Source organism: Diabrotica undecimpunctata, chromosome 9 (genome assembly GCF_040954645.1).
Source record: "Diabrotica undecimpunctata isolate CICGRU chromosome 9, icDiaUnde3, whole genome shotgun sequence".
In the NCBI taxonomy this organism is placed as follows: domain Eukaryota; kingdom Metazoa; phylum Arthropoda; class Insecta; order Coleoptera; family Chrysomelidae; genus Diabrotica; species Diabrotica undecimpunctata.
The window spans coordinates 69,797,575-69,869,663 of record NC_092811.1 but is presented as its reverse complement, the minus strand read 5'-3'; the positions used below and the strand labels follow the sequence as shown (position 1 = coordinate 69,869,663).

Genomic DNA, 72,089 nt, shown 5'->3' with positions numbered 1-72,089 from the left:
AAAAAGTCTATACCTTTGGTAGAAAGCTATCTAAGTACGGTAAATTATAACTATATTGTCTATAAAAGCCAAATTCCGCCCTACTACGGTGAAATGGCAAAAATACTATTTTCTAGAAAGGTTAGGATATGTTACTTAAACTCACATTTGCTCCCAAATATGTTTAATATAATTATTAAAGAAAAATGGACAAATTATCAGTACATTTTAACTGATGGGTCAAAAGATACAAATGGAACGGGCTGTGCAATGTTCCACGAAAATAAAAATTACCATCACCAGTATAGCTTACCCAGTGAATGCTCAATATACACAGCAGAAATGATGGCAATAATGTTTGCTCTTCAGTATGTAGTACTGAATCCTACTAGCAACTATGTTATATTTACTGACAGTAAAAGCGTGGTCGACAGATTTAACAACATTCAAACAGTCAAACACATAAACCACATTGAACTGAAAATTCGTAAAATTCTTTATGAAACTATACAATTAGGATTAAATGTAATAATAACATGGATCAAGGGCCATTCGGGAATAAAAGGCAATGAGATTGTTGACAATTTGGCTAAATCAGCATATATGCTTGGAGAAAAAGTAAACAGAAATTTAATTCCAGCGACAGATATTGACACCGTTAGTAGACAAAAACTTAAAAATAATTGGCATTTACATTACAGAGAATGAAGACTGGCTTAAACTTTTATCATTGTAACACTAGGATACCCTCAATAAGATGGTTCTACACAGAATCTAATCGACATTTTATAAAGACCATTAATCGGATGAGAGCAAATCATGCTCTTACTACATCTTACATGCATGGAATCGGCTTATCAAGTACTCCCAATTGTACTTGTGGTAAAATAGGCGATCTAACACATATTATATTAGAATGTGATTTACAAGTCATTAATATAAACAAACTTTATAAGGAATTAATAAATTCTAAGTGTTGTTTTCCAACAAACCTTAATCTTTTAATATTTTCAAATAATATGAAAATTCTTCATTGCATTTACAAACATGTTAAAATATGTAAATATAAGTTGTAAATAGTATATAGGCATAATCTGTTAATATGATTTAAAAAAAAAAACAAAAAAAAGTATACCACAAAGTAAAAAAAAACATAAAAGAAATAAGAAAATAGGAAAAGAACAAAAAACAAAAAAATAAATTAAAAAAAAAGAACAAAAAAATAGCAAAAAACAAAAAGCAAAAAAAAGACAAGAAAATAATAAAAGAATAAAAAAAAAAGAAAATAAAAATATATCAAAACAAAATTTATTTTCCATAAAAATATTAGGTATATGTAGTACTAACATTTGACTATGAATCTGCAATCAATAATAATTAAAAATTCAGTTGATTTTAACAATAAACACAAATAAGTCTGGCTAATTGGCTCTGCCAAAGCCATTTTTCAGAAAAAAAAAAATGTCCCTAGATATATGAACTCTTTGACTGCTTCGAAGTTTTGGTCATTGATGATTAAATTAGTGTCAACATTTCCAGCTCTTGTGTTTGTGTTAGTCGCCATGAATTTGGTTTTATTTTGATTTATCTGTAACCCCATTCGTTCTGCTGCTGCTACTAGCTCGGTTAGATTCATTGCCATCATCTGAAAATTCAGGTACTTGTCAATCTTTCCAACTAGATGAAGAGGGGTTTTTAGAAACAGATAAGGATGAAACTATTAGGGTGTATGTGAAAGACACCCAAAAACAGGAGGATGTTTCATGCACGTCACCTAAAAACAAAAAAAAAGGAAAGTATCAGCAAAGGAGGTGGATAAGCAGATGTCGGAATACATAGAAATAAAGAAACAAAAAGAATTAAATTCCAGGAAAAATAAGTACACCTCGAGTGAGTTATTTTTATTGAGCTTGGTGGATGATGTGGAGGCAATGGCACCAGATAATCAAAGGTTCTTTAAACGAAAAACTTTGCAGTTAATAGAAGAGTTATCAGAAAATAAAATTTAACACATCTTTGTATATATCCTAATAAACCTAATTATTATATTAATGGGAATAAGCCACAATTAAAGTTTAAAATAAGTTTATTGACATTTCAATTTTCACTTTAGAAAACTTTCATAAATACAAACTTAAATACAAACATTAATAAATTAAACAAATTTTGTTTTTTGTTACTTGGTGAAAAATTCTAATAATTTAATTTTATCTGACTCATTTATATTGATAATTCAGTATATATTTTAAATAAACCTATATCGCTTCGCCTTCTGCATATTAGATTAGAGATTTTCTAAAACAGTGGCATAAAACATGAACTTATTGTTTGTTTAGTCCAGAACAAAATGGTAGACCTGAAAGATATAATTGAACTATTTTGGAAAAAACTCAATATTAACAGATATTTGTGCAAAACAAATGTAGATACAAACAGCTAATACTACTACAGCTAATACTATTGTGTATCTCATCAATTATTTACCATTGAAGAAAAAAGACACATCTGATCAAAAAATGGATCTGAAACATCTCCATATATGTAGATGTTATGTTCACATACCTAATGTAAAAAATATATATATCTGATGTATTTGTAAATCTTCAGAAAATAAAACACTACTTTCACATTACACTTCTTAAAAATAAACAAACACCAAAAAGTATAAAAATTCAACTGCAGTGTAATACTATTTATTAAAATATATATATATATATATATATATATATATATATATATATATATATATATATATATATATATATATATATATATATATATATATATAATTTTAAATATAGGATAGATATAATTTTAAATATAGATAATATTAAATATAGGAGAAACGAAGGTAATCTAGAATGAACTTAAATAGTGATTAAAGAAATAATTTATAAGTTATATACTAGAGAATATTATAAAAAGTATTTATATGAAGGCATTCTTAAGAAATTAGCATAATAATAAGTTTAAAAAGTTTTTTATTTTGCAATGCATTTAGTTATTTTAATAAATATGATATTATAAATATATTTGAGTACGCCATCTATATAAGCAACCAAATATACAGTGAAGTAAATTTGGTTATGGGAACTTTTGTGAATAATTATGAATTTAAAATAGTCTTATTTATTAATTTAAGATGTTTAATTTATATATAAGTTTACATTCTGATCTGAAAAGCCTAAATTTCCATAAAATTCTCGATAGAAGAGTAAAGAATTATCTAGAACTCTAAAATAAGACGTCAATAGAAAGAATTTAACCTTTTTTCGGAGTAGAATGTTCGCGAACATTATAGTGTCTATGATATATAAGGATTTGAATGTATTTTCTTTCAAGAATATTCGTGAACATTGAAATGATATAAATACGATGTGATTTGGATTCAAAATGGTCAGTATGGTCAGTATTAGGGGTATTAGTATTGAAAAGACAGTATTAGGGTATTAGTACAATATTCAATAGTCATTAATGCAGTATTCAAGATAGTCAGTAATCAGTGATTCAGTAGTTGGAAAGTATATTAGATGAAGATTAAAAAATAGTATTAAGAGAGTATTAATTTGAGATTAAAAATTATATTATGTATATGGTGATTGGAGATTGGAAGAGAAAAATAGATTATTAGAAAGAAGAATAAACAAAAAAGCAATAAAAAAAGGAAGAATATTTTACCGATTTATAAATGCTATTAAGAAGAAAAATATTTTAAAATGGTGGAAGCTGATAATTAAAACATTGTGGTGTATTTGGCAATGCAAGTTCAGGATAACCGAGGTTGACAACGAAGACATTAAGTGGTGATTGAAATCTTTTGGAGAACAGTTTCATTTAGGCATTCAGTGACAGAAAGGTACCAAATTTTGTTAATATAATTTAATTAGTGTCATAAGAATTTCAATTTAAAGATAGTTTGTTTTAAATTTACATTGTCTATATAATTTAATTAGTTTCATAAGAATTTCAATTTAAAGATAGTTTGTTTTAAATTTACATTGTCTATGTTAGATATATATGTGTGTTTCAGAATAGATATAATAAAGATAATTTCAAAAAGTGCTTACAAACTAATTCTTTGAGAACCACGATAAAAACCCCATATTCATGTTATATAAAAACACTCATTGCTCATAAAACGTCATTCACAAACAAAACATCATTACAATTTGGCGCCCACCGCGGGGCTCTCTATTTAAAAGAATTAGTTTGGGAAGATAAGTGCTGTCATATAATTAAATTAATTTTCATTATAAAGAAAAAAATTTAATTTTTAATTATATTTGAACAAGTAAAGTCTCAAAATGTCTCAAGGAAAGAAAGGTACAAGAAGCAAAAAGAATGAAGAAGATGTGGAAGTAGAAATACGACCTCTACAAGAGGAGATTTTAGTTCAAGTTCCACAAGATACTGCAAAAATGAATCCAGAAACACAGGAAAATGTCAATATGGCAGCTTTGATGGCATTAATGATGCAAATGAACAAGACAATGGAAGAGAATATGAAAAAAATGGAAGAGAATTCAAAAGAAATCAAAGAAGACATGAAAAAAATGAAAGAGAATTCAAAAAAAGTCAAAGAAGCCATGAAAAAAATGGAACTGAAATTGGAAGAGAATTATAGAAAATTAGAAAAGAAAATAGAAGATAATAATAATAAAATTATAAAACAAATAGAAAAACAAATGGATACAAAACTTGAAGCTGCGGAGAAAAAAGTAGCAAATGAAATAAAAAATATACGGCATGACTACAAGAAAATGATAGAAAATGAGAGGACAGAAGTAAATAGGATTATTCAACATAATAAGATAGATATAGAACAGAAAATAGAGTTGCAAAAATGTAACTTAGAAGTGAAAATTAACGAAGACAGGAGAAAGGCAGAAGAAAAATTAGAAGATATGCAACAAAATATCCAAATAAATAATAATCAAATAAGAAATGTGGAACAGAAAATAGATGATATTTCACAAATGAGAGACAGGGAGACCATACTTAAATTTAACAAATGAGACTGGGATTAAATTCTCGGGTAATATAAAAAATCTGCATCCTAGAGTATACATAAATAGTTTAAAACATAAATTAAGATTAGTGAATAATATTAATGATATTAAAGATTATATTAGAATGACACTAAGTGACAATGCGGCAACTTGGTTTGCCAGTATTGAAAATGATTTGGATAATTTTCAAACATTTGAAAATAAATTTTTAAATTATTATTGGGGTTAATTAGAGCAAGCTAAATTTAGGGAAGTTCTATATTTTGGAAAGTATAATCACAATTTAAGAAAAAATATGGTAGATTATGCATTAAAACTGATAACGGTTGCAAAATATTTAGAACCACCACTTAGAGAGGATGAAACAGTCTTAAATGTATCTAAAAATTTTTAATGCCGATGTTGTGCAAACAGTAACCGTACAAAATATTAAAACAATAGAGAGTTTTATTAATTTTATTCAAAGAATACAAAGAGGTAATATGACAAGTAATAATAATAACAATGATATTAGGATGAATAACAATAATAACAGAAAAAACAATAATAACTTTCAATATAATAAGAATAGTTATCAACAATATAGACAATTATACAATAATACTTGATATGGAAGTTTAATAACAACAAAATTTTAATAACAATACTAGTTATAATAGACAACATTTTAATAATAATACTAATAATAATAGACAAGATTTTAACAATAGAAGAAATACAGAACGACCTAACTACAACAGACAGGTAAATTATGTACGAAGGAATAGAAGCTGCGAAGATAGTGAACGAAATAGTACAAGGCAAGAAAATATAAGTAGAAGTCATAGTAGGGAAAGACACAGGACAATAGATCCAAGTGGTCAGACACAATCTGACAATTCTAACAATCAAAATTTTGTTCAGTAAACTTTCTGAATTACAAGTTGGGCCATTGCTATTATGAAAAACCTTCTCAATGTATTTCTTAAAGAAATATAATAAAAGATATAATAAAGATTCCAAAAATTAAAATTGTTGGTGCAAATAATAAGAAGTTGGGTGAAATTAATAAACTAGCCAATTTTAAAATTAACATTCTTAATAAAGAAATTAATATGCAAGGATTTATTGTCAAGGATTTATGTGTTGATATATTAATGGGAAATGATGAATTGGAAAAGAAGAAAGTAAAGATAGATTTTGATGAAAAAATGGTAACTTTGGAAGGGCAAATAATTAAGTTTATGCAGAAAGATGAGGTGCAAGAAGGAATAAGAGTTGATAGGATATTATTAAAAGAAAATAATGATGTTTATGAAGAAGAAATGTATTTTGATTATAGGGAAATGTCCCAAAAGAATGTAAAGAATAATTGTAGTGAATATTTAAGGAATGGAAATTTTAAGCAGATGAATGCTTACGAGGTGGAGTGCGTAAAATTGGAAGCAAGGAATAATGAGTACATAATGAAGAATAATTTTATTTGTAAAGAAGAAGATGTGATAAAAGTTAATTGCCCTGAAGAATATAAATCAATAGTCGTTTCCATATTGCAGCAACACAAGGGACTTGTCAATAAAGAAAATAGAATTGCACAAAATTATATCCATAGTATAAAAGTTAAAGAAGAAAAAGATTTTAAAACAAAATTATACCCAATACCATATAAATACAGAGAAGAAGTAAACAGAACGATTAATAATATGTTACAAGATGGAATCATTGAGAAGGCAGATACACGTTTCATAAACCCTATAGTAGTAGTACGTAAAAGATCAGGTGAAATTAGGTTATGTTTGTATGCAAGGAATATTAACAAGATCACTGAAAAGCAATTTGAAGCACCAATGAGTATAGATAGAATACTAGGAAGAATTACAGGAATGTCATTTTTCACTAAAATCGATTTACAGCATAGTTTCTGGTTAGTACCTCTAGAAAGAAAAAGTAGACAGTATACAGGATTTCAGATAGATGGAGTAGTATATCAATTCAAAGTAGTACCATTTGGACTTCAATCATCTTGCAGTGCTCTATGTAGATGTCTTCATGATATTTTGGATCAATATGAACATTTTGTAATTCATTACATTGATGATATATTATTTTTTTCTAAAACGGCTAAAGATCACGAGTAACACCTAAAAATTATAATCAACAGATTAGACAAAGTTGGATTAAAAATAATCAAGAAAAATGTACATTTTTTCAAAAAGAAGTAATATATCTAGGTTATAAACTTAACACTAAGGGAATCGAAATGGATCCAGAACGGACACAGGTTATTCAGGAATATAAGACACCACACAATTTAAGAACTTTAAGAGGATTTATTGGAATAATTAATTACATGAAAACCACATGAAAACGGTTACTCAGTTTCAGAATTAGAACTAGCAAGTATCATACACTGTGTCACAAAATTAGGATTTTATTTATTGAATAATGTTTTCTATACTTTTAAAAAACTGATATCACTAAATAATAACTACTAACAGTTCACTGATAGATCCATTTCATTAGACAGACTTGATTTGTTGCGAAAGACAGATGGTAGATTTCATTTGGAATACTTAATGTATTAATTTGACATCATGTTGGTATTTTGTTCACAATTCAATCACAATCAAAATTGTTTGTGCCCTAAAAATCATAATTTGGGGTTAGATACTAAATTGATTCTATAAATGTCTTTCTAAAAATAATATGAAAAGTGTAAAACTTACCATTCATATTGATGAAAGCCTTTTGAACGGAAATGTTTACCTAGACCTTGTCTATAAATAAACAGAACACAATATAGACGATTAGGTTATATTTTTATTCTCTGATATAGCCTCCATTGCTCCATTTGGTATGACAGTTTGACATAGACAGGGAACAGGGGTATATTTAATAGAACAATTTTAAATAAAAAATTGAATTATTTAATTTATTATATTTACTAAGGTATGTGGATAAGAAAATTAATATTTAAAAAAATAATATGTGAATTATTTCTTTTAAAATTAATTTTGGGTTATTGAGATGATATTAAATATAGGAGAAACAAAGAGAGTGTTTAAAAAATATTTATATGAGGGCATTCTTAAGAAATTAACATAATAAGTTTAAAAAGTATTTAAGTTGCAATGTATTTGGTTATTTTAATAATTATAATATTGTAAATATATTTGAGTGAGCCATCTTTGTAGGCAACCAAGTATACACTTAAGTGAATTGGGTGGTAGGAACTTTTATATAGAATTATGGATTAAAAAATAGTGTTATTTATTATTTTAAGATGTAATTTATATATAAATTTGTATTTTGATCTGAAAAGCCTAAATTTCCATAAAATTCTCGATATAATTTTAGTGAGAATAGTAATCTTCTATATAGAATGGGAAGGAACTATCTAGAAATATTAAAATGGGATGTCAATAGAAAGAATTTAACCTTTGTTCGCAGTAGAATCTTCACGAACATGGTTATGTCTATGAAATAGAAACATTCGAACATATATTTTTTCAAGAACATTCGTGAACAGAAAAAAAGATATAAATATATGATTTGGATTAAAAAAGGGGGCAGTTTTCCAATATAGTCAAGATGGTCAGTCAGTTGGTCAGATGTTCAATATAGTGTTGTGAATTTATTAAAAGGTTCAATATTTATAACACTTACGAATTTAATTTATTTTTATTTATATTAATTTATCTTACAATAATTTATACATCCGAACGTAACAATTAAAATCGCGAGCGCGTCTTCAAAATCAACTGTTCCTCCATATAAAAATGTTTTATTTATATACATAAATTGCCGTTATCTCGAAAAGTCGAAAACCTTCTCGACTAGACTGAGTGGCAGCAAACAGGTATTTTCACATCGGCGGGCCTCCAGAAATTTCGAACTGGTGTTCAGGTAAATTTCTGCCAGCTGATAGAAGGGTCTCGTACAATCTACAACATATTAGTGAATAAAAACATGTTTACAGGTTTTTAATATGACTCATATTTTTACGTAACAATAGTAAGTTCAGTAAGTCAGAATATAGTCAATTAGTATAGTTCAGTCAAGATACACAGTTATCAGTGATTCAGTATATTAGATGAAGATTAAGAAACAGAATAAAGATAATATTAATTGAAGATTAAAAATTATATTATGTATAAATGGTGATTGGAGAATGGAAGAGAGTATTAATTGAAAATTAAAATTATATAATATATATGGTGATTGGAAGAAAAAAAAAAAAAGATTATTAGAAAGAAGAATAAATAGAAAAGAAGAAAGAACAATATTTTACTGATTTATAAATACTATTAAGAAGAAAAATATTCTAAAATGGTGGAAGCTGAATATTGTGGAGTATTTGGCAAGGCAAGTTTACAAAAAGAAGGATAACCGAGGTTGACAACGAAGACATTGAGTGGTGATTAAAATCTTTTGGAGAACAGTTTCATTTAGGCATTCAGTGACAGAAAGGTACCAAATTTTGTTAATATAATTTAATTAGTGTCATAAGAATTTCAATTTAAAGATAGTTTGTTTTAGATTTAAATTGTCTATATAATTTAATTAGTTTCATAAGAATTTAAATTTAAAGATAGTCTGTTTTAAATTTACATTGTCTGTGTTAGATATATATGTGTGTTTCATAATAGATATAATAAACAAATTATGTGAGTTTAAAAATAAAAATACAAAAGTTGGTTGTTCGCTGTTGGACGGTTGGTCGAGGTCGGTCGGACAGTGTGATACCTACCTAATTATGTAGTGGTGGTATTCCTTGGTGGATAATATTACTTCCTCCGAAATTAGTGTTAATATTGTGTTAAGGCCATTATTGTATTTAGTTCATATTTCTTAATATTATATTCTATTTTTATTGTGCACGCCTATGGTACGTTACAACGCAGATTGCGCAGATACAACGCAAAAGATGTCAGAAGGTACGCAACAGGTCAGATTCGTATTTCCAATTTGTCAGTAAATATTATTAAAAATAAAGATTTCAAGACCAAGAAGTTTTTTTCGTAGTAAAACAGTTAAAGTGTTACAGTCCACTTTTTTCAAGTATACAACACACACAGAAACATTGGTCTATCTTCGAGCCACATAGAAGCCACGCCAAGTGAAAATATAAAGCATTTTTAAGGTTCAATTCTGCTCAGCAAGAGTCTCAGAGTAGACACTCAAGTGTCAAGGTCAAGTCAAAAATCAACCGAAAACAAAATAATCATGGCGCTGGCAGATCCGCTGTCGCTATAAAATATAAAATATCGTCGGCTTAACCTGCAAATCCCATAAGTCCACATTTGATCAAATTTGACATTTTAACGCCATCGTTCGCAAAAAAAATTAGTGAATTTGTCTAAGAAATAAATCAGTAACTCCAAAAATTCTTTAAATGATCTGCGATAAAATCTGCGAAATCCGTAAGTCCATACCTGGCTGAAATCACAGCGCAAACGCCGTAACTCCACCATTGTTGTTACGTTATAAGCACGAGCTGTGCTGGTCTTGTAAAATCTTATTTTTTGTGCGTTGTTGGCGATCTTTTAAACTTATTTTGGGCGAATAACATAAGGTAAGTGTCCTTAATTTGTGTTTTAACTTTTAAATATAATTAAATGTAGTTTTAGTCTTAAAATAAACTCTTTAAAATAATGCACGGAGTTACGGGATTTGCGTATAATTTGAATTTAGTGTATTATCGAATTAAGTTGGAGTTAAGGAGTTTTCCTACTATATATAATTAGGGATTTAGAGTCATACTTCTAGAGAGTACTCTCAGAGAATTCTTTAATTAAAAAAAAATACAAAATAATAAGTAGTTATCAAAGGAATAATACTCAGAATATTGTGAAAATCAAAAATTTGTTTTATTTTACCAATTTTACTTATTTTTAACGGATTTTCTGTCTTAATAACTTTTACTATTGAGTGAAATGAAAATCTTGAAGTCTTCCTCCACTAATTTTAATAAATTTCTTGATCAATAGGAAAGAAATAACCTGTATAGGTATGACAAAGCCAATAATAAAATCTGCCGTGCTTAGCTTAAAAGTGGTATCTCCAATTTTGTGCCAAATGGAGTTATGATTTTATACATATAAACCTTTACATTCTACATCATTTTTCTTAACTTAGAAGTTGTAAAAGCTTATAAAAATAAAAATATATTATTAAAAAAATTGTGGTATGTACAACAAAACAGCGCAGTAATAGTCGTAAACGTGGTATCTACTATTCCTTAGCTAGTAAGTGGTATGTTCTCAAAATTCTGTACATACCACTTTTAAGACAAGTAATTCACCGGCTTGTGAATGCGCCCCTAAAAATACAATGTTTGTTTTCATTTGATTTAAATCAAAGCAACAAGTGTGTTGTGTTTCGGTCTACCTAGTAAATTTGATTGTTATAATTTTGTTTTTACCTAGAAGTGGGCACAGTTTAGGTAAGTAATACTTTAATTTGGATTCTATTCAAGTTTTATACAGAAAAAGTTTAACAGAGTCATTTATTGTATCGAATTATATAGAAAATTTGAGGTTAGGTACATACTACAACGTACCTACAAATGTTATGCAATAGTTTTATTTTACAATAAAAATAATATTATAGGCAAATTTATTAATTAGCAGTGCAAAAAATTTTATGTTGCTTTAACGTAATTTGTGAATACCTTCTTTATATCATTTTTCAAGCTGCATTAATTATCACAAAACTTTTATTGGAATTTTGATAATTAGCCTTACTTCCCTTTTAAAGAAAAAAAAAATGTGCCAATGTATATTAATCCAGGATCTTTTTTATAGAAAGAATGTTTGGAAGTAGCAATAGTAGAGCTAAAAAAATTCTTCAAAGGGTAAGCAAAGCTAGTGATTACTCAAAAAGTAATATTGGTTGTGCAAAATCCAAAGAAAAACTGACTATTTTGGATCCGTCCCCACCTTGTGATGCAACTTATTCAGGTAATATTCTTCATAGTGGCCAAAAACAGTTGGTTGTGACCGAAAACATTTTTAAAAACCCAAACCCAGACAATGTTTAAAAAATACATCATTAGAACCAGTATCTTTTAATGGGTTGCGTACCATCAATAATGGAACTACTTTAATTGGTATTGCTGATGGAGATCAATTAGCTCAAACCACCATCTCTTCTAGTCACCATGACGAACAAGCTGGCTCAATAAATTCTAATTCTCTCTCGTATGAAAACAACTTTGAGGTGAATACAAATTTTTCTGAAAAGCCTTGTTACAACGCATTACAGACGCAAGTTCTTAACGAAATATCATGTTATAATATAAATTTTCCTGCAATTGACAGAAAACAAGAATTAGTAAAGCCAGTAGTTTTTAATGATCCACAGACACTCAATAATGAAACTTCTGTCATTGGTATTGCTGATGGAGATCAATTATTTCAAACAAACATCTCAGCCAACCATCATGACATACAAACTCACTCAGTAATTTATAATTCTGGCTCACATGAAAACAACTTTGAAATGAATATAAGTTCTTGTGAAAAACCTACTTACACCGCTCTGTGGCCACTAGTTATTAATAATAACGAACCATCTACTAGTTATAAAATAAATTTCCATCGAACAGAGAATGAACAGGAATTCGACGATTTTAGTTCAGACGATTCGGTAAAAGACCCCGAGTACACCAACGATTCATCGCATTCACTGTTAAGTGATGATGATAGTGAAGTTCAATTAGATTTAAAAAAGACGCCAACAACTAGGACACAAAGTGAGGTAACAGACTATACGAAGAAAGGTGAAAAAATAAAGCGAAAGCGATACGAAGAACCATTATCGGTGAGGAAAGCAAAAAAATCTGAAGATATTAAAACCAAACACTTAATAAAACCTCTTTGCAGCGAAAGATGCCGAAAAAAATGTACTTTTATATTTACAGATGATGAAAGAAAAAATATAAATAAACAATATTGGCAAATGACATTTTCTGAGAAGAGAAACTTTGTTTCTAGTTATGTAACATCTTCAGATGTTAAACGTTATAGGTGTCCGGAGTCTAGAAGGAACAAGTCTCTTACATATTTCTTCAAGTGTAGTTCTGGGGAAAAAGTATAAGTTTGCAAACAATTTTTTATATCGACATTGGGGTACAGTAAAAATAATGATCGAATACTACAAGACTGCTTTTCTAGAAACTCAGAAAAAATTATCAGTCACAGTATTAGTAAACAAGGTAAGCATACCAAGACTCCTAAAATGGATAGAAATGTGATAAGAGCTCAACTTGAAAAGTTTAATCCTGCTGTATCTCATTATCGCCGCGAACACGCCCCAAATAAACGATACCTACCGAGTGATATAACTATCCAGCTTTTGTATTCAGATTTCAAAGAAAAACACCCCAATTTTCTTTGTTCTTACGAAATATATCGGACGGTAGTAAGTAAAGAAATGAATATTTCATTTACAAAACTCGTCCATGAAGAGTGTGAAGCCTGTGAAACGTTTTTGCTACATAATCCTGAAAATACAAAAGAAAATCCTTGTGTAGACTGCGAAGTTTGTTTATTGTGGCAAAACCATATCTTCAAGGCAAATGAAGCTCGTTCAGCCTACCAGCTGGAGAAAGAGTGTTTAAATGACAAAACTGTGTATTTTTCGGGAGATCTTCAAAAAGTTATCATGCTCCCCAGATTGGATATGTTTAAAAAGGCGATATTTTATCCAAGAATCATAGTATTCAATCAGAGTTTTGTTCCGATTGGCACAAAACAGAAAAAAGTTATACCAATTGTTCTACTTTGACATGAAGGCCTTGCAGGAAGGCAAAAAGGAGACTTGGTGTCCATGTATTACAATTTCTTTTTAGAAATGAGAGATTATGAATATGTTGTGTTATGGGTAGACAACTGTTCGTCCCAAAATAAAACTTGGACGTTATTTACTTTCTTAAGTTACATTGTTAACTCACCAGAGGTCTCTATTAACGAGATTGTTATTAAATACTTTGAATCGGGGCATACGTCTATGTCTGCGGACAATTTTCATCACCAAGTAGAAGCTTCTATGAAAAAAAATCCAAAGATAAATGATTTTAAAGATTTTGTTGATGTTGTCCAAAAAGCTAATTCCAGCAAAGTAAAAGTTATTACACCTGAAAATTTTTATGAGTGGGATGATCATTCTTTAATTTATAAATTAAAGAAACAACAACCGCGCATTTATCTAAAGGAAATTGTGCAAATTCGAGCAATAAGAGGAAAAAAAACTTTGACTTACAAGAAAAATTTTACCGAAGTTGAAGAACTTGAGCTAATTTTTTTGAAAAATGAGAACTTGAAAAGTGGAGGGCTTTTAACCAAAAAGAATAAACCAATAAGAGGTATCACTGAAGAAAGAAAGGCCAATATTATTAAAACCTTATCTTCCTTAATGCCAGCAAATAGGCTTACATTTTGGGAACATTTGCAAGTTAACAACAAGGCCACTGATTTGCTAAGCAATGTAGAAGATTAAAAAATATCCGTTGTGGTTATTTGCAAAATAGTTATTCAATTTTATTTTTAAATTTATTTCTGTAGTATACTAACGTTACCTACATGTTTTTTTTTTCTTTAATGAACATGAATAAACAACTTATATGTACTCGTTTACATTTTTTTCTCCTCCTGCTTTCTATCTATGAATATAACAATTATTATAATTTTTCTTAACTTAAAAGTGGTATCTTCACTGGCAGTACGTTACCACTGTTTACAATATAAATAATTCTTGACTTAAAAGTGGTATCTACCATTTTTTAAATAAAAACCAAAGATAACTACTTTTTTTTATTCAGTAAGTTTAAATCTACCTACTACTAAATAAAATGCATCATAGTATTAAACAATTTAAATTTACATGGGGTCGGAATGTGCTTACAACTTTAAACCCCTTTTTCTCAGTTTCATAATTCTGGCAGATACCACTTTTAAGCAAAGCACGGCAGAAATATTAAAGGGAGACTTCAAGATTTTCAACTTCACTTCAAGAATTAACCATTTTTTCAACTTTTACTATTGGTTTCGCAATTACCATGACAACGGTTTTTGTTTACAGGGCATAATGGACATCTTTAAAAGCAGAACCAACAGAATTATATTAGCTATTGCTAATAAAGAAACCAACCAAGCAAGAAAAGGTTGCAACCAAAATGTAGAAGCAAATAATGGAACAATATGTACCAAACCCAAAGCACTCGAGAAAAATATGGCCGAAGTCATTAATAATGAGAAAACCCTATGTGATGTTACAAACTTGTTTTCTTTATATGATGAAAAACCTTTTCAAAAATTCCTCTCTAGTGACGTTGATGATGAAATGTTACTATTGGATATTCCAGAAATTACAGACATGATGAAGATGAACTCTGACCAAATTTTGCCAGAAGGTAACCTAAGAAATGAAGTATTAAACAATTTTTGCACTCCAATTGAAGCAAATATTACTTTAGAGTTTGAAAATAACATTCTTAGCTCATCAGAAGTAATTGCGGAAAATGTAATAATGGAAATTCAGAATGAAAGTGAAGTTGAAAATCATTCCAAATATATACAACAGAATGATGAGGACGTGCTATTATTACCCTCTAAAAGTAATAACTTGTCAGATGTTATTAAAAAAATATATAATAGTAGAAGTTCAAAATGGTGATGAGTTTGAAGATGATCCTGATTATGTACTTGAAAGTGATCAAGAATCGTCAACTTTTTCTGAAAAAGATGCTGACAATGAAAGAGAAACAGCACAAGAAGCAGAACAAAATAAAGATGACCCACTAGAAAAAAGAAGAATGAAAAGACATCTTGTGAATGAAGAAAATTGGATTGAAAATAAGAAGAAAATAAAACGTGAAAAAGGAGAGGCTTATTTGGGAAAAAGAAAAATTAATGGCCGATGGGATTATAATATAGAAAGAGAAGAAAGAAGATGGAAAGAGTCCTGTAACGGTAAACTTAAAAAAAAAAAAATACCGTCATTAATTGCAACACGTTTTCTGAGGAGGATAGAAAAGCAATATTTACGAAATTTTGGTCCAATATGAACTGGAGCGAAAGAAAAATGTATGTATCCTTCTTAGTAAAACAAACGGCTATAAAAAGACATAGAAACAGGCAAAACGCAACAACATCAAGAAGAAAGGAGTTTATGCTTTACTACGTGAAGAAGGAAAGTCAACTTATTAGAGTTTGTAAGCAGATGTTTTTAAACAGACATTGTCTGAAGGAGGACACATGGTACTTGACTGGTTGAGAAAAGAAGCGACTAGTCAAACAAAAACTGACGACAATAATTCCAATGAAATCACAATGCATACATCGCGTTACAAGGACATGAAAGAAAATTTAAGGCAGTTTTTTTCTGAGCTGTCAAATGTTGAGTCACACTACTGCCGGTCTTCATCTGACAAACTTTATTTGGAGCCCAACTGTAAATCCAAAGCAGCATTATTTCAATTCTATACGAGCTGGTGTCAAGAAAAACAAATGGATTCATTATCAATTGCTTCATTTTCCCACGCGTTTGAAGAAATGAACCTCTCGCTGTACCGTCCTAAGAAGAGTGTGATAAATGTGTGGCACACCGAAATGGCAACTTAACTGATGATATCTTTAATGAACGCCAAGAAAAAAAGGGAAGCCAGGGAGGCAAAAAATCGAGATAAGGAGTGAGAAAGTATCGTATTATGTATGGATTTACAATCAGTTTTACTGTCACCAAAGACAAACATCTCCTCACAATATTTTAAGACTATACTGATACACCATAATCTAACATTTTTCGATATGAAAACTAAAGATGGCTATTGCTACCTATGGCATAAGGCCGCTGGCGGTACCAGCGCCAATGACTATGCCTCAATAATTTACAGCTTTCTGAAAGATCATGTCACGAAAGATCATCCTGATCAAAAAATTATAATTTACAGTGATGGTTGTACGTCGCAGAATAGGAATTCAACACTAGCCACCGCCTTTCTAAACCTATGTATGGAATCAGAAATTACGATTGAGCAAAAGTTTCTCTCATAAATGGCACACGCAGATGGAGGCAGATTCCATGCATTCTACTATCGAAAGAAAACTTCGTCATAATAATATTAACGTACCTGCTGACCACGTTAAAATTTGTAAGACAGCACGTAAAAATCCAAGACCTTATACAGTTCATTATTTAGACCACAAATTTTTTAAGGGCTTTCGTAAACTACAGTTTGTAAAATCTTTGCGTCCAGGTAAAAGAGTCGGTGATCCTCATGTTACAGACATTCGCGCATTGCAGTTTTCACCAGATGGATCAATAGCTTACAAGCTGAGACATACCCAAGATTACCAAGACCTTGCTTTTAGTCGAGTTCCAAAGTCTACTAGAAAAGAGTTATGCTGTCAATTTAGTGAACTTCCGAACTTATATAATAATCCTATACCGATTAAAAGAGAAAAGTTTTTACATTTGCAATCTCTTAAGATAAGTATTCCAGCTGGTTATCACTCGTTTTATGACAACCTTATAGCATATATTTAAATTTTTGCATTATCTTTAAGTTAGGGTTTTGTTCGTTTATGTGAGGAATAAATAAGTTAAGTTTACTCAATTTTAATTATTAATTTTTACCCACCTCTTAGAGTAATTAAATCCCGTAAGTCCCAAAAATATTTAAATAAAAATAGGAAAAACCTGCAAGTCGAATTAAATATATCATAAGATCAAATAACTTCTTAGAAATACCTTAAAATATCAAATATGTTATATCTAAACAAATGTATATCTTGGTTTTTTCTATTTGCTAAAACAAAAATTTACACAAAGTTTTTTGTCTCCCCTGAAAAAATTTCCGTTTTGGACTTACAGGTTTAGCAGTTAGGGGAAGAAACACATTCTTGGGATAGATTAATAATTAACACAATAGGGAGTCCTTTGAGCACAATGGGCAGCTTCCAACAATGACTAACATGCATAATTTTTTAAAAACAAAATGTGAAATTTTAGAAACATTGTATTTTTCAAAAGTAGAAAAATCAAACAAACAATTATCTGCACATGCACCTAAAAGACAAGTAAGTGCATATACAAGTTCAAATAAATTTAATTGCCACTTTTGTAACAAATCACATGGAATATATCAATCTGAATCATTTCTTAAACTAAGTATTCAAAAAATAATAGAGGAAGTTAAAAAATGAAACTTTGCTTAAATTGTCTGGGAAAATCACATTTTTCAGCTAATTGTCAAATCTAGCAAATGTAGAAAGTGTGGTAAAAGTCAGAACACACTATTGTACATAGAAAATTCAAATAATAGAGTTAGTTCTAAGTTAGCTAAAAGAATACAAAGGTAACTGCACGATATTACGGCCTAGTACACAATTGCGGTCCATTACATTTAAAGTCGTAAAATAAGATAAATTTTGAAAAGGCGGGATACTCACACACTATAATCAAATCTATGATGCTTTTGAAAGCAGTAATTAAAATTCCCGCTATTTTTCACGTGGCTGCTGGCACCTTCACTTGTCATGAATACCCAGTATGCACAGAATCGTTGAATAAGCACCACGTGTTATTTTTTATGTTTAACGAGTCATCCGAATCCTCAATAGAAGTTGGTAAGATTTTATAGGTAATATCTATATTTTCAATAACCACAAAAATTACCAATAACTAGGTAATTTTTAATATTTTATTAAACAATTACTTTTGAATAACGCACGGAATTATGTTCGCATTCTGTATGTCATGTACGCTATTCCGTTCTACGGACGGAATTAAGAAATAAAAGGGTCAACTGTTATTACTTGTTTGTAACGCTTTATTACCCGAATTAGTCAAAATTTTGTTTATAAGGGAAAATTGAAACGTAAAAGTTTGCTTGAGATAATTACGCACTAATATTCTGTCAATCAGTTTCTTATTATTTGAATTCTAAACTGTGTTATATCTCAAAAATTAACCGAAGTCATACCATGAATTCGTTTTTTCAGTCGGCATTTTTATTTGTTTATTTGAGGAGATAATAATTATTTCTGGGTCTTCCTTCTTACTGATATTATTATTTTTACTTTCGTTACGTGTAATTAATATTTTCTTGAAAAAATGTCTTTTTAATGACGCACGGAATTATGTTCGCATTTTACATCTCATGTACATTATTCCGTCTTATGGACGGAATTACGGATGGGAACGGTTAAATATTATTATTATTTTTTTATTCATAATCACCTTAACGGGTAAGAGTATTGCTTTTTAGTGCTACTAAAACGTGTAACGGTTTGGTTGAGATATTTACGTGCCACTATTTGACCAGTCTGTTTACTGTTATTTGAGTTTTATAATGGTACTTATTAAATTATTCCTTAATGAGAGTCGTGCCGTATAGTAATCTTTTACAAGTATTTTTTTTTGGTTTAATTAAGAAACGTAATCAATTTTGTTAGTTTTTTTTAAACGACATTTCAAAACACATTACTGATTTCATTGGTTTTATTTTAAATTAGAAAAATACATTTAGTTAAGGTTCACAAAATATTAAATGACCGTAAAAACGTACTTTAGACCCCAATTTGAAATGGTAATGTAGCTTTTGTCCATTATTACATTTATACACAGCTTAACTATATTAAGTAGTAGGTATGATATTATTCTTAAAAACGGACCTACTTGAGACTTATATATGTAATTTTTTCCAGATAAAATGCCATCAAAAAGGTACACCCCGGAATTATTAAACGAAGGCCTGGAATCTATCCAAAGTAAAACAATGTCTGCGTATAAAGCTTCGAAATTATACAATATACCCAAACAGACATTATTAGATAAAGTACAGAGAAAATACACAAAACAATCATTTGCTGGAGCCCCAACTATTCTAACAACAACTGAAGAAAATCTTATAGTAAAATGGGTACATCATTTAGCAGATATTGGCTTTCCGATTACTAAAGATCAGTTATTATATTCAGTCTCAAAACTGGCCAAAGAGCTAAATCGTCCACACAAATTTAAAAATGGTTTACCAGGCAGACATTGGTATGAGGCATTTTTAAAAAGGAATTCAACTATTACTAAAAGAGTCTCACAAACCCTTACCACAGCGAGGGTTGGTGCTAATGCAGAGAAGATTAGAGCTTGGTTTCAAACGTTTACAGTTACTTGCAAGATAATAATTTGGTCGAAATTCTCGAAGACATTTTCGTTTTGTTTCCGTACAAGAGGATTCCACAAAATATATTATCGAAATATCCCTCCACATGGGCACTAGGTAGATCGGATAGTGGCTGGATGACGTGCCAAACATTCTATGAATACGTCACAAATGTTTTTTATCCATACTTATTGAAACAAAATATTAAAAGACCAGTTATACTATTCATGGATGGACACTCTTCCCACCTGTCGCTACCTCTAAGTGAATTTTGTAGAGACAATGTCATTATTTTAATTGCCTTGTTGCCCAACTCCACACATATATTGCAACCCATGGATGTGGCAGTTTTTCACAGCCTCAAAAATGCGTGGAGGAAAAAAGTCCATGACTGGCAAATGCAAAATAATGGTCGACGTTTAAAACGTAGCGAATTTAGTCCACTATTAGAAGACTGCATTTTAGAGTCTTTAAAACCTGAAACTATACAACATGAATTTCGTGCTTGTGGATTATTTCCTTTCAATCCGGATGCCGTAAATTATAGCAAGCTCATAAAATCTTCGAGTTCTAATAACACCACTAATGTCAACACTCCATCTACCAACTTCCCGATACAATCCTACCCAGGAACTTCAACTAACAAGAATTCGGACCAAATAGTCAAATACTTAGAGGAGTGGGCAGGTAGTGAGAAAATACGTGAATTTAAAAAATGCGATGGGGGGTGGATAGGAGATGTAAAGGATACAAATTTGTATCTTTTTTGGAAAACAGTCAACAGCAGTGTAACGACAAGCGAAAATACAAACGATAATAATTTTGAGTTGGGCAACTCAACGCTGGAAGCAAACTTTATGGATAACCTGTCTGACATTAATGTGGATTGGTCTGCCGTCAACGATGAGGATTTTATACAGTTTGACTAACAAAAGGATGGTTTTTTGAAATATTCTTCCCAGGGTAATAATTTAACAAAAAATATTGGTTCAAAACCAGACTCACAACAACAATCGGTGACACTATCTGATAACCTACTAATACCTGAAGATCTTACAAGACGTACCCATTTAATACCAGAAAAAACTGAAACCACACTTAGTAAGAATAACTGCGACATAGAAGGAGCAATACCTGAAAATATTACAACTGATAGACATTTCACACCAGAAAAAAGTGAAACTATAGCAGTTCAGTCATATCAACAAACAATTGGGACAGAAGATGATTCTAAGTCAGAATTTTCTACACCGTTTAAAAATGCATTCTATTGGCCAGAAACTGCCTCTACTAGCAAAATAAAAAAAACGGTCAAGTGAAAAATAACTCCAGCAGTAGCGACGTGTTCAGAATACATAGAGTACCAAAGACGTGTGGAACAAGAAAAGAAAAGGAAACTGGAAAAAGCAGCATTGAGGAAGATCGAGAAAGAAAACCGACTAATAATTGAAAATATAAATAGGAAAATAAAAGCGCAAAACAAAAGAAACTGTCCAATAATGGAAACAGAAAAAAAGAACAAGCAGCAGGAGAAAAGAATTTTTCTGATCAAGACAATAAAGATGATAACTGCGAAACAAAAAATCACACACTCCAACCTCTTCCTAAGGCAATCCAGATAGGAGATTACGTAGTGATTTTATAGGAAGGTGAAAGGTTTCCAGGAATTGTAAAGGCAGTTATAAATAAAAATCCAAAACAATAGAAGGTCAAAACAATGACATTTAGTGGAACCAATTGGCGCTGGCCTGATAAGGACGATATACTAATTAACAACTCTGAGGATGTCTTGAAGAAAATAAAACGTCCTATACCAGTCAACAAAAGGGGTGTATTTTCTGTTCCGGACTTTAACAGGTTGACTGCCAAGCTGAAAATTCTAATTTTTCCTGTTGCGCCAAAGTAATTTATACTAGAAAGGTGTATTAAAAAACAGTTCGGCACAAACTAAATTTTGTTATAAATTAAAAGAAAAAAATTACGGCCAAAATTTAAAATCGGCTAAAATGACCGCTCTGGCGTAGGCGGACAAAATAACCTATCTACGCCAGAGCGGTCAGCTGTAGCGGCCACCTCTATCCTTATGCTAAGGTAATAGTTCGCGCGTTTTAGCTAGTTAGTTAGTGTAGACTATTATTGGAAGGGTGTGGCTCGTTGTTTTTTATTGTGTGTGTACTTGTATTGCAAAACTACATTATGTTTACAAATCGGCGTACTTTACGTCTATTGAAATTAGCTGGAGAAATGCCTCAAACAGATGGTAATACCTGCATTATTTTATTGTTTTTCTGTAAATATAGGTTAGATTGTTTTATTTCAGCAGAGTCAGAAACAGATGACGACTTTGGTTCATTTCATTCTACAGATTTATATGTACCCTCAAGTTCGGAAGAAATGGACATATCATCTAATTCAGACGATGATGAAAATATTAGTCCAAATAAAAAGAAAATGCGGTTTGATATAAACAAAACCACTGATACTTGTGAAGCTCAAGCAGGTCCATCAGGTATTGGTAATGGGGTAAATATCAATCCACTGACAACCGAGCCGCTTAGAGATGTCACCAATATGTCCGACGATGAGTTACTACCAGAAAATAATGAGATTGGAAATGATCCAATGGTTGATAGAGGCGATTTTGTGATTGATCAACCAATTAGTAGCCCAGTTCCAACAGAATGGACAAATCCTGTTAGTAATCACCAACAATTCGATTTTACTGAGACATGGGGGCTCAACCCAATTTATGCAGCAGCTATTTTTTTAGAACAAGTTTCACCGTCAACCTGTTTTTACGCATTTCTTGATAATGAAATAGTGGATATGATAGTCAATCAAACCAATTTATATGCAACACAGCAAGTGTTAGGAAATGACGTTTCACTGAATTCGAGGTTACACGCCTGGCAACCAACGAATAAAAAGGAGATGTATCACTTCATCGATCTTCTGGGTTACATGGGATTAGTTCAAATGCCTTCACTATCACATTACTGGAGCAGAAAACCCTTATTTCGTAATGATGTTGCTTCAACTGCTACGAGTCGAAATCGCTTTGAGCTGTTGCTCAGAATGTGGCACTTTTCAAATAATGAAGAACGCAAAGAGGGAGATACACTGCACAAAATTCAACCACTTGTCGACCTATTCTTAAGAAAATATCAAGACACATATACTCCAGGAGAAGTATTTTGTATCGATGAAAGTATTGTTCCCTTTCAAGGAAGATTAGTGATGAAGCAATACATGCCTCAAAAAACTCATAAATATGGTGTTAAAGTATTTAAGTTATGCTGTGGTAAAGGCTATACTTATAAAGTCGTGATGAATTTGTCAAGAAACCTCCTGAATGCAGGTCGAACTGCCATTACTGATAATTATTACACCAGCCTTGAACTGGCTAATCGTCTACTAGACAACCGTACACATTTGATTGGAACTTTGAGATCAAATCGTAGAGGTAACCCAAAGGAGGTTTTGGATAAGACATTGAAGAAGGGCGAAACATTTTTCAAAGAAAATTCAAGAGGTGTATGTGTGATAAAGTGGCATGATAAACGCGATGTTCTTATTTTGTCTACTAAGCACACTGATAGTTGCCAACTTATTGAACGCCATTCAGGACCCATAATAAAACCGGATGCTATAATTGATTACAACGCTGGGAAATCATCAATCGATTTGTCAGACCACCAGATGTCCAGCTATAATTCCGCTTTGCGTCGATCATTAAAATGGTATCGTAAAATCGCGATCGAACTTCTGCTAGGTACAACTATTGTAAACGCTTATATAGTGTTCAAGACATTTTCTAATTCAAACATGACGATTACTAAATTCAGAGAAGAAATTGTATCTGACTTGTCAAAGGTGGGCCCGTTTATGATCAAGTCGAACAAGCTGAAGATGAACCACTGCCACCAGCAACTACAAGAAAGACTTTACGAAATCATACATTGCTAAAAAAAGATGGAATTGCTACTTCTGTAAGGAAATACTGCAGAGGTTGCTACAAGAAAAAAACTACAGGAGAAATATCTAAAAACAAAGTAAAAAAAGTTACTACATATTGCACAGACTGCCAGGGGTATCCTCATTTTTGTCTGCCACGTTTTAATTTCAAACATTTAAAAATGTAATGACTTTTAAAACCATGTTATTTTTCAATTATTTCAATAAAAACTTACTTATTTCTATCTAAAATCATTGATTTTTTACTTATAATGTACATTTTTTTTTGTGGTATACACATATAATACACAGCGCATATGTAAGTAAATATATTTACTCACATATCCATACAGGCCAGGCGGTCATGTTGCCTATGCATTTTTAACGAAATCGGCGGTCATATACCCTTTACTTTTGTTAAACAATGCACGGCGATGACCGCCAAGGCGGTCAACCTGTTGATGATGCCGATAATTAGTTAAAATTAAGTAGTCTATTGTGGATTTCCAAACTGTTTAATTTTAATTTTTTTTGTGTACTTAATACTTAATTACATTTTCTAAGTAATATTTTTTAAACTTATTTTAGTAACACCCTTGTCACTAATTTCAACTAACAAGGTGTATCTCATTTTTTTATTATTACGTCTTTTACTTGTATTTTCTAGTGCTATTATTCCTAGTTACACAAGTTTATTTGACCACCTAACCGTAGGCCGGAAATAGGTATCCACTAGAACGGAATTACTGTAGTCCTCGAAATTATAGCACGTAATTAAAGACATTGGAGTGGTCATTAAAAACATTAAATTTGATATGAAATGTAGGTTACTCTTTATAAAAAACACCGCACTCTAAATATAAAAGTTCTATTTTTGAGTTAACATTATACGACATAGCCATATATTTATTTTAACAATTGAGAATTTTGTCTCAAAGGTAGAAAAGTCTTAATAGGCCGGAATATGGTACAATTACCTAATATAATTCAACAAGAGATTTATATAATATAAATGACGACAGAATGCAGGCAAACATCACACCATCATTACATGAGAGTAAAACATCAGTAGCTAATCCTTCAATTCAAAGCACACATTATGTATCGTTACAAACATTATTGTCCACAGCTTTAATAAATATATATGATTCAAAAAACATACACACATGTCGAGCACTGTTAGACAGTGGATCTCAGAGTCATTTCATTTCAGAACAATTATGTAAGAAATTAGGGATAACATTTTCAGATGTAAATTATGCAGTTAAAGGTCTTGGACAATCCTTATCAAACATTAATAAACAAGTCAATGAAGTTATGTCATGCATAAATAATTTCAAAATGAATATCACATGTCTAGTATTACCTGTCATTACTGAAAAATTACCTTTAGTATCTTTTAATAAAAAACATTTACAAATACCAAGTCATTTAAAATTAGCTGATCCACAGTTCAATCAATCAAGTCAGATTGACATACTATTGGGATCAAATGTATTCTGGCAATTACTAGCAGTAGGTCAAATCAAATTGCGACCAAACATGCCCACCTTACAGAAAACCCAACTGGGATGGATCATTGCTGGAGATTTATTACTTTCAAGAGGTAGGTCCAACTCAACTGTCAATTATTTTAGTATTAAGAATGCATCAGAGGTCACTGATGATTCAGTAACACGTTTTTGGAATATAAAAGAAATACATGATGTCAATAAATTAACACAGACTGAACAATACTGTGAGGATCACTTTAAAAGTACTACAAAACGACATGTTAGAGGTCGATTCATACTAAATACCCCATTTAATCAGCAGATTTCCAAATTGAGAGAATCAAAACAAACATCAATCAATAGATTTTTTTCATTAGAACGTAAATTACTTACAAATTCAGAACTAAGGAGGGAATATGTCAATTTCATGTCTGAATACGAATTACTGGGACACATGACCGAAGTAAAGGAAAACAAAGGTGACACAATTTATTTTTTTACCTCATCATGCTGTAATCAACAATAAAACTTTAACTACAAAGCTTCGTGTTGTATTTGATGGATCTGCAAATATAGACGGTGGCCTATAATTGAATGATGCACAATTCATTGGACCAAGCATTCAAAGGGATATATTCACAATTTTACTTATATTTCGAAAGCATCAGATTGTTATAGCAGCGGACATATCAAAAATGTATCGCCAAATTCAAGTAACTCCAGAGCAACGAAGATTACAACAAATAATTTGGCGCAGCAATGCTAATCATAATTTAAAGACATACCTAGAAATTCACCATGATGTTAGTCAGTTGTTAGGTGAAGCTGGTTTCGAGCTTCGAAAATGGTTGAGCAATAATTCAAATGTATTACAGCAATTCCACATGAACAAAGAATTGGATTCCAGTTCAAAAAATCTAGGGGAAAATGAGCAGAACAAAACGCTTGGTGTTTATTGGAATGCATATAATGATTCTCTTTATTATTCCAGTAGTAAGATGTCATAGCATAATAAAATCACAAAACGATTAATATTATCTACAATATGTCAATTGTATGATCCCTTAGGACTAGTAGGACCAATCATAATAACAGGCAAACTCATCATCCAGGAATAATGAAAGATCAACCTGACCTGAGATGAAACTGTTTCTCAACATATTTACATTAGATGGATACAATTCAAAAATGGGCTCAACTTCTTTAACAAATTAACCATACCAAGTCATATACTACTTTCAAATTACAGTTAGACAGAACTACATGGATTTTCCTCAGAAAGGGCATACGGACCTTGTCTCTATATATGCAGTATCTCAGATGCAGAACACATTTCTTCACATTTAATATGCGCTAAGTCAAGGGTAGCTCCCATAAAGCAGGTAACACTAGCAAGACTTAAATTGTGCAGTGCAGCATTACTGGCTAAATTGTCAGATGGTAGTGGACTCCTTAGAAATAAAATTTGATAGACTATTTTTGGTCTGACTCAACAATCACCCTATCCTGGATACAAGTTCCATCGAATAGGTGGAAAACATTTGTGGCAAATAGAATGGGAGAAATTCAAGGACTCACAAATGCCAATCAGTGGCATCACGTTAAGTCAGCAGACAATCCTGCTGACTTATTATCACGTGGCACCACCACAGACATTCTCATTGGGTCACGACTGTGGTGGCATGGCCCACAGTGGCTAGAAACAGATTCTTCTCAATGGTCAATAAAGGATGTCATACAAGGAGACAACTTACCGGAGCAACGCACAGTGATAAGCCTATCAGTTAATAATGAATGTACAATGCAAGTGAACATTGACTTATTTAAAAGGTTTTCTTTTATAATACGACTACAAAGAGTTGTGGCATATATCATTCGGTTTATGAAAAACACCAAGCTAGCAAAGGAACAAAGAGAAATAGGTAGTAGGTAGTCTCACTCTCAAATAAACACAATGTGCTATGAGCACTTTACTTAAAATTGTGCAAAAGGATCGTTTTACACAAGAATATGTAAGTCTCGAAAATTCAAAGCCAATTAATAATAAAAGCAAGTTATTGTCATTAAATCCATTCATGGACATTGATGGTCTAATACGGGTAGGTGGACGTATAATGAATTCAGAGACAACTTTTGATAAGCAGCACCCAATACTTCTGCCATCCAAGCATATCACAACTAAGTTAATTCTGAAGGCTGAACATAAAAAGTTATTTCATAGTGGTGCACAAAATCAATCAGTCCTCAATTCGTGAAAGGTATTGGACAATATTAGGTCGAAACTTATGTAAAGATAACATTAGAAAATGTACCATTTGTTTTAAAATCAATCCTAAATCAAATCAATATTTGATGGGTAACTTACCTGCAATATGGGTCAACCAATACGTTCCCTTCTTTAATGTGGGTATTAATTATGCGGGACCTTATTTTTTAAAGGACAAACGATCAAGGGGAGCTAAACTTTACAAGTCATATATTTGCATTTTAGTATGCATGTCAGCTCGTGCAGTACATTTAGAGTTGGTAACCGATTTAACCAGTGACGCATTTATTGCAGCTTTAAAGCGTTTTATTGCCCGTCAAGAACGACAATCAGAGATATTTTCAGACAATGGGTCTAACTTTGTGGGAACGAATTGGAAATTTAAAGAAATAATTCAATTTTTAAATTCAAATTCTAACAAAATATCAAACTATTTGTCATTAGAAGGCATTAAATGGCACTTTATTCCAGCAAATTCTCCAAACTTTGGTGGAATATGGGAGGCAGGTATTAAATTTACAAAATCTTATTTACTACGGGTAGTAGGAAATAATGCAAATTTGGTTTTTGAGGAATTTTACACTATCCTAGTCCAAATTGAAGCCATCCTCAACTCTCGACTTTTAATCCCTTTATCCTCTGATCCTGAGGACTTACAGGCACTCACTCCAGGACACTTTTTGGTTGGAAGACAGCTCACTGCCATTCCTGAACCAGACTTATTAGATGTACCAGTGAACCCGTGCTCTGGAGAGTTCGTGCCGCAGGACTTGGTATAGCCCAAATCCACCGTTCGGCCTTCCCAGGATGGGTTAAATCCTATTCGACAAGCCGCGTCCTGATGGCTGATAGGGTGTGTCCATAGGAGGTGACCTGTCTCGCGACTCATGTCCCTTGTTGAATTGTAAGAGTAGCGGGACCGACCAAATGGATAGGAAATGAGTAAGGGATCATATGCTCCCGAATAGTTGCCCGCGGATCAAAGAGATATGACGGCGTGGGCGAGTCAGCGATGCTGTTCATTAGGCTCGAGGGGGCCTGCGCCCTGCAAGTCATATATGATCTTTTTGGTTCTCTATAAATTAATGTTTTTTACTAAGTTTTTTCACATATTTTTTTATATACATGTACTATTACCACATGTCTTTTGCTGTGCTAAGTTGAGTTAATTTGTAAACTGTATTCAGTTCAATTAATTGTCTATACAACAATTTTTTAATGTCCAGTATCATAAGCTTCGTTACACATTTTATATCTTTGACTGCTACATATCTTTTTAAGGTAACCAACTTATAATAACTTTTCCGTGGATGTTTGGTTTTTCATATTGTTCTTTTTAGATGAACTGATGATGCTTCTTGATTAAGAAGCGAAACGTCTTCAATAAATAGATAAAGTAGCCACCTTCTTTGCCTTTTATTTCTCCACTTTGACCGAAAAACCCACCACTCTTCGAGTGTTCCTTGGTTTATATTGGATTGACGGTCGTACTCCTTTTCTCGATGCTTATATATATATATATATATATATATATATATATATATATATATATATATATATATATATATATATATATATATATATATATATATATATATATATATATATATATTGATATGATATAGGAGAAAGAAAAATAGTGATTAAAAATAATTTATAAGTTATATACTAGATAATATTAGATATAAAAAGTATTTGGTTATTTAAATAAGTTATATACTAAAGATATACTATTTATGTGAGGGAATTTTTAAGAAATTAGCATATAAAAAGTATTTTTTTTTTATAATCATAATGTTGTAAATATATTTAAGTGAGCCATGTGATTAGGCAACCAGATATACATACTCTCCAAGTGACATTTTAAATAATAATTAGGAATATAAAGTGGGGTTATAATAATATGTTAGTTTAAAATGTTTAATTTATATATAGTTACTGATTTAAGTGTATATTCTGATCTGAAAAGCCTAAATGTCAACAAAATTCTCGATAGAAAAGTAAGGAATTCTCTAGATCACCGGAGATGGCTTTGTTTGCGAAATGGATTGTTCCAGAAAATTCAGACATGTAAGAGATGGAACAAATCGAATATGATTTCTTGTGAGATGATTCTGGAACATGGAAAAAGATATAAATACCCGGTGATTTGGATTCAACATGGCCAGTTTTAGTATGGAAGTTAGTTAGAGTCAGTCAATCAGTAAGTTCAAGATAATCAGAAGGTCCAATTGTTCAATATAGTGAGTTAAATGAAGATTAAGAAACAGTATAAAGAAAATATTATTGAAGATTAAAAATTATGTTATGTATAAATGGTGATTGGATAATGGAAGAAGTATTAATTGAATATTAAAATTATATAATATATTTGGTGATTGGATATTGGTATATTGAAAAGAAGAATAAATATAAATATATAATATATTTGGTGATTGGATATTGGTATATTGAAAAGAAGAATAAATATAAATGCTGTTTGCTGGTTTGCTTGGTGGTTTATAAATGCTTAAGAAGAAATATATTTTAAATTGGTGGAAGCTGATAATTGGAAAAAGTAATTTCACAAAAACAAGGATAACCGAAGTACGAAGACATTGAGTGGTGATTAGAATCTATATAGTGGAAAACAGTTCATTTAGGCATTCAGTGGCAGAAAGGTACAAAATTTTGTTAATATAATTTAGTTAGTGTCATAACAATTTCAATTTTGAAGATAGTTTTTTTTTTAAATTTTACATTGTCTATAGAATTTAATTAGTTTTATAAGAATTTAAATTTAAAGATAGTTTATTTGAAATTTACATTGGCTAGGTTAGATATATATATGTGTGTTTCATAATAGATATAATAAAGATAATTTAAAAAAGTACTTACAAACTAATTCTTTGAGAACCGCGATAAAAACCCTATATATTATATTATTAAAAATACTCATTGCTCATCATTCACAAACAATACATCATAACAATATATATATATATATATATATATATATATATATATATATATATATATATATATATATATATAGAAATGTAGCCATAAGCTCCCTTACTATTAAGAATCAGCAGATTCCGATATCCGACGTTATAAATAGGAAGACATCAATATTTTAATTATTATTGTAATTATTATGTTTCAATAGTCAAGTTTAAATCATTAAATGTAGTAGTTTGTAGTATTTCTCAAAATTGTAACTTTTATTTTCGAAATAAAGATTTTTTTTGGGAAACTCAACGTTGAAGAAACATTTCTGGCGCTGCGAACAGGATATTTCATACAGAAACATAGTCGTTTCCTGGTCTACATTAGTTTAATGAAATCCTGAAGAACCTGGTAAAAGAGAAAAATGTATTGGAAATCAAACACGATCATCCTTGCGTAAGTTTTTCCTTTCTTTACCATTGTTTATGAGCATTTATTATTTTAATTGAATTCTTAAACATTCACATTGAATTTATTATTTATTGAATTTATATTATTTATAACATTTTACTTCAACGAATTTTTTATATATACTTGCATTTATATTTTTTCATGTTTGCATATATTTTATGAGTACATTGAATGATATTTCCCAAAATAGTATAGAATATTTAAGTTTACTATTCGACAATTTAAATCTAAAAATAAAAAGAAATCTACAAACCTCTAAATCTAAGCCTGCATCTAAATTACGTTCCAAAATGCCGATGACCAATAGCGATATTGCTAGCCTTTGCTCAACTCTGCCCGAATTCTCTTCTGGAGACAACCTCTCCACCTTTATCAAAGCAGTAGATAATTTAATAGTTTTCTTAGGCACCCAAGATTTAAATCCGTCCCAAGAATTTATCTTAAATTCCCATATCGTATCTCGAATTAAAGGAGAACCTAGAAATTTCTTAAACTATTCTAATAAAACCAATTGGACAGAAATTCGTCCAGCGTTATTAACTAAATACGGAGACAGACGTTCCGAAGACATATTAGTAACACAACTATCCACCACCGTCCAAAAACATAGTGAATCCTACGACAATTATCATCAGAGAATAACTACAAATCTGAACGATTTACTCCAACACATCACCCTAAACGATAATCCCGCGACAGTAACTTTTAAAACTCCATACTTCAAAAACATTGCCCTCAAAACTTTCTGTACCGGAATCAACGAGCCTTATTGCGAATACTTATCGCATTTTGAATTAAATTCCCTAGAAGAAACCCTTCAAAAGTGTATTGCCTACGATAACCACAAAAATCAACAACAATACATGAACTTCCTTAAGAGCCAACAAAACAAAAAGGCCCCACTCAAAAATAAATCCTATCAATCTTCGAATAATCAAAGATCCACAAACTTCCAACCCACATACTCAAACTTCCAACCCACGCATTCAAATTATGTGAGACCTTCAACTCACAACACAGAGCCCAATTTTAACTTCACTCCACAACAGAACTATAATTTTCCTCAGAGACAAAATTTCAGTTCTCACGAACAAACTCAATCCTTCCAACGAAACAATGTTCCGAAAAACAACCAACAAAGATTAAATAAATATAAAGCTCCTCGACCCCAACCAAATTTTGCTACTCCAATGAGCGGTGTTCAAACTACCACAACCAGAAACCATCAGCCCATGACAATTACAACTAATAGAAGCCACAATTTTCACATAGACTCAAATGATACCCAATATTTCGAAAATGATTTCGAAAATTACGAATCCGAACAAGAGCCCGAGTTGCATGATGAAAATCATCGGGATTTTCAAGCCATCCCGTTAGACGATCCTCCACCCCTGTATAAACCTACATAATATTGAAAGTTCCCCTGGGTTACCCTGCTTCGTTACACCCAAAACACATCTACGCGTTTTAATCGATACCGGCGGTTCCCATTCAATTTTAAATCCGCGAGCTCTCAAACTATTTTATAAAAATCATATTTATAGAAAACCTTTTTCGCTAACGTCAATGAAAATTACTTCCAAGCACGACTTAAATATTAAGACGCCACTATTCCTAGAATATGGAATTCCACAAACATTCGACGTAAAAGTCGCCGACTTTAGTCAGCACTTTGATATCCTCCTTGGAACTTACGATCTGAAAAGATTCCACGCCACAATTAGCTACGCAACTCATACTTTAACCTTTGACAATCCTCATGTTAGCATTCCATTTGAAACTTTATACCAAAAAATTCCAGTAAGCGTTCATAATGGTGAAGTTTTATTGCACGAAAGACACTTTCAAGGTATCAAAATTCCCCATTCTATTCACGTTGCAAAAAACGGTTTTATACACACTATCGACTTACCTATGCCTATGAAATTTAATAAGAGAATTGAAGTTGAGAACTTTTGTAATTATAATATAGTAAAAATTCCGACGACGCATTTTAATGAAAATAAAATCCGTACTTCGCACTTAAATACCGAAGAAAAGTATAAAATTATAAATCTTTGCAAAAAATATAAAGACGTATTTTACGACGAAAACAAAAATTTACCTTTCACGTCAGCTGTTAGACACGAAATTAAAACGAAGGATGAAAATCCGATATATGTAAAGGGATTTCGGCATTCCAAAGCAATGCAGGAAGAAATAAAAAAACAAATAAATAATTTATTAGATAATAAGATAATTCGACCGTCAATTTCGCCGTACTCAGCTCCAGTTTGGATAGTACCAAAAAAAGCTGATGCCTCAGGTCAGAAAAAATTTAGATAAGTAATTGATTACAGGAAGCTCAATGATCATACTGAAAGTGATCGCTACCCACTTCCTCAGATAGATGAGATACTGGATAACTTAGGAAAAGCCAGTTATTTCACAACATTAGATTTAGCTCAAGGTTACCATCAGATTGAAGTTCATCCGGATTCTATTCGAAAAACAGCCTTTTCAGTTCCGCATGGTCACTATGAATTTTTACGTATGCCTTTTGGTTTAAAGAATAGCCCAGCAACATTCGAAAGGTTAATGGACAATATTCTTAGGCCCTTTATTCATAAGTTTTGCTTCGTCTACATGGACGATGTCATTATTTTTTCAAGTCACTGCAAGAACACTTAGTTCATATTGCGACTATTTTTGACACTTTCAGAAAAAATATTTTAAAAATTCAGTTAGATAAATCTGAGTTTCTCACAAAGAAGTTTATTTCTTAGGTCACGTAGTGACAACCGAAGGAATCAAACCTAACCCAGCAAAAATCGAAGCTATTCAAAAATATCCTCTACCAAAAACAGTAAAAGAAATTAAATCATTTCTTGGTTTAATCGGTTACTACCGAAGATTCATACCCAACTTTGCAAAAATAACGTCCCCATTTTCGAGATGTACTCGAAAAGGAGCAACTATCGACCCCACAAATCCAAATTATTTAGAATGTTTTGCAAAATGCAAACAATTGTTAACTAATTCTCCAGTCTTACAATATCCAGACTTCGAAAAGCCTTTTGTACTGACTACAGACGCCTCTAATATAGCTATAGGATCAGTATTATCTCAAAATAATCACCCTATTGCCTACTATTCTCGAACTCTAAATTCCGCAGAACAAAACTACTTCACTATTGAAAAAGAACTTTTAGCCATACTAGATTCTTGTAAACACTTCCGTATGTATTTATACAACCAAAAATTCACTGTAGAAACAGATCACAATCCTCTCGTATGGATCTACAAAATTAAAGACCCCACTTCTAGATTAGCCCGATGGAGACTTAAACTAGAAGAATATGATTTTGAAGTTAAATATAAAAAAGGCAAAGAGAATCAAGTTGCTGATGCTCTTAGCCGAGTCCAAATAAATGCCCTAAGCTCGAGTTCAGAATGTGCTGAACCCCCGAATTCAGAATGTGCTGAACCACCCGACAATTTCGACATAGACGATTTCCTTGCCGATTTTGACAACTTACAAAACAGTACTAATACACAACATACATCAGTTGAGAACCCTATCACTGGAATAGAGATTTCACCTGAACCAATTAATTTATCCTCAAACCAAATTATTTTTAAACCAGAGTCAAATAATTTTGAAATTAAATACAAAAGAATTTTTAACAAACACCGCTACACTGTCACTTTGACAAATAATTGGAAAACAGAAATAGCAAATACCTTCCAAAATATCCTTAGACCAAATCAAAAATTTGCAATAACAATCCCTCACGAATTTAGACCTTTTATCTGTAACTATTTTAAAGAAAAAATAAATTCCACAGTCAAAGCAATATTTTGCAATATACTACTTCAGGACATAGAAGAAGAAAACCAACAAATAGAATGCATAAAGAAATATCACGTAGAAAATCACAACGGAATAATTGAAACCTACAAACATTTAAAACAAAAATTTTATTGGCCCTCAATGCAGACAACTATTTCTAACTTTATCAATAAATGCGAAATTTGCCTAAAAAATAAATAAGAACGACGCCCTTATAAACTTCCCCAATTAGGACCGTTGTTAGGTCAAAAACCTTTTGATATATTACATATCGATCTATTCCACTGCAATAAAAACCTGTATCTCACAATAATAGATTCTTTTTCCAAATACGGTCAATGCTATAAGCTCACCGACAAAACTTCCATTTCGATACTAAATAAATTAAGACACTAGTTTTCGCACCACAATTATCCAAAAAAGATTGTATGCGACAGCGGCACCGAATTTAATTCCGCAGTCATTAAAGAATTCCTAAATATCCACAAAATCGAAATACATTTTACAACAGTAAACAATTCTTCCTCGAACTCTCCAGTAGAGCGCTTTCATTCAACTCTTATTGAAAAACTTAGGACCTTACAAGTCCAAAATCCAAATGATTCGTTAGATGACATTCTAACACACGCCATTCTTATTTACAACCAATCAATCCACAGTTCCACAGATTATTCCCCTTTCTCAATTCTGTACGGACCCTATGCAGAAGAAATACATTTCGACTTTGATCTTTCGATATACGAAACATATAATCAAAGACATAAAGAAGAACTCCAACCCTTTATTGCAGAACTATATAATAAACAAAAACAAAAAAGACAACAACTTTTAGATAGACAAAACGAAAATGCCGAAGATATTCCGGAAATAGACCTTACAAAATCCCTATATGTTTCTAAGAAAAAACATAAGTCCAAATTACAAGCCCCTTTCTCCACTATTCATCCAGAAACACAAGACAAAACACAAATAATCGGTAAAACAGATAAACAAAATTTAACAAGCACTCACCTTAAATATGTAAAACGAATACGAAAACATGTAGACAAACCTACTCAAGACCCAAATTTTTCACAGGACAATCCTCGCCCTGGTCCATCCACTCAGTATCCAGATTCCGAATAACGGTTGTAATCCAGACGACTCTGACTTAGACTTATTAAAATCACACATAATCTCTTTAGAAAATAAACAAAACGAAATTATTAAAAAATTTAATAACCAAATATCTTATGGAAACTCTTTTAACACGAGATTCGATAAACTTTTAGAAAAACTAAATTCTGATAATTCAATTTTCATATCTGCACTCAACAAGTTATCAGCTGATTTTGACAGCTATATCATTCTACACAATGAGATAATAAATCTCCAAAATATAAACGAATTTCTAATGAAACTTATCAAAACCATTACTTTATCTGAACTTAATATCTCTAATATAGAATTATTCACTTTAAAGGAAATAATAGACCTTAAAGAGAACCTTCTCAAAATTTATCCCAGAAATTCAATTCCCAATAGTAATGAACACCCTTATGAACTTATAGAGTCAACAAAAACTTTAGTTTGTGTAACTTCAAATACAATGCTCATAATAATTAAAATCCCTATACTCCATGAAATTCCTTACACTACCTATAAAATCTATCCCATTCCAAACAAAGATCATGTTATGATTCTGCCACCTCCAAGCTACTATACAAATAATAAATGGTTCGACACTTGTATAGGACAAGGCGATAACATAGTTTGTTCCAACTATGTACAATCCAAATGTAACATACCCAATGTAGATAATTGCACAAAAACATTAATCACAGAGAACTTTTTCCAAAAAATCAGCAAAGTCATATTGCTAGGAATAGTTCACCCAATGAGAATCCAGCAGATAGAAATTAATTCAACCAGCCTCTTGACGACAGATGTACCAATAATGATTGAAGGTATCCAATTTAATGAAAAGACGTCTCAAGACATTTCCATTCCAAAAATTGTTCCAATAAAATTAATACCAAACCATGAGATGAAAATTGAAAAATTAACAATCCCAGAGACACATGGCCAAATTCAACCAATAGATACCATAGAAGTACTACCCCGATTATCAATAGGACTGAGCACCACTTCTGTTGTAATATTTTTAACTATTTTAGCTTTCCTAAAAATCTTCCTAATTAAGAAAAGAAAACGAATTTCCAAAATCCTATTTGGAGAAAAATTGCATCCTGCCCAGATCCAGATATTAGACGAGCTGATAGCCGAAGTAACCAAAACTTCGAGGACGAAGTCCCAACCAATGGAGGGAGGAGAAATGTAGCCATAAGCTCCCTTACTATTAAGAATCAGCAGATTCCGATATCCGACGTTATAACAATATTTTCAATTATTATTGTAATTATTATGTTTCAATAGTCAAGTTTAAATCATTAAATGTAGTAGTTTGTAGTATTTCTCAAAATTGTAACTTTTATTTTCGAAATAAAGATTTTTTTTGGGAAACTCAACGTTGAAGAAACATTTCTATATATATATATATATATATATATATATATATATATATATATATATACATATATATATATATATATATATATATATATATATATATATATATATATATATATATATATATATATATATATATATTGTTATGATGTATTGTTTGTTTGAATGATGAGCAATGAGTATTTTTAATAATATAGGGTTTTTATCGCGGTTCTCAAAGAATTAGTTTGTAAGTACTTTTTTAAATTATCTTTATTATAACTATTATGAAACACACATATATATATATATATATATATATATATATATATATATATATATCTAACCTAGCCAATGTAAATTTAAAATAAACTATCTTTAAATTGATATTCTTATAAAACTAATTAAATTCTATAGACAATGTAAAATTTAAACAAACTATCTTCAAAATTGAAACTGTTATGACACTAACTAAATTATATTAACAAAATTTTGTACCTTTCTTTCACTGAATGCCTAAATGAACTGTTTTCCACTATATAGATTCTAATCACCACTGAATGTCTTCGTACTTCGGTTATCCTTGTTTTTGTGAAATTACTTTTTCCAATTATCAGCTTCTACCAATTTAAGATATATTTTTCTTCACCAGCATTTATAAACCACCAAGCAAACCAGCAAAACAGCATTTATATTTATTCTTCTTTTCAATATACCAATATCCAATTATTATAAGTTGATTTATACTAATCTCCAATCATAATATAATTTTAATTTCTTCCAATATTCTTCTAATATACTTTTTTAATCTTCAATAATTATTTGTGTATAATTATAAATGTGCATAATTTTTAATCTTCATTTAACTCACTATATTAAACAATTGGACTATTTGTAACTAATTGACTAACTCCAACTAACTTTCATATTTCTTACTAAACTTTCTGACTGCTTGACTTAAACTTTCTTATTTCTTACTAAACTTTCTGACTGACTGACCAAAAAACTGTCATCTTGAATCCAAATCACGGGTATTTATATCTTTTTGGATGTTCCAGAATCATCTGGTAAGAGATCATGTTCCATTTGTTCTATTACTTCTATATGGATGTTCTCGAAAAAAGTATATGTTCGTTCCACAGACATAACCATTATTTCGAGAATGTTCGACCGTAAACAATGGTCAAATTCTGCATTCTGGAGAATTCGTTAATTTTCTATTGATAATTTTGTTGACATTTAGGCTTTTCAGATCAGAATAAACATTTAAATCAGTAAATATATATAAATTAAACATTTTAAACTAACATTATTATTATAACCCCACTTTATATTCCTAATTATTTAAAATGTCACTTGGAGAGTAAGTATATCTGTCTGTCACTCACATATGTATAGTTGGTTGCCTAGTCACATGGCTCACTTAAATATATCTACCACATTATAATTACTAAAATACAACTTTTTACAATTATTATATGCTAATTTCTTAAAAATGCCCTCACATAAATAATTTTTATTAAATTCTCTAGTATATAACTTCTTAAAATAACCAAATACTTTTTTATATCTAATATTATCTAGTATATAATAAATTATTTTCTTTAAACACCAATCATCACAATATATATATATATATATATATATATATATATATATATATATATATATATATATATATACAGTAGACTCCCTCTATAACGAGAACTGAAATGACAGACTAATTACCTCGTTATAAGCCGATCTCGTTATATCAGACAATCATAATACTGTGCATACATATGAATCTGTAGTTTTCTAAACCATTAACTTCCTATCCTGTTGCATACTATCAAGACAGGTTTAATATACTACTTCCATTAATATAATAGCAAGAACTCCTAATTACCTTTTATTCACACTATTTTTGTTTTTTTTTTCTTCTGTTCTCTATGGATCAGTCAAAACACACCATTTAAAGATGTCACTAACAAAATTTTAACATTCCAACTAATTTTATTATTAAAATGTATTTTGTCCATTATTTTACATGTTATATTTTATATGTGTGTTTTTAATGTTGAGTGTCGTAGCTTTACACAAATAATCTCAACGACTAGTAAGTTGTAATGAAAATTTGAGATATGTTGTAAATATTTACACTTTCTGCTAATTACAGTGTCTTGAAGAAGGAATAAAAGAATTCCGAAAGCTCGACCAAAAGTCAAAAGAGTGTTTCTATAACATCCTGGCCAAACCTACTGACTGCAGCCCCAATAAACTGTGTTGTTTGTTTATATCGACATCGACAGTCAATAATATCCAGTATTTCTTGTATATATATATATATATATATATATATATATATATATATATATATATATATATATATATATATATATTGTTATGATGTATTGTTTGTTTGAATGATGAGCAATGAGTATTTTTAATAATATAGGGTTTTTATCGCGGTTCTCAAAGAATTAGTTTGTAAGTACTTTTTTAAATTATCTTTATTATAACTATTATAAAACACACACACACACACACATATATATATATATATATATATATATATATATATATATATATATATATATATATATATATATATATATATATATATATATATATATATATCTAACCTAGCCAATGTAAATTTAAAATAAACTATCTTTAAATTGATATTCTTATAAAACTAATTAAATTTTATAGACAATGTAAAATTTAAACAAACTATCTTCAAAATTGAAACTGTTATGACACTAACTAAATTATATTAACAAAATTTTGTACCTTTCTTTCACTGAATGCCTAAATGAACTGTTTTCCACTATATAGATTCTAATCACCACTCAATGTCTTCGTACTTCGGTTATCCTTGTTTTTGTGAAATTACTTTTTCCAATTATCAGCTTCTACCAATTTAAGATATATTTTTCTTCACCAGCATTTATAAACCACCAAGCAAACCAGCAAAACAGCATTTATATTTATTCTTCTTTTCAATATACCAATATCCAATTATTATAAGTTGATTTATACTAATCTCCAATCATAATATAATTTTAATTTCTTCCAATATTCTTTTAATATACTTTTTTAATCTTCAATAATTATTTGTGTATAATTATAAATGTGCATAATTTTTAATCTTCATTTAACTCACTATATTAAACAATTGGACTATTTGTAACTGATTGACTGTCTTGACAATTCTGAACAATTGACTTCACTAACTAAATGAGTCTATCTTCTACTAACTTTCATAATAAACTGGCCCTCTTGAATCCAAATCACGGGTATTTATATCTTTTTGGATGTTCCAGAATCATCTGGTAAGATATCATGTTCGATTTAGTTCTATTTCTTCTATATGAATGTTCTCGAAAAAAGTATCTGTTCGATCCACCAACATAATCATTATTCCAGAATGTTCCAACATAAACAAAGATCAAATTCTGCATTCTGGAGAATTCATTAATGTTCTATTGATAATTTTGTTGACATTTAGGCTTTTCAGATCAGAATAAACATTTAAATCATTAAATATATATAAATTAAACATTTTAAACTAACATTATTATTATAACCCCACTTTATATTCCTAATGATTTAAAATGTCACTTGGAGAGTATAGTTGGTTGCCTATGCACATGGCTCACTTAAATATATTTACAACATTAAACTACAACTTTTTACAATTATTATATGCTAATTTCTTAAAAATGCCCTCACATAAATATATTTTTATTAAATTCTCTTGTATATAACTTCTTAAAATAACCAAATACTTGTTATATCTAAAATTATCTAGTATATAACTTATAAACTGTTTTCTATAAACCCCAATCGTATCAATATATATATATATATATATATATATATATATATATATATATATATATATATATATATATATATATATATATATATATATATATATATATATATATACATATATATATCTATCTATCTATCTATACATACATAAATTAACGATTACTCGAAGGGTGGTGGGTTTTTTCGGTCAAAAGGTAGAAAAAAAAGACAAAGAAGTTGGCTACTTCATCTATTTATTTGAAGACGTTTCGCTCTCTAATCAGAAAGCATCAGCAGTTCATCTAAAAACAACAATATGAAAAACCAACATATCAAGTTGAATATTGATGTACCCTCTTCTGTTGTCTATCCAACAACAAAATGAAAATTAGAGAAGGCCAACTGGGAATTGTTTCAGAGCACTCTTGAAATAGAACTGAAGAATGTTGTATACTCTGAAAACTGTTATGAAATGTTATTTAAGCTGAATAGAGCAATTAAAACAAAATAAAACAAAACATAGACAAAACTCAATTTGGTGGGATGATGAATGTAATACACAGCTACAGCTTAAGAAGAATGCTCTAAAAAAATACAAAACTGCATCTACACTGAATAACTTTCTTGAATATAAAAAGATAGAAGCTACAACTAAAAAAATGTTTAAACACAAAGCCGCCAAAACAACATGGATTAAATTTTGCTCCAGTCTTAACTCTAGTTGCCCATCAACTCAAATATGGAAGATGGCTAACAAATTAAACAACAAAAACACAAACATCATACATGCTCCTTCCGCAGTTGCAGAAGATATTTTTCAGAAGTTGTGTCCACAATTTGTTGACAAACATATACCTCACATGGGTTTACATTCAGAAGAACATTATTTACTAAAAGAAATAACATCATCCGAACTGGAATATGCTATCAAGATATCCAAAAACACAGCTCCAGGTCCAGATCAGGTTTCTTATATTATGTTACAAAAAGTGGGTGTACTGGCTAAAAGACTACTACTACATATTCACAACTGTATTTTGCAAACTGGAATACCTCCTTACAAATTTAATGATTGCTTTGTTATATTAATTATAAAACTGGGAAAAGACAAAGATAATCCGGAATCATATAGACCAATAACATTATGGTCATGCATTTTTAAAACATTTGAAAGAATTCTAAAATTGAGAATGGAAATTTGGTTAAGGCGGGATAATATACCAGCAACACAATATGAATATATATATATATATATATATATATATATATATATATATATATATATATATATATATATATATATATATATATATATATATATATATATATATATATATATATATATATATATATACATCCCGCTATCGTTTTAAGCTCTTTTCACGTTGCAGTAATTTAGCATCAGCAAGAAATGCTATCATTTTCTATTTATAAGTCGTGTATGTTCGTTTAGTGCACCTTTGTAGGCTTGGCACCGTTGTCGATTTTTCAATAATCCGATTTTTTACATCAAACCATCATTTTAACATTGGGAGGTAAAATTACTGTATTTGGTATCATTTTAAAGCCAATAGATGTTGCCAGTGTTAATACTTAAATATTATTTGAAAACATAAAAATATCGATCGGTTTGGGTTCAAGTTCAAATGAAGACATTGAAACTACCTGCCGGCCGGCTGGGGTCAACCAACAAGTTTTTTTATATCAATGTTCAGTTGTTATTCAATTTAGATATTTTTTCCCAGAGAGTTGTGTAGGAGAATATTTTACATATTTGAATTTCCAAGCTGTTTAATCGAAGCTATCAGTGAATAGTTTAAGATAAATATTAGGTTTTTATGGGATTAGGTCAAAAATATTGGTTGTGATTGGGATTAGAATCACATTTTTAATTATTTAATGTTTAAAATTCTGATTTCCATTCAGGAAATCGTTTTCAAAAAACGTTTTTTGTACAAAATGTGTACACACATTTTTACATAATTTGTACAATAAACAAGGTTAAATATTGGAAATCGTATCGTTAAATATTAGTTAATTAAAAATGTAATTTTCATCCCAATATCGACCAATAATTGTGGCTTAATCAAATAAAAAAATAATATTTGACTTTGACCATGCCATAAGAAAGTAGTTCACGAACCTCGCTAAATAGTTTAAAAAAATCTTATACAGAAATTTAAATTCTAAATAGTATGAGGGGTAGCCGACGAAAAATTCGTAAAGACGTACAGTTGATTTTGCTTTGTTTTTTTAAACAATCATAAATGGCAAAAAAATTTTTGCTTATAAAACGTTTTCTATACATTCTAAAGAAAAATAATTTAAATAAAAGTTGTAGACCATAAAAAGTTTTCTATGTAGAGAAATACCAAATTTAAATACATAAATAATTGAGATAATTCCAAAAAACCATAAACTCTAAGATATTATGTTTGTAGTAATTTATAAATGTTAATAACTTTGTTTTTTGACTAACGACAGGTAATATAGCTACTTGAAATCATGGCAATTGATGAGTTATTAAAGTGTGCTAAATATCAAGCAGATCAAAAAATATTTTACAATTTATTCAATTTGTTTATCACAGAAAGCGATTATTTAAACAACTGTACTTGACCAAACTCGTATGACTCTACAAGTATTTCGTAACTTGCAATCGATTCTTTGCGCTTTCAGTTTTAGGGTATATTAAAAAAACTTTTAACATATTATTATTAAATTTTTTTTTCTTTTTAGTTTTTAGACCACTTAACGTTTTTTTAGTTTCTTTGACAAGAGAGGATTCGGTTATTTCTTCATATGGGCTATGAACAATTGTGTAGACAAGTCAACACTATTATAGAAGTTACCCATACTTTTTCAGTAGTCATGCAGACGGTTCATCTTAATTGTTCCCATATGGAACATAAGCCCGAGAAAAGTCTTAAATTCTGTTTGTGTTGTCTCTTTCCAAAACGCAATCCTCGATTTTTTTGAACGACTTTGTGCAAGTATTTCGTCAGAGTCACTTCCACAATTCATTTAATCTACATCGTCCTCGCCAGATGCTTCTAACAATGATTGTAATTCACCAGTGGTCAATCTACGTTTATCTTCACATCTAGCTTTTTTTAGATGTCGAAGGCATATTATTTACATCCATTTCTTTATAAATACTATAACTCACTTTTACGGAGGTAATTAACAATAAAAACGTTCTACTGGAAACTATCAACTTACGACTTCCAATACTATAAGGCCACTTGAGGCACAATACGTTTTTACTCAATAATAGTTCCTGTATAAGTAAAATTGTTTTTTAATGTGCTTCATTGAAGCACACTAGATATATTTCAGTTTTGCAATCACATTCTTCAGAGTATGTTTTAACTTTTTTAACTTTTCTATCGGCCTTTCTACTAGTCAGGTTTCTTCTTAAAACTTTGTAACATCTTGTACACTTTCTTCTCTTTGTATTATCTACATCGCTTTGCCTGATATGTTATATTTATTTAACCTAGATATTTTTGCCCAGAGAATCGTGTAGGGGAATATTTTACATAAATTTTAATTTACAACCTGTTTAGTCGAAGCTATCGATGAATAGTTTGAGATAAATATTATGGTTTTATGGGATTAAGGCCTTTATTATTGGTTGTGATTGTGATAATGTTTGAAATTTTGATTTCCATTCCGGAAATCGTTCTCAAACAACGTTTTTCTGTACAAAATGTGTATACACATGTTTACATAATTAGTACAATAAACAAAGCTATTGTAAAATAATAGTGGAAATCAAAACGTTAAATATTAGTTAATTAAAAATGTAATTTTCATCTCAATAACGACCAATAATTGTGGCTTAATCACATAAAAAAATAATATTTGACTTTGACCATGCCATAAGAAAGTAGTTCACGGAACCTCGCTAAATAATTTAAAAAAATCTTATACAGAAATTTAAATTCTAAATAGTATGAGGGGTAGCTGACGAAAAATTCGTAAAGACGTACAGTTGATTTTGCTTTGTTTTTTTAAACAATCTTAAAAGGCAAAAAAAATAATTTTTTGCTTATAAAACGTTTTGTATACATTCTAAAGAAAAATAATTCAAATAATAGTTGTAGACCATAAAAAGTTTTTTATGTAGAGAAATACCAAATTTAAATACATAAATAATTGATATAATTCCAAAAAACCGTAAACTCTATGATATTATGTTTGTAGTAATTTATAAATAATGTTAATAACTTTGTTTTTGGCCTAACGACAGGAAATTATGGCAATTGATGAGTTATTAAAGTGTGCTAAATATCAAGCAGATCAAAAAATATTTTACAATTTATTCAATTTGTTTATGACAGAAAGCGATTATTTAAACAACTGTACTTGTCCAAACAGTATGACTCTTCAAGTATTTTGTAACTTGCAATCGATTCGTTTCGCTTTTAGTTTTAGGGTATATTAAAAAAACTTTAACATATTATTAAATTTTTTATTAAAAACCAGTTTGAATAGGGGACTTTTTAGTTTTAAGACCACTTCACGTTTTTTCAGTTTCTTTGACAAGTGAGGATTATCTATTCGCTTATTTCTTAATATGGGCTATGAGCAATTATCTAGTCAAGTCAACACTATTATAGAAGTTACCCATACTTTTTTAGTAGTCATTCAGACGGTTCCTCTTAATTGTCCCCATATGGAACATAAGTCCGAGAAAAGTCTTAAATTCTGTTTGTGTTGTTTCTTTCCAAAACGCAATCCTCGATTTTTCTGAACGACTTTGTGCAAATATTTCGTCAGAGTCAATCAGAGTCACTTCCACCATTCATTTAATCTACATCGTCCTCGCCAGATGCTTCTAACAATGATTGTAATTCAGCAGTGGTCAATCTACGTTTATATTCACATTTAGCTTTTTTAGATGTCGAAGGCATATTATTTACATCCATCTTTTTATAAATACTATAACTCACTTTTACGGAGGTAATTAACAATTAAAATGTTCTACTAAAACTATCAACTTACGACTTCCAATACTATAAGGCCACTTGAGGTATAATACGTTTTTACTCAATAATAGTTCCTGTATAAGTAAAATTGTTTTTTAATGTGCTCCATTGAAGCACACTAGACATATTCCAGTTTTGCCATCACATTCTTCAGAGTATGTTTTAACTTTTTTAACTTTTCTATCGTCCTTTCTACTAGTCATGCTTCTTCTTAAAATTTTGTTACATCTTGTACACTTTCTTCTCTTTGTATTATCTACATCGCTTTGCCTGAGATGGTATTTTTGGGTGTAACTGTTCGTGAGGATTACAACATTTCTTTATTTGCAAATGCCTTCGCGAACTCCAGTCTGAACTCAAGGATAGGTTGTCGCTTTTTACGTTTTCTATTATTTAGCAACTAAGCATTTACTACTGCGGTATTAAATGCGGTATTAAATATTAATTCCACTGCCACTTTCCGGTACCACTTCAGAATTTTGCGTATTGGGCTTTGGTAAGAAACTACTTAATCACTAAAATCAACACTCTTTTTCACCAAGTTCTAATCGAGAATAGTTTGTGGTTTTAGTACTTGTGTATAATTTTTCTTTTTATCTGATTAAACCAAGATATAACTATTATGTTTAAATGTTGTAAGGATTAAAACTGGTCTTTTGTCGACCCATTTTATTACTTGTAAAATCAATAATGGGGTTAAGTTTCATCGTGAGTAACTGGTTGCAATTTTTTTAATCGAGATTTTGGTTTTACATGTTTTTATAGTAAAACATCTGCACATGAATAATTCGTTTCTTGAACAATGATTTCAATTCATCGACCAATAGTCTAAAATAAGGTTTTATTACGTCGTCCGGAATATTATAAACTGGTTCTTTTTCACAAATATATTGGAAATATGGTTTACATTCTATATTTAGAAAAATCTTTTACTGCAACTCTTGTTCCCATAAGACCGTATGTTATAAATAAATATATTCCTATAAGAATTATCTTGAAAGATGAAAAAAATACAATAAAAAAGTGCAATATTAAGTGTTATTTAAAAAATAATAAGTCATTCACGGGCGTACAGTTAAAAACAAAAGTTTTCAGTGTTCTATTGCTTGATTATTATTATCTGGTATTCTGAAAATGTTGACATTTTTTCCTGGTCTGATCTCCCTCAACTAACGTCATCTTTCTTAATTGGTGGGTTGTATTGATCAGGTCTCTTTAAGTGTTTTGTTTCTATCCATAGTGAATGATCTTCTTTAGACAATGTACTAATGTAGTGTTCAAATGTGGCATTGCGTACATCATGTAGCGCTCATCTTAATTGTCTGATTATCTACCTCTTGCTCTTTATTTTTCGACTATTAGTTGTATAATATAATTCGGAGTGTTATTTGTCTTTTCTTGATTTGGAATTGTTAATCGTGTAGCTCCATATGAAATAGTAGGAGATGAAAACGGCAGCATATTCATCCATAAAAAAAAGGAAACGCGATAAAGATATCTGAAACAACTGTTTTATGTTATAAGAGATGAAATAGTCCGAAATTACCAAAACAGGTGAACAGGGCACTATAAAGAGGAAGTAAAATTAGCTATGAAACAGTTTGAATGAGAAAAAGAAGTAAGCTTAGACCAAATACCAGCAGGAATTATTCAACTGAAGAAAAAAATTAAATCGAACTCCATTTACAGAAAAAGCGGTGACCCGCAATTATTTTAAGAACTTCTTTAATAGCCTCCAGTCAACAATTTCCTAACCATGTTTAAAAAACGTACGGAATGCACTGTATATACTAACCCAAGTCGTCAACATACTTGTTGTTGCAGTTATGTATTACGATCAACTTAAAGGTTATGCACGACTCCCCTTGTATAGGTACACAGGCAAGCACATGCGGGAGAAAAAAGATTTGTCATACCGTTACATTATGTCAAATTTTAACGTTGAATATTTTATGGTCCCCTTTGGGTTATAAAACGAATGATCGACTTTTTCTCGCACAGATCCCTGCTATGTAACTTTACAAAGCGAGTGTGCTGGGTATTAAAGAACCGTCTATGGCATCATATAATTTTACGCTAATATTTCACGTTCTGCGACGCATTCCACGTTTGACACATTGTCTTTTTTAGTTTTCTGTCATTCTATTTGTTAAATCCTATCTCATTCTCGTCACAGCGTCAAGGAGCAGTAAATGTGTATACTGAACGGGAGGCATATGTCTAACAGTGAACGTTGGAGATTTTTCGAGTTTATCATATCTTCTTCTTTGAGTGCCTCTGCTATCGGAGATTGGATATCATTAGGGCGATTCTAATTTTATTTACTGCTGTTTTGAATAATTCGTTAGTGGTACAGCCAAACCACTCTCTTAAATTTCTCATCCAGGACATTCTTCTACGGCCTGGATTTCTGCGTCCTTGGATTTTTCCATGCATTATATTTTGTAGGAATGTGTACTTTTGTCCTCTCATCAGGTGGTCAAACTATTCAAGTTTTCTCTTTTTTATATTCAGTATACCTTCTGGATCGTTATTTATTCTGCGTATTACCTCTTCATTTGTAATTTTATCCACCCAACTTATTTTTAGTATACGGCGGTAGCACCACATCTCAAAGCTTTCAAGATTTTTAACATTCTTCTGTTTAAAAGTTAATGCCTCAACAACCGTAAAGCAAAGTACTGAATACATACTAAGTAGTTAACTAAAAGTGGACGTATGCAAAGAGATGTATGACGTAATCGTATGGTATTCGCTAATAATCCTGTCACGTAATATGCCACACACTTCTGTGCGTTAATTCGTTTACGCAACTAAGCCTCTTTTGACATAACATATATAGGAGCAAAGATATATACCTATAGTCCTTTTAGTGTTGATGTATTTGATTTGTACGTTGTAGTATTCTATTAGTTAAATGGTACCATTTGAGGTACTTTACGTCACGATTGTACTAATAGGATCGAAGATACATAACTAAGGCCCTTTTGCTAAGCTACTTTATTTAATTTTTATATCTCATTGTATTATATTAGTTAAATTCTATCATTTAAGGTACGAAACGTCATGATTGGACTAATAGGACCGCAGATACATAACTAAGGCCCTTTTGACAAGCTGATGTATTTTATTTTTCTATCTTATTGTATTCGATTGGTTAAATCCTATCATTTGAGGTACTGTACGTCACGATTGGGCCACTAAAAACAAAGAAACGTAACTAAGGCCCTTTTGACGTGATGCTGTATTTGATTTCTATGTAATTGTATTCTATTGGTTAAGTGCTATCATTTGAGGTATCGTACGTCACGATTGGACTAATAGGACCAAAGATACATAACTAAGGCCATTTTGACATGCTACTACATTAAATTTTTATACCTCATTGTATTTTATTTGTCAAATCCTTTCATTTGAGGTACTGCACGTCATGATTGGACTAATAGAACTAAAGATACACAACTAAGGCCCTTTTGACATTGTTCTGCATTTGATTTTTCTATCCCATTGTATTACTTATGTTAAATCCTATCATTAGAGGTACTATACGTCACGATTGGACTAATAGGACCGAAGATACGTGACTACGGCCCTTTGGACATGTTGCTGTATTTAATTTTTTTATTTCATTGTTTTTAATTGGTTAAATCCTGTCATTTGAGATACTGTACGTCACGATTGGACTTATAGAAACGAAGATATATAATTAAGGCCTTTTTGACATGCTGCTATATTTGATTTTTCTGTCTTATTGTATTTTATTGGTTAAATCCTATCATTTGAGGTGCTGTACGTCGCGACTGGACGAATTGGAGCGAAGATACAATAGGTAGTTGCAATATATCATAACCCGTTACTTTTAACCAAACATGATGCCAGAATGATTTGTAGATGAAAAAAATATATATATATATATATATTCTTAAATTTACTATTTCGTCGTGGGTAATATTATATTCAACAACGATGCCAAATTTCTGATTCTAAAATGATTGATAATGAAAGTGGGATATACATTTTCATGTATATAATGGCAGCGAGTAAACGGTAAAACCCTGAACTAAATATATATAATATTTTCACTGTACCATCATTTTAGACTCAAACATTTTCTGGAATAAACTTATATAACTCAGTAAGGGATAAAAAGAGAAAGCGGATATTTTAAAATACCAACACGGTATCAAGACTCTAATCAATGAGATGGTTAAAATTCTTGTAACAAGTACGGGAAAACAGTTATTAAGGTCTTGTAAAGTAGCATCGATATACAGATGCTACTTTGCAAGACGATGCTAAATTGATGGTAAAATCATAATGTATCGATGCGAAAATGATAGTAGGATGTATATATATATATATATATATATATATATATATATATATATATATATATATATATATATATATATATATATGCTGTCACTATTTTTCCGGGTTTGACTCCGCGTTGTAAAATGCTGGTTTTCTTGAAAACCATTGTTTTGGCGACGTTTCGGCAAGGTCTCACTTGCCATTCTCAAGCCTGGTGGATCTACTTCTCGTCGTTACTGTAACAGTACTAATCGAGTAACGACGAGAAGTAGATCCACCAGGCTTGAGAATGGCAAGTAGGTCCGTTTTCGTCAAGACACTAAATAAGAGTTTTAAAGGAACTGTATCATAAGCCTTCTCCAGATCTATAAATACCAGATGCGTAGGGAGGTTTCGAGCTGTTCGTTTTTCAATTACTTGTTGAAGGGTAAATGTGTTGTCCACGCACGATCTTCCTGCTCTGAAGCCGCTTTGTTCTTCAATTTCTTTATACTTCTCTTCTATTCTTCTTTTCAATATACGACCATATAACCTTCCCAGCGAGCTAGTTACGCTAATGCCTCTATAATTTCCGCATTCTTTTCTGTCTCCCTTTTTATAAATGGGGCTAATGTGGGCCAAATTCCAATCGTCTGGAATCGTTTGGCCTTTAATTAAGCATTTATTAAAAATATTCACTAGCTTTCCAAAAGAGCATCCGGTCCATGTTTCACCAACTCGATGGGAATGTCTCCAGGCCCGGGTGTTTTTCCATTTTTCATTTGTTTCAATTCTTTTTCAGTTCTTCTTTGTTTATCTTATGCACCTCTGAGTTTTCTGTCATTGAGATATGGTCAGGTCTTTCCATAAATTCGTGCCTACTTTCTGTTAATAGCGTTTCGTAATATTTTTCCCACTTTTTATTTTGAATGAGGTTTATATTTCCCTCATCTTTTCTTTCTTTTCTAATACTTTTTATGAATTTCCAAGCTTGTGTCACTTTGGTTCCTCCTAAGCATCGGTCCATCTCTTCGCATTTCTCTTCCCAAATTTCGTTTTTTCTTTTAGTGACTTCCTTCTTTGCTTCCCTGTTGAGTCTGCTGTAAATTCTGCGGTCTTCTGAGTCTTTCGTGGATAGTGTTTGATAAGGTTTTTTTTTGTCTTTAATTAATTTTCCTACTTCTTCGTTCCACCACTCAGGATTTTTTCTTTTGTCAGCTTCTTCGTACGCCAATGCCTCTTTGGCCGCCTGATGAATGCAATTTTTTATATCTTGATATTCTTTTTCGGCTGTTTCTCTTCGAGTTAAGTGAGTTAGTTTTGAGGCTAGTCTAAGTTTGTAGAGGAATTGTACTGATTCTTGTTTGAGGCTATCAATATTATATCTTATCTTTGTGGAAGCTGCTACCTTCTCCTGTTCAATTTTGTTCTTGTTTACTTTCCTGTAGTGTATGGTTATTTTTGCGACCACCATATAGTGGTCAGATCCGCATTCGGCACCACGATACACCCTTACGTCATTTGTGGATATAAACAATGTGGATATAAACAAGGCTATGGAACCACTGATCTAGTAGTTCGTCTGACTACAGATGTTCAAATTGGTTTTTCTAATTCTATGACAAGAGGTGCATTGTTTATCGACATAAACAGTGCATATGACAATATTGATTTAAATACACTCTGTGATTAACTTGTGTTTCTTGGCATTCTAAAATCGATAGCATATTTACTATCAAATCTACACAAAGACAGAAGTGTATAGATAAGAGTAGGTCACAATATTATTATACCCACGATTACATCAAAAGGTATTCCACAGGGAGCTGTTTTAAGTCCACTTCTTTTTAATTTGTACACATACCATTTGCACAAATTATGGTCTCCCAATATTGTTTGCTTACTATATGTTGATGATATTGTCATCTACTCACATAAGAAAACGTACGGTGAAAGCACTACTGAACTCAAAACATATTATGTACAACTTGGATAATTGGACTGGGTTGCCTGGATTCAATATTTCGTACCAAAAATGTGCCGTAGTATTTTTTCAAGAAAACACCCTATTAAATATTACGCTGTAACCTGACATGGCAATGATATTCCAATTATTATGAAATTTAGATATCTTGCTGTCGTACTTGACAGAAAATTGCTTTGGACTCAACATATTAATTATACAATTGGTCGCTGCCCGAAAATATATTAATTTTCTTAAAATGATGTGTAAGAGATCGTGGGGTGCAGATCAAAACATTGCATTGAATTTTTATTGAGCCTATATAGGATCTATTATAGATTACTGCTGTTTGATATATGGGTCAGCTAGCATAACCAATTTACGTACACTTAAAAGAATCCAATCTAAAGCTCTAATAATTGTGTCAGGATTGATGAAAAGCACTCCAAATGAAGCCACCCTAGTTCTAGCATCTGAAAATCCACTATTATTGCGCACAGAATATCTGCCAAGTAAAATATTTCCTAAACCAACAATATCGTGGCAATTATAATGCAAAAATAATTAATGAATTAAATACAACTGATTTAACATCCACATATTTCATTAAAAAAACTCTTCACTACTTGCAAGAGCAATTATATATAACTTGCAAAGAACTCAAGTTAATAAATTCTCCTTGTAATCTTATCTGGGAATTGTTGGATATACCACATCTAACACGTGTTCTAGCTACAAATATTATTATTCCTAAATACCAAAACGAATTTTGTTACACTACACTCAAAAAAATCTTAAGTGGCTGTTCAGACCATATTGTGATCTATACAGACGGGTCAAAATCTTCTTCTTCTTGATGTGCCTATTCGTTACGAATGTTGGCGATCATCATGGCAATCTTTATCTTATCTGCAGCAGCGCGGAAAAGCTGCACACATATTGTATTGAACCAGATTCTGAGGTTCTTTCACCAAGATGTTCTTCTTCTTCCTGACCTCGTTTTCCAAATATTTTTCCTTGCAGGATGGCTTGAAGGAGAGCATATCTGAATTCATTTCGCATAATATGTCCGAAGAACTGTAACTTTCGAGATTTGATGGTGGTCAGTACCTCTCGGTTCTTATTCATTCTTCTGAGGATCTCCTCATTTGTGACTCGGTCAGTCCAACCAGTGCTTACTTTGTACCAAAAGTGAAGATTAAAAAATCATTTATTTTAAATAATCAATCCAGCATCTTTTCTGCTGAAGCATGTGCTATATACAAAGCCCTTAAATCGTGCTGTGAAAACCAGTGGAACAAAATTGTCATATGCAGTGATTCACTGTCAGTATTAAGGCCGCATGACACTATGCATTTTCTTGTATCCTTTCTTATATCGTTTCTGATATAACAAAAAATGGATAGTGTCATACAAGCGTATAGGTTTTATATCAGAAACGATACAAGAATTTGTGTCCACTGCAGTTTATTGTACAAGAAATGCGCCAATTTGTGCGCAAAAACGTAAAACTTCTGTCATAATGGCGGCTTAAAATGGAATCATATGATTTGATGACTTGATGATTTTATTTTTTTTTGTAAATATTTTATTGATATTGATACTTAATATGGAATACGAGTTCGTGACAGTAGCTGTAGCTACAACATGTTTTACAATGCTAGCGGCACATATGTTGACTAAAAAAAAAGAAACCAAAACGTTTATGGAGTAGACCATGGATATCGAGAAGAAGTGATTTTCGGAGCAATAATATATTAAAAATGCTAAATCAAGAGCTGAAAAACGAAGATCCTGAAGCTTACAAATTTTTTTTACGCATGACAAGTGAGCAGTTTGAATACTTGTACAATATGGTAAAGAATGATATTAGCAAAACTAATACCCACCTTGGAGAATCAATCTCAGGTCGCAGCAGGTACAAACAAATTTGTCGATTGAAATTAAAATTATCTATTTTGTCATGTTCTTATAGATTACAGATCACACTTCGTTTCCTTGCTACTGGTTAAAGCTATCGTTTATTAATGTATTGTAGCCGCATTCATGAATCTACTATTAGTAAATTCGTACCTGAAGTATGCACCGCCATATATAAACGTTAACAAGAAATATATTTAACTGCAAGTGGTTTTAAAATCCAATGAACTTTTAGACACCAAATACTACTAATGAATGGGAGGAAATTGCTCGCAATTTTGAAAGTATGTGGCAATTTATCAACGGTATTGGTGCATTGCACGGAAAGTATATTAATTTTCGCCCTACTGTATCAGAAGGATCATACTATTATAACTACAAAGGTGATCATTCCATAGTTTCACTAGCGTTGGTAAATGCCAGATATAAATTTACATACGTTAATGTTGGTATAAATGGACATATTAGTGACGGAGGGGTTTTCCATCACAGTAATTTTCCTCTGCTATTTCCGAAAATAGATTAAATTTTCCAAATGCAAGAAGTCTTTGTGGACGAATTATGAAAATCCCCTACATAATTGTGGCTGATGCTGCATTTGCTTTATCCACAGAAGTAATGAAACCATACCCAACAAAAAATTTGACATATGATAAAATAGTTATTTAACCAACAAGTGTATTAATAAGGGCGATTAACAATTGAGATATTTTAACGCGTGAGCGAAGCGAGCGCGTTAATGTTCGAGATTGTTAATCGCCATTTTAATTCACGAGTTCGTTACAAAACTTTTCCGTCGACCGTACTTTTCAGAAATAAAGAAATCTTAGTTTAAATATTTATTTACTTAACGATAAACTACAATTTTTTCAGCTTTCATTGACTTTATTCAAAGTTTCCTTAGTGGTAGTTTTATTATAGTAAACATTAATATTCGAAATGGTGCAATTACTGAAACTAAAGGAAGATATTGATAAATGATCATCTGCTGCACAGCATTTTAACAAATTTATATTTAAGTCTTCTTGGACCTCTGTAATTCTAATCCAAATATTTTAGCACAAATATTAAAATAAGTAACAAATTCTAGGTCAACTATATCCGTTTTAAAAATTCGTGATGAGTTTAAAGATTATTTTATGTCTCCAAATAGGAGAGTAGAATTTCAAGAGCATGCCATTCAAACACATATGTAAAAAAAAACAAATAAATTATTACAACCAAATTATTTATTATTTCTGTCTTCCATTACAGCCTGTTGAATAGCTTCAAAAATTGTAATTTCCAATTTAGTTTTAATATTGGGACATTTCATTTCTTTCATTTTTGCACCACAGCATTTTAAAAAATAATCAGTAGTATCTGGCTTGGGGTCCTCAGATACTGCAGTTCTATTTTTATAGGTGTCTATCAGACCAGTTACAGCATCTCTCATTCCAGCATAAGCATCTTTTTCAGTATCACGACGTTTTCTTTTCTGTGGGCGAGATAGAAACTGTGGTGTGACTGCACAACTCACATTCGGACTCAATAAAATAGTTTCACTCTCGTGGGAATTGGCCTAAAAAGAATTATTTATTATTTAAAACAAGTATCCTAGATTGTTAGATTGTCAGCATTTTGGTAAAAGCCCAAATTAATATTTTAAGCAAAATAAGTTTTATATTTATTTATTTATTAACTGGGTTTCCCAATGGTATAGAAAATATAAAACTACATTTATAATAAAAAAATGTAAAAACAAGGTCAAATATAAATATAGAAACATTACAATTAAGGATAATAGTATAATGGACACCAAGTTTTTCCTCTTAATAAATGGTCCTGATGATTTTTGCAAAAATGCTGATGATATGTACAGTGGTAAATGTAATAGACTAAACAAAATTTCAAACTCACTTAAAATGCAGTTTATATTTGTATTACATTCTTGAATAATACTTAACATTTTTATTAACACTAAAAAAGTTACTTAACTTACATCTTGTAAATTAACTAACTTACGTTAACTAAGTTCTTAAGAATGCCAAGACTGTCAGAAACTTATTTTCTAAAACTAAAACACCCTTGTCCCTTTTGGAATAAGTCATGTCATCTATCACATACCTTGTGCTGAGTGTGACTTGTGCTACATCGGTCAGACAGGGAGATCAATGCGAGGGCGCTTACGACACACCATCTAAGCATACTTGTGCTCTTGCTCAACATGCTATTAACACTAATCACAAGGTTGACTTTCATGAAGTTAAGATTCTTGGCAACAAACGCAATATCGTAAAAAGACAGTTTTTGGAAATGTGTTTAATACTGAAACACCCTAACGCTCTGAATAAGAGAACTGACATGAGTAACTTGAGCCAAATCTATCATGTATTAATGAGAATTAGGCTTAATGGTTTTTACTTTAAAATTGTCTCCTAAGGTGTATGTTTACATAAATTTTCACTATTCAAATAAAATAAAATGACATTTTCTTACTTTACTTTTTTGATGAAATAGATTAATAAAATTTTTAAATTAATTTGATTCATAGAATTCTCATTAATTTCTCAGTTTCAAATTACATATTATGAACCTTGGACTGTTGGAAGTTGAAATAAATCTGCACCTGTGACTGGCCAATCAGTTATACCTTAGACACTTTTATATGATATGTAGGGATCGACCTCACTTGTTTGTTCTTTTTTTCCGAGCCATTCCCTGAAGTGAAAATGGTGTCCTTAAACATCTCTTTCTTTCCTTTAATGGTTAGTACACACAAGGTTTTCGCCTACTTTTTCATATTTTTGAAACATACCGCTTTATTGCATTAGCGGTTGTTAATTCGCCTTGTTGTGTGTCATGTTTTGACTTCAAGGATACTGTCTTTTCACATAGCTATGTGGATCTGAAATGTGCTCCCATTTGCCGGGTGTCTCCTGTAAGCAGTGGAAGCTTTTTTGGTAACTTCATTACACCTTTTATAATATTACTATAATAAACTCTTAATCTTTTCAATAATGTTACCTAAAGTAAAAATAAAATTAAACTAATATCATTTCAAACTTAATCTTTTCTTAAACTCTTAATCTGTTCAATTATGTTACCTAAAGTAAAAATAAAATTAAACTAATATCATACTGTTGGAAGTGTGATCTTATGATCTTGTTAGTTCTCGGCAAATACTTATTTTTTACATACTTTCTTAAATTACATATACAATAACCACATGGTCATTTGCTGTGCTATCTTTAAATCAAATTGTAAACTATATTTAGTTTTAATTCATGTTTTATTCAACCTAATTATTTAATGTCTAGTATCTTAAGCTTCTTTACATTTTACACCATTGACTGCTACGTCTTTTTGAGGCAACACATTTATATTGACTTTTCTATGGATATTTGGTTTCTCATATTGTGCTTTTTAGACGAGCTGATGATGCTTTCTGATTAGAGAGCGAAACGTCTTCAAATAAATAGATGAAGTAGCCAATTTCTTTGTCTTTTTCTCCATCTTTTGGCCAAAAAACTCACCGCTATATATATATATATATATATATATATATATATATATATATATATATATATATATATATATATATATATATATATATATATATATATATATATATATATATATATATATATATATATACCGGGTGGTCCAATAAGCCGATCTCTCGGCTATATATCAGAAACTATTCATAATATAACTTTAGGAGAAAAAATTCCAGTAAAAGTGGCCAAGAGAAATCGCTGGAAATAACTTTCAAGTTTCTGGGTTAATCGCTAGGGGGTGTAACCTGTGAAGAAAACTTTGAAAACCAGTTTTTTGGGAAATATGCCCAATAATACCAAGTGTTAAATAGGTAAACTAGAAAGAGGCCTAAATTCTGCACAAAGTTGTTCAAGTACTTTTTTTTATTTTTTCAAATTTTCAAATAAAGGGGGAGAGTGGGAAAGTATTTGTGGATAAATACCTATAACTTTGGTTTGGATCAACCGATTTTAACGAAATTAGTGTCATTAGAAAAAGTGTGGATAAATTAATTTACATCAACTATAAAATAATTGCATTTAGTTTTAATTGTCATACGTAGAGGGTACTTTCGAATAGAAAAAATTAAAATGTTTTTCTTCAAAATGTTTAATGTAAATACCTATTTATTGTAAATTATAATGGAACTGAATTAAATTCGTAACAAATGGCGCAAACCGTATGTTAAAAGCTTTTGTCGAACTGGAGATATGAATAAAAACGCATAAACATAAGTAAGTATAGTACTGACTCACCCTGTATTATAAATAAAATTAAAAAATAAGTCAGTTGGTACTTTAAAATTTTTTTATAGCAGAAGAATCTTAATGTTGATTACCTATTTTGATTATTGTTATTTCATATGATTAAAAACAGTTTTTTCGAAACTAAGTAGGCTAATAGAATGAATTTGATGGGGAGTTCATATTGTTTATTATTGACAGCAGTCAAAACATTGTTAAAAAGTGTTATATGTATTATAATTCGAATTGAAGATTGCACTTATTTCAATAGATATTAATATTGGTAACATTAGTAATTAATTATTAGTACTAATAATTCGTGATGAGTATATCAAATGCAGAATTGTATGATATGATTGGAGTTTATTTCGAATGTCACCAAAAATGCCGCTATTGCCTTACGTATATATTCTGTAAGATATCCTGACAGGAGACATTATGGCAAAAAAGTATTTGAAAGAAAGGTAAGAAGATTAAGAGAAACTGGTAGTTTTCATCGTCCTTGTTTTAAAAGACGTAGTAGAGGTATGACCGAAGATAAATCAATCAATGTTCTTGCTTTAATTTAAAATCTGTATAGAATTAAATATACTCAAAACCACTGTTCTAAGGATTTTAAAATATCACAGGTTGGTTTTTCATATTATAAAATGAACGTTTGAAATGAATAAAATGTATAAAATGAATGTCAGAAACTTGGAATTCCCTTTAAACTTTAGATTCAACTGTTATTTTAATATTCCGGTAAAAAGGGCAACAAGGTGCTTTTATCTTTTTATCCGTTTCTTAAAAATACTTATGCACGATTTATCTTGTGAAACAATTGGATGGTCTCATGCCAGAGTGAACTATGTGCATTTTATTTGTTTTAACTTTTTCATTTCCATTATGAGGCAAACTTTTGTTCTAAACTTATGCCAAAACGAACTATGTGAATAACAGAAAACATCAGCTGGAAATTAGTAAATTCTATTTAGCAAAAGGGTGGTAGTACTGGTAGTCATATGCCACAGTGAACCATCATCCAGTCCAAGATGGCTTCCCGTGCACATAGTTCACATCGTCATGACATTGTTGATAGAAATTCTAGTGAAGATGAACACGCTGATTTCAGTAATGGGTCTTCAGATGATTACCATCCAAGTTCTGATTCGGATATTACAGAATCAGGTAAGATAATAATATTTATTGCCATAAAACTTCATTATCAAAGTTTGGTTATGTTTTGGAACGTTTCTTTTGCCAAAGTGAACCATGTGCAAATTTATTTCTTGCAGTGTCCACTGGGAGTGCTAGTGAAATATGAGCAGTTATACCAACCTAAGAACATAGTATTTACCTATCTATATAAGAATGAAGCAATATATTCCATTAATTTATATGGGAATTGTAAAAAAAAATTAAAATCACATTGTCTGTCTTATGCATAGTGAATGTGTGTTTCAAAGTATTTTTATGTTATAACATAAAAAAGTAATGTAAAATATTTACTTATATAAAATATTAATAATTTTGTGTTTTTACAGATGAAAAAAATACCAGAGGGCAGGAAAAACCTCAAGACAAGAAGAGAAAATCTGATCCTAAGAAGTGGAAAAAAAAAATATTCGCAAGCAAAAAAGGGCAGCTGGTAAAGAATATATCAATACTTTAGGTACTGTCATACACTCTAAATCTTTTAATGACTATTCCTGCAATTGCAAAATAAACTGCCAAAATAAGCTTACAGCACAGCAAAAAGAAAGTTTTTTTAATTTGTTTTATAACGAGTCACAGTCTTGGGAAACTCAAACAAGCATAATAAGTGGTGCTGTAAAATGTAGAACGATAATAAGACGTCGTAAGAACACTGATATTAAAAAAAAACAGGCAATCGTGAATTTTATATCCCTTCTGAAAACGGAGATATTAAAGTATGCAAAAAAATGTTTATGGGAATATTACAAATCAATAGTAGTAGAGTACATCGTGCTTTGCTTAAGAAAAAAGTGGAAATTTAAGTGATCTTAGAGGGAAAAAAGTGCCTCATAACAAATCTTCACCGTCCACAATGGAGTCAATAAAAAATCATATACAAAGTTTCCCTACCATAGTAAGTCATTACTGTAGAACTCAATCCCAAAAAAATACTTGGATTGTAATTTAAATTTGTCATTAATGTACAGACTCTATGTTGATAGTTTAAGAGAGAGAAATGTTGACAAAGTTCCAAGCCAATCGCTTTATGAAAAAGTGTTCAGACGTGATTTTAATCTTAGTTTTAAATCTCCACGAAAAGATACCTGTCAAAAATGTGACAGGTTGAACATTGAAATAAAGGCAGCTGAGGAAAACAAAGATGAAGCAATGTTAAAGACTAAGAAACTAAACCAGGAACTACACCACAGAAAAGTACAGTTAGCTCGCTCAGAAATAAATGAAGACGTTAAGATTAGTAAAGAAGGGAAAGCTACAGTAATTAGTTTTGATCTTCAGAAAGTAATGCTTCTTCCTAAACTAACCACAGGAGTTGTTTACTATAAGAGGCAGCTTTCATGCTACAATCTTGGTATACATAATTTTGAAAATAATGTCGGGACAATGCATGTTTGGGATGAGAGCACTGCCTCACGAGGTTCCCAGGAAATAGGATCATGTATTTTAAAATTCATAAATACCCATGATCATAAGGACATATTGATTGCATGGTCTGACTCATGTGGCGGCCAAAACCGCAACATTAATATTGCCGCGTTATGGATGTACATAGTGCAGTCTCCTACTTTAAACATAAAGGAAGTAGTTCATAAGTTTCCTGAGCCAGGACATTCATATCTACAAAACGATAGCGATTTTGGTGATATAGAAAAAACGTTGAAATATCATCCTGAAATTTATGTGCCTACACAATGGCATAACATAATTTCAAACTCAAGAGTTAAAAAGAACAAATTTGAAGTAGTATGCATGGAAAAAGAGGATTTCAAGAGTATGGATGCATTGAAACAAAATCTGGTAAACCGCAAAAAAGACTCAGATGAACAAAAAGTAGAATGGTTAAAAATAAAACAAATGAAATTTACTCAAGACCATCCAGGAGTTATGGAATTTAAATACACACATAACAAAGAAATACAATTTTATTCAGTAAATCTAAATAAGAAATTGAAAGGCCGACCTGTAAACCTAGCTTCTTTAAACTTAAGCATTCTTTACCCCGAAGGAAGAAAATTAAGTCAAGCAAAACTTAATGATATCAGATCACTTTTGCAATTCGTACCACCATGCCATCACCAATTTTACAATAAACTTCAACAAAGTGAAGTATTGGAAGATGACATTGAAGAAGAGAATGACAATAACAATGAAGAGGAAAATGAGATGAACAATGCGATCTAAATATTGCTACTATTAGTTTTTTTACACATTTGTATAATTTAATTACTCATAATTCTTGAAAATTTAATTCTTTTGTATTGTTAGTTTTAATGATGTATTAATAAACTTGATTACAAACAAAAAGAACAATTTATTTATACTTCTCATGCCAGACAGAACTAAGTGCTAAAAAGTTTGCCAAAGTGAACCATGTACTGCAAATGCTGACCAAACAGCTTTAAAAGTAGACAAAATCATGTGCTGTTACTAAAAGTCTTAAAGAAATGTTCTTTTGAATAGTCGTAGAACCTTTTATATCCTATAAGGGATTATAACATATTGCGTATATTTTATAACACCTTCATAACTTTAAACTGTCGTACTGAAAATTTTCAATTTCGGCTTTTGGTTCACTCTGGCATGAGACCATCCAATTGTAGATTTTTCAAGATTTTTTGAGTTTTAGTAAATATAGTTATTTCTTTTTCACCAATATTTGTTCTGTTTTTTAGACTGCATCCTTATCATGTAGTTCTCCATCAAGCTTTACATGAGAGAGATTTTGATGCAAGGCTGGATTACTGCAATTGGATGTTAGGTCTGCTAGAAGAACAACGGCATATTATGTCAAAGATTTTGTGGACAGACGAGGCTACGTTTAATAGTGCGGGTGGTGTTATTCTGCATAATATGCATTATTGGGCTAAAGAAAATCCGCACTGGATACATGCGGTGCAGGTTCAAGGTAGATGGAGTCTTAATGTTTGGTGTGGTATAGTTAATGGAAAGATCGTAGGTTCATATTTCTTTGATAGAACTTTAAATGGCGAAACATATTTGAATTTTCTGGAAAATCAGCTGCCTGTTTTATTGGAAGATATTTCCTTACAAACAAGAAGAGATATGATATTACAACATGACAGGTGTCCTGCGCACTTTTCCAGACGAGTTCGAGATTATTTGTATGCAAGTTATCCAAATAAAAGGATTGGAAAGGGGAAGTATATTCTCATGGCCAGCTAGATCTCCAGACTTAAACATGTATGGACTTTTATCTGTCGGGAATCTCGAAGGACTTAGTGTATCAAACTCGACCAACCACGCGAGACGACATGAAACAGCGCAATATAAACGCAATAAATAGTATATCAACAGCTTAGATTAAAGCAGCTGTTATGTCTACGCGCGAAAGATTACATCTTTGTGTGGACAACGATGAAAAACAATTTGAACATTTAATTGGACATTAAGTTTTAATGATCGAGATATTTGCATAATCTTTCACATATTTAATTTTAAGTTATAATAAAGGGTGAGTCAATACTATACTTAGTTATGTTTATGCGTTTTTTGAATTTGAATTTATGTTTCATCTTCAAGCTCCCAACCATGTTCTTCAACAATCAATTCTGTTGGTACTTTTTTATGAGCATTTGTCCAAATATTTGAAATGTAATGAGCTCGCAGTAGATGTTGGTGTAATTCATCTTGACATGGTGGTAAGCTTGAAGCATCGAAATTTTTAAGTTTTTTTTTAAAAGGCTCGTTTACATTATGCAACTTATACTGCCGGTTAAATAGTGAACATCTGACATCGTTTACTTTTATTTTTGGAATTGTTCTCGTCAATCCTGTTCCATATAAGTGACATATGAAAGTTTCTAAGGTTTCAAAAACTTCATTACAATGGAAGTCAGTTTCACCAAGTTGGATAAAAGCATCTTGATACTTATTACATTTAGCGCATGCGTCTAGAATTACTGATCTAAATGGAACGCGCATCATTATTATTTTAATATTTTAAAATAATAATGATGCAAAATTAATGTCCAATCAGAATTTTTAAAATTATACTTAACTAATGAAAAAAAAATCAATTGATTTGAAAATTAAAAAAAATATTGAAAATATCTACAAAGTAAATTTCAAAACTTAAAAAATTAATAATTCCACTATTAAATTGATTTTTATTAATAATTATTTGTAAAATGTTAAAGGAATTCTACAAATTGAATTTTACCCATTGATAAATAGAAATAATATATTTTGTATTTGATTATTAATGTAATAACAAATCAAATTTTTCTTATATCTGAACAACCATTATTTATGCAATATAAATTTAAAAACCTTTTTATTGTAACAAAAGATAAGTAAAATTACTATTTGTTATACCGAAAATATTCAATAGTTAACATTATAAAATTACTTTAATTTAATAAAATTACTTAACCGGTTTCATAATTAATTTTTATCAATCATCAGATAATTTCAATTGATTATTATATTGAAAATATTTTTTTTTGTTTTTCATTCTAATATCAAACATTTATTCAATTAAAAATTAATTCGTAAAATATTTATATTTAAGAAAAAAACGTGATTTGTAAAGTAAATATGACTTTAGTTTGAAAAAAAAAACATTATCATAATATCATTTTAAAACTACAAAATATTCTATAAAAGATTCAGACAATGACGTAGAGTTTTGAAAATTCACAGGCAAGTGGTACATTTGACCCCGTTTTATGGCTCTCTGTACCAACCCAGCTGTCCGCCCTTTTGGATTTAGAGTTTTTAGGGGCTAAATAATGAGCCATGAAAATGGCGGACATATTACTTATCGTTAATTTTTCCCCAAAAAATTGCAACTTCACCCCTGTCCGGCACTCCTTATGTATCCACTCTCGCGTCCGCCCTTTGGGATTTCGTCTAGTTATACCAAGATCTTACTCTGGGCAAATTTTCAGCCATATTATCGATCGTTAATTTTTCCGAAAAAAATGACAATTTCATCCCTGTATAGCCACCCCCTGTACCACGAGGGGCGTCCGCCTGTAAGCCAAAGTCTTAACCCAGTTACAATGAATATATTCCAATAGAGAAATGTCATATTACTGATCAGTTCAAAATTTCGGCTCTATCTCTTGGACTATAAGGAAGCGATAGGTGGTTTGACAGCATAATAACTGCTTGTTTAGTCTAGTTTTCACAGTGATTCTAGGCAACCTATTTGGGTGGAGTTTTGACTTGTTCTTAAATGAGTTCAGAATCCAGCAGCTCGCTGAAGTATTTAATTTTTATAATATAATTATTTGACAAAATTTTGTTGGCCAACCACCTAGAGCGGAGTTGAGCCGAAATACATTGATTTCGTATGTTCCGTTTTAAATTCGTTCAATCTGTATATATATATATATATATATATATATATATATATATATATATATATATATATAGATAAAATTTATGCACTTTCGATATAACTTTAAAAAAAAATTATTGTATGTGTATATATTGTGTGTGTATATTACTTTACTAAAATCTTAATTACAAAAATGAAACAAATTGATCAAATAATGATAATCGAATGAATGTTATAAAATATAAAAATGGGTTTATTGTCCGGAATTGTTGGAGTGTCTGAATTTGCAATTGCTTGCACTACACTGTAGTTCAACGTTTGTTAGTATTGGAGCTTATGTTTACATTTCTATATATATATATATATATATATATATATATATATATATATATATATATATGTATATATATATATACATATATATATATATATATATATATATATATATATATAGTATATATATATATATATATATAGTATATCGTCGTTGTTCGAGCAAAATCTGCTATGTACACTTTTTGGTGAAATTGAGTTATGAGCACAGAAATTCCCAAAATTTAATTCTTAACACATTGGTATAATCTGCTCTAGGCTATGAATAGAATTAACCAAGTTATAAACTTTTGGTTAAAATCTGCTATGTGTTCAGGTGAGGTAAAATCTGCTAAGTACTAAAATTGCATATAACCGAAATTGCTCTTTGTAAAAGTTGAGCGACTACGTGCACTTAACAGATTTTAACTTTATTAAATTCATCGCTGTAACTATATTTTAGGCACTTTTATATTAAAAATACATTTTTTTGTGTTAATTTCATTATGAATTTGACTGAGTATGTACTTTTTACACACAATGCAGTATTATACGGGCGATTTATAAACTTTTCGCTGCCGTCCGCGTTCGCAGTTGGCGTTGGATTGGAATAGTCCATTATTTATAAACTCTAGCGGCCGTGCGTCGCTACCACGCACACAACTTATCTGTTCTATGGTGCAGTGTGTGCATATTGTAATAACTTGTTTCTTTTGCATTCTTTTGCAATTTTAAAATTAGTGTTTCTCTTCAGTTTATAATAAACTATTTCAACAGGGGACTTATAAATCAAGGTTTGTATTAATTTTTTAATTCATCTGCTAATAAAATCATTTCAAAATTTTGTTTTCTCTTTTGAGGTTAGGTGCATCATGAACTCATATTATAGCCTTGTTATACATTATTTTTCTCAGTTACTCAATTATTAGGCTCCGAACTAAATTATTTAATAATTAAATTATAATATAAAATTATGCATAAAATTTATTATGACCATTGTTTCAGGACAATGGCTCATAGAAGCAATGGTAGAAGGCGTTTTTTAACCTCTGCTGAAATGGAACAAATTTTGAATGAAAGTACTACCGACAACGAAGATTTTAGCTCGGATGATGACTATAATGATCCAAATTGGACGCCAATCGTAACCACTTCTGTCCAAGTACACTCGCGTCCAAATTCTGCTTCTATATACATGGGGGAAACAACTTCGGTCAATCAGCCCCCAGACAAACCAGCTGTCGACAAGCCTGAGAATACAACTGCGGTCTATCAGCCCCAGGACACGACTGCTGTCAATCAACCTAAACACACGCTTACGGTAAACCAACCTCTCGACACAGCTGTGGTCGAACAGCCCCAGGACACACCTACGGTCGACCAACCCCAGGACACACCTACGGTCGACCAACCCCAGGACATAGCTGCGGTCGACCAAACTGAGGAATCCATTACTAGGTTATCCAGGAAAAGAGCACCAGCTTATAAGAGACGGACAGCTAAAAAGAATCGATTGATGGGAAAAACATACATTGGCTTCGAGAAAAATGAAAAAGGAAAGATAACTCAGGCGGTAGAAAGACAGGAGAGAGGTGTACTGCCAAGATGTAAACATGACGATGTCCAACAGAAAACAAAAAGAACTCATTTATGTGCCCAAATAACAGACGACGAAAGAAAAGAGATTAACATTATGTTTTGGAATTTAACAAGTTGGGAGGCAAAAAGAGTTTTCGTACAAAGTAATGTTGACATACACTCTCCGAAACAAAGAAAAAGAGGTAATCAAAACCATGTCGAACCGAAGAAAGCCTGTTCACGTTATTGCCATTTAAAATCACCTTCGTCAGGCAATCGAATCTTTGTGTGTCGAATGTTTTTTCTAAACACACTTAATCTTGGTCGTGATACATTTTTACGATGGACGGCACCAGCAAATACTACAGGCACAAACGATGTAACAGAGCCAGCTGTAGAAGAAGAAAGCAACTCTGTATCAAAATCAGGAATTAATCGTAAAAATGTTGAAAGTTGGATTGAACTCTTACCGAAAGTTCCAAGTCATTATTGCAGGAGTCAGACAGAATATCAGTATGTTGAAAGTAATTTTAAATCATACAATAATATGCACAAAATCTACAAACACTGGTGTGTAGAAAATAATATTGATTCAGTGTCACGTAAGATTATGTGCCAAATATTAAATAAAAAGAAAATCTTCATACATCATCCTCGCAAAGACCAATGCGACAAGTGTGTTGAGTTTGAAACTAGAAATGTAAGCAAGTCCGAGTATGATCTTCACATTGTAATGAAGAATGAAGCACGTGAAGCCAAGGCAGCTGCAAAAGAGTCTGCTTCAGAAACAAGACTTGTAGTAACGATGGATTTGCAGTGTGTTCTATTGAGTCCAAAACTGCTCGCATCTCTTGCTTACTATAGGCATAAACTTCAGTTGCATAATTTTACATTATATAACCTGAAATCAAGAGATGTATTGATGTACGTATGGCATGAAGCCGATGGCCAGGTATCATCAAACGAATTTACGTCATGTATTGTGGACTTCATTCGTAACTGTCCGCGTAGTTATACAGAGTTCGTTTTGGTATCCGATGGTTGCAATTATCAGAACCGAAATAAAGTTTTGTGCAGTGCTCTAAGTGATCTGGCTAAAGAATTGAATATCACAATTGAGCAGATCATACTTGAATCTGGTCATACTATGATGGAAGTAGACTCGGTTCACTCGACACTCGAATCTGTGTTCATAGCTCCAATATGGACGCCATCTCACTATGTAACACTAATAAAATCAGCACGACCGCGCCAGCCTTATTTTGTGAATCAAGTACATTACGAGTTTTTTTTAAACTATGAAAGTGTCCCATCAAATTTCAACAACATAAGACCGGGGAAGTCTGTAGGAGATCCACGAGTTGTCGACATACGAGCACTCAAATACACTCCTGATGGGTGTGTATACTTCAAACTTCGACATCCTGAGGACTATGCTTTGCTGCCACAAAGACGCCCTAACACACTCTTCAACCCTATACCTAAGCTTTATGATAGTCCACGACCTATTGACAAGCAAAAATATGATAATTTGCAAGATCTCAAAAGATTTATAGACCGGGAAAGTCATGCATTCTATGACAGTTTGACACACAAATAAGTTCAAACTAAACTACAAAATGTTTCAGTAAATTTAATGTTTCGTTTAGAAATTTCTAATTTTTGTTTCTGTTTTTGTTTAATTCTCAATAAATATAGTTCAATATTCATTTGTTTTATTTTTAAATCAATAATAAAAGAAACAATTTGTTTGAACATGTTAGGCAAAATCCGATATTTACTAAAATCTCCCAAGTAAAATCTGCTATGTAATTTTTCTTTCACAAAAACAAAAATAAATCTCAGTGCCTATTTCAGACTTAGTAAAATACGCTTTTACATTAACCATATGATTATTCTACATATATCTTCCGTAAACAACTATCTTACACAACCTACCATTTTCAAACAAAACAATTTTATGTCTCCCCTAATCTTAGCTCTAAGTTTAATATATATATATATATATATATATATATATATATATATATATATATATATATATATATATACATACTTTGAATTTCAAAGTTACAACACTTTTGCAAGGAGAAAATTTTTAATCACTACATATTTAGTACTACTGTCTGTGTCAAGTTAAGAATTCATAAAGGAGCCTTATGGGAAGCGGTGATGCCAGAACTACCGATAGACTGAGATAGGCGAGAGTAGTGGAGTTGCAGCGAAAAAGCAGGGCCGAACTGCATGTTATATTGCACATTAGACGTTTTTTCACTTAGGTAACTTTAAATTTTTTTTGTTTTTTTGAAAAATAAAAATTAAAGACATGTCTTTTTCTCACAACAGTTATTTATTAAATTTCGGCTTAGGTCATCATCAGACTCTTAAAAATATTCTTAATTGTTTAATGAACAAATTGAGTGAGTATTGTGGTAGATATTATTAGTGTCAGTAAAAAACATAAAAAAACAATAAAAACTTCTGTATATTTTAAAAAAAATACAACAGAACCATAGAAATGTAACAAATTATTTGGTTTTTTAGTTTGACATTTATATATTTACAATATTACAATTATCAAAAACTATGTACATTCTTCGTCCATATCCAAATCGGAATTGTCACTACTATCATATAAATCTATAACTATGGGAGTTACGTCTTCCATTAGACCGTCCACTTCCCAAAATTTTTTCTCCAGAGTCATTACATGTTGAATATAGTTTTTCCAGTTATCAGACGTAACATTTGAAAACGCTTTTTTTATGAGGTCCTCCATATCCTTCGCTTTGAAGGTGCTGTTATTTACGGCCACATGCCTTTTTACTTGGCTCCATACCATTTCAATTGGATTTAATTCGCAATGGTATGGAGGCAAACGAAGCACTTTGACATTATTTTGTTGTTTACAAAGTTCTTCAATTTTGTAATTATCAAAATTTTGTTTAAATTGCGCGACTACCTCCAAAAGCTCGCACTTCAGATAATTTTCTTCAAAAAATATGTCTTTTTGTCTTAACCAGTCCATAATGTTATTCTTATTCCACGATTGGTTAGGCAACAACTCGGTTTTTACACTATGATATGGAGCATTGTCCATAACAATAACCGTTTTTCGAACTAAGTTGGGCAACAGTTTGTTTTCAAACCAGTTCTCAAAACACGGACCGTCCATTTCGTCGTGATAATCAGCGCTGTTTTTTTTTGCAAGGAAAAACATTTCAGCACCGTTTACAAAACCATTTTCACTTCCGGCATGGACAAGGATGAAACGTGGTCCACGCTGAGTGGGATGCTTTAGTCCAGTACTTAGCCCTTTTATGAACGCATCTCTTGCCGAGGTGACGGTTTTGTCTTTCCATTCTCTGGAAACCGAGTGCCCCACATTGACCCATGACTCATCCAAATACACAATGTCATAGCCCTCAGCCCGATATTGTTTAATGGCCCTTAAATATCCATGCCTCCATGCAATTATATCAGGACGTTCTATTAGCACGGCACTTTTATCACGTTTTGCATAAACAAAGTTCATGTCTTTTAACAACCTGTACATTGTACTGCGGGTAAAATTTGGCAAGTTTTCGTCTTGGTTCACTTTTGGCAGAAGACGATTCAAAGTAGGAGGAATGTTTTCAAAAAAAAACTATGCACTGTTCGACGAACGCCGATACGAACACCTTCATCGTAAGTATAGTCTCTGGAGTTGTTTCGGCAACGGGTTCTTTTTCTGTTTGTTTTTACCTCAGAAAGCTCACCTTCTTTGTCTTCCTGTACGATTTTTTGAATCGTACGAACTGACACTCCTGTCATCGCGGATACTTTGTCGAATACAATACGTTGACTTTCATCTCGAAGCAAATTAATGTGGTATCTCACTACGTTTAAGATCACTTTTTTAGCACTCAGATGTAAAATTTGACCACTTTTAAACGGCAAAACTGGATCCATTTTAACAATATAATTTTTTACACTTGAGATTTGAGTGCGCGATGGTTATGCCTTAACCCTTGTCCGGGCAGAAGAATTTAAAAACGTAATCGGGCAGTTTGGGCTTATGTATACAGACAAACATATAATCTCCACTTCACCTAATTACACTATTTTGAAAAACATACCGCTCATTTATCTATAACTCATAAATCTGTCTGCTTTCCAAATGTGCTTTCCAAATGACACTATTGTTTGGAATGACTAAGTACATAAAGAGAATTAGAAAACTATTAATAGTCAATTATAAAGTAATCAATATTGTTTACTGTTAGGGCCTGTTAGCCCGGCTTGCCCGATAATGGAAGTTTAAGCACAATATCTTAATTATTATTGCTTTCTATTTATTAACTATTGTGAAAGTAATATTTTATAAATAATTTTGAGAGTTGACACCTAAGCTGTCAGAATTACCTGTGCCATAATAATTAACCAATTGCGTAAAACCTAATATTTTAACCACTAATAAAGACATTTTTCTAATAATCTTTAAAATCACTTCCCTGAAAATGTAACCATATTTATAAGTAATTGTAGTCGTTAAGCTTATTAAATAGATACGTACCTATCTTTTTAAAATAAATTTGATTAACATTGGAAAATATAAATAAAAATTTGAATATAAATAAAGAATGGGTTATTTCGGCCGGCCCTGCATAGTCCCGTGAACTATTGGCAACATACGCCCGTAAGAAATGCACTGGCCTATCTGTTCAGTTGTGAATTCTTAACTTGAAACAGTCTGTAGAATTTTAAGTCCACCATAGTTTTTATAAAAATATTTTGGCCCAAGATCTTCTTCTTCTTCTAATGGCGCTACAACCCTTTGTGAGTCTTGGCCTGCTTAACAATGTCCTTCCATTCTGCCCTGTCGGATACTTTCCTTCGCCACTGCCTGATGTTCATG

At 31.0% G+C, this 72,089-nt stretch overlaps 3 protein-coding genes across 3 annotated transcripts; all 3 read left to right on the top strand.

Moving 5' to 3' along the window:
• Positions 1-25,110: 25,110 nt before the first annotated feature.
• LOC140451095 (uncharacterized) lies at positions 25,111-26,106 on the top strand. Its single transcript, XM_072544820.1, has one exon. It carries the CDS (start codon positions 25,111-25,113, stop codon positions 26,104-26,106), a length of 996 nt encoding a protein of 331 aa, XP_072400921.1.
• A 1,029-nt stretch (positions 26,107-27,135) lies between these two features.
• On the top strand, positions 27,136-27,513 carry LOC140451094 (uncharacterized). Its single transcript, XM_072544819.1, has one exon. The coding sequence runs from the start codon at positions 27,136-27,138 to the stop codon at positions 27,511-27,513; it is 378 nt and encodes a 125-aa protein (XP_072400920.1).
• A 563-nt stretch (positions 27,514-28,076) lies between these two features.
• LOC140451093 (uncharacterized) lies at positions 28,077-28,625 on the top strand. Its single transcript, XM_072544818.1, has one exon. It carries the CDS (start codon positions 28,077-28,079, stop codon positions 28,623-28,625), a length of 549 nt encoding a protein of 182 aa, XP_072400919.1.
• The last annotated feature ends 43,464 nt before the right edge of the window (positions 28,626-72,089 follow it).

Excerpts from the sequence above, each read along its gene's own strand:
- LOC140451093 (XM_072544818.1), top strand. The coding sequence starts at position 28,077 with ATGTCAGCTCGTGCAGTACATTTAGAGTTGGTAACCGATTTAACCAGT.
- LOC140451094 (XM_072544819.1), top strand. The coding sequence starts at position 27,136 with ATGGGAGAAATTCAAGGACTCACAAATGCCAATCAGTGGCATCACGTT.
- LOC140451095 (XM_072544820.1), top strand. The coding sequence starts at position 25,111 with ATGCAGGCAAACATCACACCATCATTACATGAGAGTAAAACATCAGTA.